Source organism: Salmo salar, chromosome 27 (assembly GCF_965601325.2).
Source record: "Salmo salar chromosome 27, fSalSal1, whole genome shotgun sequence".
Taxonomy (NCBI): domain Eukaryota; kingdom Metazoa; phylum Chordata; class Actinopteri; order Salmoniformes; family Salmonidae; genus Salmo; species Salmo salar.
The window spans coordinates 22,590,291-22,661,756 of NC_138317.1; the positions used below are offsets into that span (position 1 = coordinate 22,590,291).

The 71,466-nt window shown below is 43.4% G+C and overlaps 5 protein-coding genes across 7 annotated transcripts in view; 2 read left to right on the top strand and 3 right to left on the bottom strand.

Annotated features, from left to right (window-relative positions):
- Nucleotides 1-2,355, bottom strand: part of LOC106588661 (protein lin-28 homolog A) — a 16,378-nt gene extending 14,023 nt beyond the window's left edge. The window contains exons 1-2 of one of the 2 annotated variants that reach the window (XM_014177860.3): nt 1,874-2,355; nt 384-559 (exon numbers count right to left, since the gene is read on the bottom strand). In XM_014177860.3, the coding sequence (XP_014033335.1) occupies nt 384-559; nt 1,874-1,883 (186 nt within the window). In that variant the 5' untranslated portion in view covers nt 1,884-2,355. Of the gene's footprint in view, nt 1-383; nt 560-1,303; nt 1,733-1,873 lie in introns of those variants that run through there. The other variant, XM_014177861.3, reaches the window with a different exon arrangement.
- Nucleotides 2,356-10,918: 8,563 nt separating this feature from the next.
- LOC106588663 (glycoprotein endo-alpha-1,2-mannosidase-like protein) lies at nt 10,919-21,078 on the top strand. The gene is made up of 4 exons (XM_014177868.3): nt 10,919-12,340; nt 12,582-12,691; nt 17,002-17,078; nt 18,774-21,078. The coding sequence occupies exons 1-4, from the start codon at nt 11,833-11,835 to the stop codon at nt 19,408-19,410; spliced, it is 1,332 nt and encodes a 443-aa protein (XP_014033343.1). The 5' UTR covers nt 10,919-11,832; the 3' UTR covers nt 19,411-21,078.
- A 2,668-nt stretch (nt 21,079-23,746) lies between these two features.
- LOC106588662 (metal regulatory transcription factor 1) lies at nt 23,747-37,117 on the bottom strand. Of its 2 annotated transcripts, none has more exons than XM_014177867.3 (11): nt 36,752-37,117; nt 35,966-36,453; nt 32,937-33,175; nt 32,416-32,547; nt 30,948-31,027; nt 28,718-28,851; nt 28,425-28,499; nt 25,679-25,730; nt 24,828-25,573; nt 24,259-24,328; nt 23,747-23,992 (listed from the first exon to the last, which is right to left on the bottom strand). In XM_014177867.3, exons 2-11 carry the CDS (start codon nt 36,425-36,427, stop codon nt 23,862-23,864), a joined length of 2,121 nt encoding a protein of 706 aa, XP_014033342.3. In that variant the 5' UTR covers nt 36,428-36,453; nt 36,752-37,117; the 3' UTR covers nt 23,747-23,861. The 2 variants fall into 2 exon arrangements, with proteins under 2 accessions (XP_014033342.3, XP_014033341.3); XM_014177866.3 differs by having other exon boundaries at nt 23,747-23,998; nt 36,752-37,115.
- Nucleotides 37,118-40,371: 3,254 nt separating this feature from the next.
- On the bottom strand, nt 40,372-47,392 carry LOC106588664 (splicing factor 3A subunit 3). Its single transcript, XM_014177869.3, has 15 exons — nt 47,171-47,392; nt 46,804-46,851; nt 46,596-46,648; nt 46,381-46,486; nt 43,514-43,586; nt 43,340-43,431; nt 43,170-43,252; nt 42,858-42,996; nt 42,636-42,772; nt 42,281-42,388; nt 42,114-42,183; nt 41,584-41,748; nt 41,309-41,419; nt 40,965-41,055; nt 40,372-40,697 (listed from the first exon to the last, which is right to left on the bottom strand). The coding sequence occupies exons 1-15, from the start codon at nt 47,264-47,266 to the stop codon at nt 40,564-40,566; spliced, it is 1,506 nt and encodes a 501-aa protein (XP_014033344.1). The 5' UTR covers nt 47,267-47,392; the 3' UTR covers nt 40,372-40,563.
- Nucleotides 47,393-55,518: 8,126 nt separating this feature from the next.
- Nucleotides 55,519-71,466, top strand: part of ub2e2 (Ubiquitin-conjugating enzyme E2 E2) — a 66,394-nt gene continuing 50,446 nt past the window's right edge. The window contains exons 1-3 of the mRNA NM_001141778.1: nt 55,519-55,699; nt 57,184-57,387; nt 60,905-60,955. Coding sequence (NP_001135250.1) covers nt 57,191-57,387; nt 60,905-60,955 — 248 coding nt within the window. The 5' untranslated portion in view covers nt 55,519-55,699; nt 57,184-57,190. The remainder of the gene's footprint in view (nt 55,700-57,183; nt 57,388-60,904; nt 60,956-71,466) is intronic.

The following is a 71,466-nucleotide window of genomic DNA, read 5'->3' on the forward strand; positions in this document are numbered from 1 at the left end:
TGTCAAATGTTTAAAAGAGATAAAAATTCCTGTTGCCTCTTGCCCAACATATAAGCTATGAAAACATACAAACTATAAATTCGTTTTGGATGAGTACAGCAAAGGGGTTTTCAAGCACTATAAACAATGATTGATAGGCCTATATAATTGCATGATCGATAAATTCAAATGCCTAAAAACGCAAGATCAAGGCAGATAAATAATAATGTCCTACCTTAACGAAAACATCACAAAAGTGGGATATTTCCATTGTTGATAAATAAGACATGCACTCGCACAAAAACGCGCCAATAGAACCATTCGGACCTGTTTGGAGCTCGAGACAGGCCTTAACGAACATCCACACCACACTCTTCGAGTCCTAGTCCCACAGCAGACCTCACCTGATGAACGAATACATCGACAGTCTCCTCGAGCGGTGTCCCATCTCGGTTGGTCATCGACAGGAACCCGAAACCCATCCGGACGTTGAACCATTTACACACGCCGCTGCCACGAGACGAACCCAGATCCTCCTCTGAGCCCGTGGCTTCCTCCTCTCCGGTCTTTGCACAGCCCCCTTTCGAGATAAAATAATGTCACTCAGTCAGTTTAGAAAATATAGATGTTTGAAATATGGCCTGTCTTGTCAACAATTGTGGCAGGAAAACGAGTTGCGGAGGCTCTTACTCGGGTGTTTTTCAGCGTCAGTTCTTTGGTTCGACATGAAGGCATTTAATGGGTTGCGTAATGGTAAAGAGCTCGAGAGCAGCGCAGCAAGCTAGGAACACATGGGTGTAAACAATGCTATTCGAAACAATGTCGATATATTATCCATAGGAATACACTTTTTTTTAAAGCTAGTATATTAGACGGACTCTTTTTCAAGTTGTTTTCAAATGGAAACAATACGCTAATGGTGATAATAATAATAGGTTTAATCATACGAGCCTAATTATACATAATAATACGGTAATAATGATGCATTCTTATAAATAATAATATGCGTAATAAATATAAGCTAATCGAAATGATATCGTCAAAATGTATCATTTGAATAAACATACACGTTTTAAATGTATCTATCATTATAATAGTATAGCTTCTAACTTGTTGATTTTACACGATACATGCCTAAATAATTCCTAAGCACGTAAGAGATTGACTCTGATAATGTAGCCTAATAAAAGTTTGCATTTTCTTTCCATGAGGAGCAACGATTACCGAGAACACAATATCTTTGAATATTTGAAGAAAAAAATATAGAAAATATTAAACTTGAAGATTCAGTTACCAATGAAAAGTATAAAGCAAAATGCATCACCTATAGTCATAATTTATCCCAAATTGTCAGCGCAAGCACTGAAAACCATTCTTCCATGAAAAGAGATTGTAGGTCCCAAATCGAAGAAAAAATCATTACAACAACATTCTCAGGCAAAAGTGTGCTGTTGCTTTCGGAGAATGTTCCTAATCTAAACACTAATGACCGATCTACCTGTAAACTGCTGTTCGGAAAAAGAGACCATCCCTTTCCCGGGTATATTTTAATCCAGGGTTACCGTGTCCTCCTCTCCCCAGTCCCCCTGCCCTGCCCTGTCCACCTTCAACCCTCCTCCACTCTACACAACAACACTTTCCCGAATACAGTTTAACAAAGGCGCAGAAGAGGAACAGAACAGCAATGGAAACAAACAAAGAGGGTTGGAGATACTTTCGCCCTGACAACCAGTGGTGTAGAACTGCTGGGAAGCATTTCTCAAAAGAATCCCCAAATCTGAAAGACAATACAAGGAAACCCAACCCGCCCTCTTTTTGTCTCTTCTCATAAAGAGATCTTTCCATCGAATCCCCCCAAAGATCTTCAAAGAACCTGTGGAAGCATTGCCTGTACCTTCTGCCATGGTTTGGGGGGTTCCTGGGCCTCCTACAACTCCAGAAGAATCAGGCAATAAACTCTGGTTGTATCGTCAACATCCGTGCACGTTTTTCGGTAATCCCTCTTTGGAAAATAGTGTATTTTCCTTCTCCTGCTCTCTTGCACAATATGGAAGGGAGCCCCCTCTGACCCTCCTATACCTCTAATATTAACCCCCACTTTTTCGATCCAGTCCACCACGTGATGCTCAATTGCAATCTTCTGGCTGATAAATTAGACATTCCACGGTGATAGGGCCCAAATTCGCCGAGCGACCAATCAGCGGTGAGGACCACCTAGATGTTAGCAGCGGGGCCTTGGGGGACTCACACCCCGTGCGACCCCCTCCACTTCCGGGACAGGAGAGAGCCACAACCCCCACAGTGCCTGGAGCATTTGAATATGCGGATAGTCAGTCACTCAGGTGCATGGTTTCATGGAAACCATTGAAGTTAAACCTTGCCCTTCCACATTCCACACCACGTTTGATGTTAAAACCAAGGACATCTAAATCTAGCAGCATAAATCAACCTATAGCTGTGTTCTGTTTCTGTTTGTTGCATTCACACGTGAACACACTAAAAAAGTCACATTAAAATACATCTATAAACCAAAGAATAGGTTAATATCAGGAAAATACATTTAGCAGTGAGCAGGAAAAAAATAGAAGACCTTATTAAAGTAGCTGATCTTGTAGAAATGTCCAGAATAGTCAGGCTACATGCATTCCGCTTTGTCATTTCGTTTGAAACAATTTTCAGCTAACATATTTTGCTATTGTTATACGTGTTTAGGATTACTATCGACTACACGCTGTAAACAAAGGAAATGAATAAACACCTATCTCTTGAGATACTAGTTCTACACAACCCTCCAGTGAATGTCGCTCTTATAATTCAGCATAACGTGCTTGTTATTTGTGTTCTAGCTTGGGGGTGCACGGTCTGTGAACGGCGGTGTAATAGGTTGGTTTCCCTCAGAATCGCTGACGGATACAGATAATGAATGTGAACGTAAACAGAAGGGTTGCGTTGCCTTGTGTGAGAGGGGGAGGGCCTGTCCTCACAGGCTACAAGGCTATGGCACATTATTACTGATGCGTTGTTAGAACTTTGTAGTGCCCTCTCAATATTGATAAGTTTAAATGGAAAATAAAACCAGATAGAATAACCTTGAAAGGAATCCAAAAAGTTGAGTGAAGTGTCACTCCTACAAATCTGACTATTTCTCACCATCTCAATTGCGATTGGGAGGATGAAAAGACAATCTAGAAAAATAAGACGTTTACAGGCTACCAATGCAATCCCAATCAATGAGACAATTCCCCCTGGTAGACACTGCAGACTAAACGTGAAGTAGCAATAGGATAAAAGGCCGGGTAACAGACCAAGTAATCATGTGTAAAACACACCAAGTCACACACACACACACACACACACACACACACACACACACACACACACACACACACACACACACACACACACACACACACACACACACACACACACACACAAAATAGTCCTACTTCATAGTGGCCATATATTTGGCATATATTTCAGGTTAACAAAGGAATAAAATGGGCAACTCACCACAATTGGGGTCTTTTGGACACATTTTAGAAAGTAATTCTTGGTGAGCTCTTCAAAAGCAAGGATATACGTAAAACCTGTCAGTCCCTTCACCGACTTGACACAGGTTTTTATGGCCTCTGAAACCCAAAGGTTCAGGATCCCTGCTGAAGCGTTTGAATAATTAGCGACGATGAGTCACCTTTACCGGATCTGTGCTCTAACTCAGCCATCAACGCTTTTCAATGGCAGCTGTCATGACATTGACAATGCAGGTGTCATCCGGCTTTTCTCTAAGCACTGAGTACACCGCATAAACTCAATAGGCTACAATACTTAATTTGATACAAGTCAATTACAATGTCGGATAATTAAAATGACTAAGATATCTTGGGTTGTGGGAATCAGCTGCATCATAAGTGGAAAGCCCATCCACCTGTTGCCGTAAAGCGCCTGACAAAGACACTGAGTCACGCACATCAATAGTAAAACGTGGATACCTTGTCAGATACAGGAAACGGAAACCAATCGCACGCTGTGAACGGGACACTTTGAGGTCGTGCATGTCCGTTGGGCAGCTGGTGCGCGGGGCCATATGGGACCATTGTCACCTGCACCCTCGTGTCTTACCCTTCTTCTTTACATGTGGGCCAACGACACCTGTGCGATAAGGCGTCCCCAGGATGAACGGGAAGTGGAGGAGGGAGTCATTTTTGGGATGGACATAGGATCCTCCATCTTACAAAACCATCAGTCATCCTAGAGCATTACCCACTGGAGAGAAAGAGAGAGAGAGCCAAGGAGAGGGAGAATGGTAGATAGAGAAATAGAGACATATATAGAGGTGAGAGGGAGAAAGAAAAAGAGGGAGAGGGGCAGATGGAGGAATGGGGGGACAGAAAGAGAGGAGAGAAGGAGATGGTGAGAGAGGTGTTAGCTAATTAAAACTATATGACTGGTTTCATTCAAATTCTTCTCTAATAATCTCTCAGGCTTGCTGCTACACTGCAGTCTTCTCTGGGTCACCATGGAGACGAAGGGCCCTGGATCTGTTGGTCAGAGCACAAAGAAGGCCGGCCTTAAGGTGACCCCTGTCACACACAGGGGCTTAGTAATTACAATGCCTCGACATGTGCTCACTGGTCACACACACTGCAACCCCCACCCAACTTCCACACACGCATGCTAGCAAACACACAAATGCATACACCCACACTACCAGATGTAATGTAATAGTGACTGAAAGGGCAGAGGGTTCCATCTATCTTACCCCTCTCATGGTTGTTGACTATCATTCCTGTAACAGCAGGCAAGATATCTGTAAGATTATCTACAACCAGGCTGCAAGAGTGTATAGTGTTTCTCTTTTGACCTGGGTTCATTAATTTAAGTGTGTGTGTGTGTGTGTGTGTGTGTGTGTGTGTGTGTGTGTGTGTGTGTGTGTGTGTGTGTGTGTGTGTGTGTGTGTGTGTGTGTGTGTGTGTGTGTGTGTGTGTGGTGAGGAGCATGAGGTGTACTGATCCATGTCGTCATATCAAGAACTGCTTTGAGGAGTAGTTGACCTGAGAAACATGTTAGGGCCTTGTGGTTGGTTGAAGGAGAAAGCTCAATGGCTCCATATGGTTTCAGCTGTCAGCTCACATCTCACCTTCCTCCCCCAGGGGACACAGCACTGATCAATAGCCTGATCCATCTATACCTGATCCATACATCATACTGTCACGTTCTGACAGGTAGCCCTCCCTCTCTCTTTTTCTCTCTTCCTCCCTTCCTCCCACAAAAAAAAACATTTGTTAGAAAAGCCTGTTGCTTTAATATCTACGTTTTTTTTTTCAATCACTGTGGTTCATTTTTCAGATGCAAGTGGTATATTTTCATAACTGATAACACTTGTCTTATGTTCAGAACCTTTGATTGAGCATTCATTGGAGTCAAACACTTCTTTCACCCCTGAGTTATTCATGCAATATAATTTTTTTGGTCAAATACCATGAAAATATTTTGTTTCGTCACCAATACAGTCATCGTTTAGTCATTTTAACGCGCATGTAATCTAATAGCAAAACATGCATGATACAATTTTCTAAATAAATCTGTTGGATGTGCTGAATAGAAGGAATAAAATAAGGTAAATACAATTTTTCATTAAGTATTTAGCTATGTACCAGTATGTACCATTTTTTAAAGTTTATGGCAAATATATTTTTTTTTTCAGCATTTGTTTGCATCCAATGTAAAGTTTGAAGCATGTTGAGAAAAATGAGATTTACAGGTTCAGTATCCTTACTGTAAACAGCACATATGTAGAAGAAATCATCAGATATAGGGGTATTGTGGCATGTACAGTAAAGCGGAAGCCTACAGTAAAAAGGTATTGGTGTAGCCTGGTATATGTATGCCATTTCTGCCCCATGCAACATTGCACAATATTGATACTGTAACTGCTACAGTAATACCTCTCTCGCTATGCTTGACAAAATCAACAGCTTACAGCGTATTAATGAAAGTCAGATAAGTGAAATATACTGTCATTTACAAGCCAAGTATTTCAGCAGTGCATTGTAAACTGCTGCACCATCATTTAAAATGGTAACTCTTTACACTTTGCCCTACTGTATTGAAGCACACTGGCTGATGTAGGATGATAATGATGTAGTATTTACAGCCACATCCATATAGGATTTGGTTTTACCTTCCAACCTAAATTGATGTCAATTGATACATTTATGATGTGAAAATATAGCATTTTACAGTGTTCAGCAGTTCTGAACTGTTTGATTAAATGATAGTTAAACATATGTATTGTTAGCCAATTACAAGAAAATCTTATCAAAAGTAATGTGAGAATCAAATACTTAGTTTGAATATGTATGTAAATTGAAAGAGCAATTTGGTGCAGTGAACAAGAGACTTTGAATTGTTTTGCAGTACTCAGTCAATTGAAAATGTGCTTAGAGTTTTGAAACGAGTCAATTTCATGATTTGATTCAGTTTTTGAGTTTAGAGTTGTGAAAATGTACCACATACTTGTGAAAATTGTAGCAAAGTGATTGAAAAAAAAAACTGTAATAAGCTACATATCCTATACATTCTTGTCCAAATATTCTGTTTGCAGGTTAACCGTTTTTAACATGGAATAACATGTAGCTAAGAGTGTTTGATTGGTTAATGTGTTGTTACTTGTTGAAGTCAGGTAAGACAGTCCATCTCCAGGCCATCTGCTGAGAGAGCCAATACATCAAACTGCTGTGACGCTGTCTGGTGGTTTTGCTGATTATCTGCCAATAGGGGTTGAGCAACAGAGGTGCTAACAAGTTCATTTTCACATAAGAATTTAGATATTCTACAGTTGTGTGTGTGTGTGTGTGTGTGTGTGTGTGTGTGTGTGTGTGTGTGTGTGTGTGTGTGTGTGTGTGTGTGTGTGTGTGTGTGTGTGTGTGTGTGTGTGTGTGTGTGTGTGTGTGTGTGTGTGTGTGTGTGTGTCAGAGCAGAGAACATTTCTGGCTGGCATTTGACAATAAATGTTAAAATAGCATTTATATTTATATAGAGTACCAGTCAAAAGTTTGGACACACCTACTCATTCCAGGGTTTTTCTTTATTTTTAATATTTTCTACATTGTAGAATAATAGTCAAGACATCAAAACTATGAAATAGCACACATGGAATCATGTAGTAACCAAGAAAGTGTTAAACAAAACAAAATATATTTTATATTTAAGATTCTTCAAGGTAGCCACCCTTTGCCTTGATGACAGCTTTGCACAGTTTGGAGGGGTTATTCTACAATGTAGAAAATAGTTTAAAAAATATATTTAAAAAATGAATAAGTAGGTGTGTCCAAACTTTTGACTGGTACTGTATACAGTGAGGGAAAAAAGTATTTGATCCCCTGCTGATTTTGTACGTTTGCCCACTGACAAAGAAATGATCAGTCTATAATTTTAATGGTAGGTTTATTTGAACAGTGATAGACAGAATAACAACAAAAAAATCCAGAAAAACGCATGTCAGAAATGTTATAAATTGATTTGCATTTTAATGAGGGAAATAAGTATTTGACCCCCTCTCAATCAGAAAGATTTCTGGCTCCCAGGTGTCTTTTATACAGGTAACGAGCTGAGATTAGGAGCACACTCTTAAAGGGAGTGCTCCTAATCTCCGTTTGTTACCTGTATAAAAGGCACCTGTCCACAGAAGCAATCAATCAATCAGATTCCAAACTCTCCACCATGGCCAAGACCAAAGAGCTCTCCAAGGATGTCAGGGACAAGATTGTAGACCTACACAAGGCTGGAATGGGCTACAAGACCATCGCCAAGCAGCTTGATGAGAAGGTGACAACAGTTGGTGCAATTTACGCAAATAGAAGAAACACAAAAGAACTGTCAATCTCCCTCGGCCTGGGGCTCCATGCAAGATCTCACCTCGTGGAGTTGCAATAATCATGAGAACGGTGAGGAATCAGCCCAGAACTACACGGGAGGATCTTGTCAATGATCTCAAGGCAGCTGGGACCATAGTCACCAGGAAAACAATTGGTAACACACTACGCCGTGAAGGACTGAAATCCTGCAGTGCCCGCAAGGCCCCCTGCTCAAGAAAGCACATATACATGCCCGTCTGAAGTTTGCCAATGAACATCTGAATAATTCAGAGGACAACTGGGTGAAAGTGGTGTGGTCAAATGAGACCAAAATGGAGCTCTTTGGCATCAACTCAACTCGCCGTGTTTGGAGGAGGAGGAATGCTGCCTATGACCCCAAGAACACCATCCCCACCGTCAAACATGGAGGGGGAAACATTATGCTTTGGGGGTGTTTTTCTGCTAAGGGGACAGGACAACTTCACCGCATGTACCATCAAATCTTGGGTGAGAACCTCCTTCCCTCAGCCAAGGCATTGAAAATGGGTCGTGGATGGGTATTCCAGCATGACAATGACCCAAAACACACGGCCAAGGCAACAAAGGAACGGTTCAAGAAGAAGCACATTTAGGTCCTGGAGTGGCCTAGCCAGTCTCCAGACCTTAATCCCATAGAAAATCTGTGGAGGGAGCTGAAGGTTTGAGTTGCCAAATGTCAGCCTCAAAACCTTAATGACTTGGAGAGGATCTGCAAAGAGGAGTGGGACAAAATCCCTTCTGAGATGTGTGCAAACATGGTGGCCAACTACAAGAAATGTCTGACCTCTGTGATTGCCAACAAGGGTTTTGCCACCAAGTACTAAGTCATGTTTTACAGAGGGGTCAAATACTTTTTTCCCTCATTAAAATGCAAATCATTTTATAACATATTTGACATGCGTTTTTCTGGATTTTTTTGTTGTTATTCTGTCTCTCACTGTTCAAATAAACCTACCATTAAAACTATAGACTGATCATTTCTTTGTCAGTGGGCAAACGTACAAAATCAGCAGGGGATCAAATACTTTTTCCCCTCACTGTATATCATACACACTGGATAGGTGGAGTGAAATGTGTTATTTTATAGGGTCAGTACAGAGCCCCTGGAGCAAATTAGGGTTAAGTGCTTTGGTCAAGGGCATATGGAAATACTTTTCACTTTGTCGGCTCTGGTATTCGAACCAGCGACATTTCGGTTACCGTCATGAACGCTCTAACCACTAGACTATTTCAGCACCTTGGAGAGCACATACCGCTAAAGTGAAAGCTCTAAAAACATACTGTTGATGATTTCTAAAAGTTAGATTTGGCGCTCAACGAAGACTACTAGTCAGAAGAAGCGTTCTTATATCAAGCCACAACGTGTAATTTTTTCATAAAGCTTCAAACATTCAAATCACTTTATGCAGAATCAAGTCAATTGCAGAGCTAGAACACGGGGTTGATGATTGACTTCAAGGTGTCTCTATTTACATTTTAACTGATCATGTGTCGATCGATATCGTTATTCGATAACGAAAAGCGCCCATGTAAACATTTTGTGAACCCATCCCTTGTTGTGCATGGTGCTATAGTCTACCTTTCAATTCGTCTCACAATTCAAACTCGTTTTAATGATACATGGACTCCACCTGGTGGTGACAAATGTATATGCATGGACACAGTGAGAGGTTACATTAAATCAGTCCTCGCTCTCTATCATCACTGAATGCAACTGAACCTGTCACTTTTATTAATACTGTGTGGCTCGGATCCTCACCAGTCATATTTCTCACATCAACAAGATTACTGTAAAACAATGTATCTCTCATCCCACTAGATGTCACTCTGGTTCCATTACACATTTGCAGAGGCCTAAACTGGATCGAGGCTTGTTTGAATTAAATACATAGAGTTTATATGTTTTTGTGCATGAAACCTAAAGACACACTCAAATACAAATCATAATGAAGACAACATCAATAGAGTAACATTATGAAAAACCATTTTGTTGACTATATATGCTAATGATATTTGAGCCTTAAAAAAAGAAGAAAACAATGATAAATAAGAAGCCTTAGGCTATAAAAAAAATCAACACAAGCACAGTCAGGGGGCCTTCATAATAGAAAAGCCTAACTGATTATTATGGAGAGAAGCGAGCTGTGCCAGTGGGCTTGATTCGAGGAGAAGATCCTAGCCGTGGGTGTCCACTCCGGTTCCCAGTGCCAGCTGCCGGTGCTGCGGCTCTAATCCACCGTGTGAGTGGGTATTTATCTGCCTCCCAGGAGCTAATCTTGCCAGGGCTTCTAGCTCGTCCAAAAGGATGTAGTGGGTGGCATCATCTTTCATCTCAACCGTTCACTTCAAAGCTTCTACATATTTAAATGTTGTAATGTTTTCGACATAAGCCTACTCAGCCCACCGATGCTTCGTGGAATTGGAAATCTCCTGTGTGAAAAGCAATAATGATCAAGCAGAAGTAGGCTATTTCAAAGATTTATGATTCAGATTTTTTTGCTGTTGTTTTATTGGCAAGGAACAAAATACATCTGAAAAGGCGCTCAACTGGGGCCACACAAGGGCCCTTAGCCCTCTGTTATTTTATCTTTATTCAAATGTCATCGCTTTCACTCTCCACTGTCATATACTGACAAAGTGTGTTCTATAGCCTCTCGCCATAGGCTGTATCATAAAGACAAAATCGTACAAGTTGAATCTCTTTTGTTCAATAAATAGTAGATGTAAGTCAATGTGTCCATATTGTAACATATAGCCCACATAGCCTATAGTGTGAACAGGCAACTGATCCGTGAGAGAAAGGCTTTGAAATAGGAGGATCTTTTGAAATAGAAGGACAGCAAGAGAATGCAACGTAGCCTACTTCTATCCATAGATACTGAGTTAAAGTAACCATATAGGCTACCCATTGGTTCCACGCGCGGTCTGTTTTCCTCTCAAGGCAGTGCGCGGGGTAAATCCATAGATTTTAAAACCAGGGTTAATCCCTCCCACTCTGCTCGCCCCCGCATCGCACCATCGAGCGCTGTGCTCAGCCTCCTCCTCCTTCTCCTGCTGTGTGTGGCGAGAAAACGATAGATAGAAAAACGGTCTGCCTAAAACCGCAAATCGACCTAGCGCAGACTATTAAATGTCGACCAATTCTACCGTTCTGAAAATGTGATGGATTATAACGGTTTGCTCCCGGAAGAGCAGGTTCAAATGCATAATCAAGGTAGATAAGAGACGCGGATAAACAAGGGGTAGGGGTAGCACGCGAGCGGAGAGCAATTGCAGAAGACAAAGGTAACTGTGCTGCGAACTCTGTGATGAATTAACAGTCTAGAAGAGCAGCTGGGAGTGTGGAGGCACAGTTTGAAAAAAAAACTCGAGAGATTGGCTTTTGAAATGCGAACAGAGCGACATGCTTTCTCTGTTTCTCTCAGTGGAATCCACAAATGAACTCTCGGCGGTCGGAAAGCATAAAAACCCTAATATGACGATGCCCTGAAATGGTAATGACAGTCAGTCGTTAGGTGAAGCTAAACCTTAATGCTAGAGACATATATGCTATTCGTGGATAGAAGCAGAAAACTAAACACAAAGAAGAGATTCGTTTCAAAACACATTACCAGGAAATGATGATGCTTTGACAGGCTATATCTTAGATGTTTGAAGGGACATGCATTTGATTCTTTGCGTTCCAAGTCAGACATCGAACTCAAGCCACGAACGCTGGCACTGAACTCTACGACGAAACGCACAAACCTCTGTAGAGATTGCGTGGCTTTTCCCACATTTTTCTCATGCCAAGTGTGTATACTTGAAGACTTCACATGTTGATGGAAGAGACTGACATAGCTCTAACGACGCTATAGTTTCGACGAAAGCACTCGACGGATTGGCTGTCCATTCACCTCAGCACCTCAGCACAGAGCGTTCTACCAGGCTCCCTTCAGCACTACGGACAGCTACCAAAATGACACGGTTGCGCAAGAAAGCTTTCATTGCACTTTTCTTATTCACCCTCTTCATCTTCGGGACCATGATGGGCCTCAGAACACTGAAACCCAGCGAGGGGTTCTCAGACCTGGCCCCGGGAATGGGAGAGTTTGTGGGGGAAAGAGGAGGCGACCGGCGACGGCCAGTTTCAAACGACATGGTAGTTTCCCCTGGTCAGTCCCATCTAGCCAGCGACACCAAAGTCGTCTTCACAAAATCCGACCGTGACTACAGTATATTCTACGACGTACAAATCTTCTATTACCTATGGTACGGCAACCCACAGATGGACGGTAAATATATTCACTGGGACCATGTTCTAGTACCGCACTGGGACCCTAAGATCGCCGCCAGCCACGCCAAAGGAAGACACACTCCTCCAGAGGACATAGCGTCGAGTTTCTACCCGGAACTAGGACCATACAGTTCCAGAGACCCCGCCGTGCTGGAGTCACACATGTCGCAGATTGAAGCGGCTGCAGCAGGTAAGGGATTTCGGCACCAGTAACCCATCCAAACTGAAATATCATTATCAAGCGGTGTCCTGGACATGAAACTGTAGCTCTCAAATATTGACGTAGCTTCACTTAAACTCCCCCATTCAATCTGCACCAATGTTGTGCGCCTAATGCGTTTGAGCTTTCATATGAAAGGGGATGTGTTATAGACTTACCCTTCTGTCAATAGTCATACCAGAGACTGTCCTCACTAACTGTTTCGCCCCAGGGGTACTGGTTCTGTCTTGGTACCCGCCTGGCATTGCAGACAACCATGGTGAGCCATGTGAAGACCTGGTGCCTGCTGTGATGGACGCTGCCCACAGACACAGCATCAAGGTAACTGGTGAGAGAACCGGTATGTTTTCACACTTTCTGGTGCTTTACTGAATACATAAATGTCTGGCTACAGGGTTGGGGTCGAATCCATTCCAATTCAGTTCATTGGAATTTCAGTTTTCTTCTGGAATGGACTGAATTCAAAAGGAATTGGCCTCAACCCTGGCTGGCTGACTGGCCGTCTGGCAGTGATGATTGGTTGGTAGGTGCTTAAGGGTTATGTTGTTCACTCAGATCCTAAACTTGAGATTCAGAAAATAGACCTACATTCTTCTGCAACAGTCTGTCACAAGAGACTACGTTAACTTAGACCTTTGTCGTGGTAGTCTAAGTGAGTATCAGTCCTGGCCTTTGTACCTAACTAAATACATAGACTTTGAAATATTCACACTCCAAAAACAGCCACTGTGTATGTATAAATTCACTGTGTTCCCTCGAAGACAAACGCAATGCATTGCTTTTTTAGGGTGAAGTGTAGGATGTTGGTTTTGGAATGTATTTTCTTTGCCTAAAACCATCTGTTCTAGCCCACTTTCTTCCTCCATCTTGTATATTATTGATGTAGTCAGAGAAAACACATTTCTTCAACAACCTCCCAAGTCTTTGGGTGCTTCACAAGGTCCTCTGAAGGCAGACTTTTTTTTCTTCAGTATTTTAAAAACGAAGAAAGACCGTTTCCAATTGACGGAGGAGTAACACAGGGGATACCGTTCAAGGCGCTGTTGTACTGTTTGACTTTCAGTCTATTGAAGCAATTAGAGATGTTCTGTACACGCACGCACACACACACACAGCATTGGCCTCAAAGGCATAACTGGGGCTGATCGTGCAGCCTGAGGCCTGTGTGCATGGCATGAAATGGTCTCTCTCTCACACACACACACACACACACACACACACACACACACACACACACACACACACACACACACACACACACACCAATAGCATGCAGTACAGTGCATGCAGTTAGTTAAATATAGCCCAAGGTTCTTCTGTCCACCCGCTTTCATATGTAGAATATGGCAGGCTTACATTGGCAGAAGACAGTGCAGACTTTACTTCCAACAGTGTGTGTAGTGTGGAATTGAATGAATAATGAGAAGTACTGTAGGTCTGTGTGGGACTTACACAACAGTAACGGTTTGTATCTCTGTATGACTAACCTGAGGGCTAACGCTGCAATGTTCTGTTCCAACCAGTGTTGTAGAATCACTGCCACACAGGAATTATAGGTTGAGGAAGAGGGACTGAGAGATCTCTTTCCTTCCATACTTCCTCAGTGCAACTGTGCCGACGTGTGTCTTTTCTACTCATATAGCCTTTAATATGCACACTCACTGTTCCATTCACCCACTTTGTTTACATGATCATTACCTTAAATCAGGAATAAGAATATACAGAGCCTAATGTGTAAACATTATACTGCCTCAGGCCTAGTTTATTATTACTTCTCACAAAAGAAACCTATGACAAAACAAACATCTGTGTTAAATATTTAGATGTTTCAATAACGATCAACGTCCCCAGTTTACAGTAAGTAAGTTTACAGTAAGTAAGTTTACAGTAAGCGTAGCTACACCTAAGGGCAGAATGCTAATAGGATAATCTGTTTCCACTACACAGCACAACGTGTGAACAAACAAACTGAAAAACAGCTTCTCATCTCCTGTCCACACACACACCACACACACACACACACACACACAGTTTATTCAGCTGAGGAAAGGGACAGATTAAACAGCACATCAGCTCACCTTGCCGCTCGGCCTTTCTGACTTCAAAACCAGCAAAGACACAAACTGACAGCTCGGCGAGCGAGTGAGCCTGGTCGCTGCCGTGCCAAACACAGTGTTGCCATGGAAACTCTTTATGAAAGAGAGCCAGAGAGAGGGAGTGGGTGTTCTTTCCTTTCTATGTAGCCCGCCACGCTCCTTCATGGCTCCACGGTTCTATCAGTGGTTGTCAGTGAGCTGAAGTAGACCTTTTGCTATTACAGCAGCTGAGGTAAACTTCCTAGTCCTCAGGCAGTTTAACCCTGGTTCCAAATCTGTTTGTGCTGTCACGACAATGACCGTAGGTGTAGGCTATACAGCCCAAACAGACATGGGATCAGGCTAGTCTAACCCTGGGGTGAGAGAGGGCAGCCATCACTCAGCAGTATATCAGCCCTGCTGCCACAGTCCCATTCATGTCATTTGGATCATTCACAGTAATCTGTGTCACTCAGCAATCAGTCATTTGAATGCTGTGAGACTCCCTGTTGATCCTTCAAGGTGTGGTATGTGGACTGTGGATCAGATCCAGGTCTCCCTTGAAAGATTGTTTTGAAACCTCAAGGGATTTCATCCTGGTTGGATGTATAGACCTTATATGTATGCCATCTACTGTATCTCCAAGTAAGGCCCTTGTGTGGTTCATTGAAAGGTTGGCAGGCATTGTCTCTCAGTTGCAGCAAAGACAGAGGCACAGAGAGAAAACGGCCTTAGATAATACTTTAAGGTAGAGAGAATTATTGCCTTAAAGTAGAGAGCAGTATCGTGCTTATTATCTCCAGAAGATAAAGTTCACTGCAGTACCACTGGCAGGAATATCACTCCAAATTACTGTTCTTTTCTTAAAGGAGGATCACTTAAGACATGACAGAGAGGGTGAGGTCCTGAGTTTGGATATTGGATATGACCGCTGGGAGCTAAGGATCTCTGCTTCAGTGGTTCGCTCTTCCTCTTCCTCCCTCCAGTCTTTTTATTCATTTTAAGAACTTAGCTCCTGCCCTGTGCCATTCTATCACCTTATATCTTTACACTTGGGATACAAGCTCTCACATCGGCAGGCAGGCACATGCACGCACGCACGCACGCACACACACACACTCCCTGGAGTCAGAGAAGGATTTATAGATGATCTGCCAGTTATAAGCAATCTCTGATTGGCTGATCCCAGCCCGGAGACCTCTGACATTTTAGTCTGATAGGGTCAATTTCATCTGTTATTCTGGAAGGACACTGGAGTCCATGACATTTGATTAAACACATATTGCCCATGAATTTCCTGAGGAACAGGTTCTATACTCTTTGGAAAAGAGGAGAACCCTTTTTGGTTCCAGGTAGAACTCTTTTGTGATCCATGTAGAAACCTCTCTGGAAAGGGTTCTACATGGAACTCATGTCACAGGCGTCAGAATGAGTAGACCAAGGTGCAGCATGGAATACGTTCATCTTGTAGTTTTAATGAAAGAAGAATGAACACTTACAAATTAAACCAAAAAATGACAGCAGACAGTTCAGTCGGGTACTTTACAACTAAACGGAAAATAACTACCCACAAAACACAAAGGAAAAACAGGCTGCCTAAGTATGGCTTCCAATCAGAGACAACGATAGACACCTGCCTCTGATTGGAAACCATACCCTGCCAAAACATAGAAAACCGAACATAGAATGCCCACCCACCTATCACACCCTGGCCTAGCTAAACGGAGAAAACACAGCTCTCCTAGGTCAGAGCGTGACATCGTAAGGGTTCTACCTGGAACCAAAAAGGTTTATTCAAAGGGTTTTCCTATTGGGACAGCCGAAGAACCCTTTTAGGTCCTAAATAACACTTTTCCTAAAAGTGTACTATTTACCGATGGATATGCCAGTTGGAGGACAACATGGCGAAATGCATTCATTATGAACAATAATCAGAATCACTTTATTCGCAAAGTACATTTACACATACCCAGAATTTAACTTAGTGAGAAGGTGCTGCCATGAAGACTTTGTGTCTGTATTCTGTTTGTACAAAGTCAATATACAGAACATACTGTATAATACAATCTTTAAAAAAAGGTGCTATCTAGAACATAAAAGGGTTCTTTGGCTGTCCCCATAAGAGAACCATTTGAAAACCCCTTTTGGGTTCCATGTAGAACCCTTTCCACAGAGGGTTCTACATGAAACCAAAAATGGCTCTACCTGGAACCAGAAAGAATTATCCTACGGGAACAGCTGAATAACCCTTTTTTCTAACAGTGTAAAAATACAGTGACCTTGTTGGAAAGCGAGGTATCGACAGTACATATTCTTTCTCTATGCCAGTGCATTGAACAGTCAATGCCTTACTGCATTTCAATACATCAAATGGCAACATGCTGATATACTAACGAATGTGAACATTGCTTTTCATATCGTCTTCATTTACAGGACAGTGTTTACATTCAAGTGGTATACTAATGTTTCAAAGACTATGACAATGCGTACTGCAGACAGTATTGTCCTCTTTATTAAGAGTTTATAATGATCAGTATCTGTGCTCTGTTCACACAGGTGGCGTTCCACATCCAGCCGTACAAGGGACGGACTGACCTCAGCATGCACGAGAACATCAAATACATCATTGACAAGTAGGTTGACCTTCCACTGTCCTGTGCATCAACATGTCCTCTTCTCTCTCTCACGACATCATTCACAATTAGGTCAGTCTTAAACAATTCATATCTCTCTCCATTCCTCTTCTCTCACTCGCTCTCTCTAGATCATTTACATTGTTTTGTCATTTAGCAGACACTGGAATCCAGAGCGATTTACAGTAGTGAGTGTATACATTTTCATACGGGTCCCCCGTGGGAACCGAACCCACAACCCTGGCATTGAAAGCGCCATGCTCTACCAACTGAGCTACACGTTAACAAGCAGGTTGAACTTCAACTGTTCTGTACATCCACTTCCTCTAGCCAGCCACTCCATTTCTCCACCCTATCTCCATCCTCACTCCCCCCTTCTCTCTCTCTCAAACAGATTAAGATGTTCTTATCACTTACTTTAAGCCAAAGGTCAGAGCTCTGCTTTCCATGTCAATTTCCAGTGACTTTGATCTGGAGAAATCGGAGTCTTCTTCTGGTCTAAAGGAGTTGAGAGAAAGCGGCCTTTGTCCTGATTTCACTTTCATTTTTAGAGTATTACTCCGAGGGCTTGAGACAATTGATAGTGCCACTAAAAGATTAGTACCTGTGGGAAAATGTCTGAAAATAGTTTGGCTTTGGAAGAGAAGTAGTAGCCTGCAGGTCCCAGATCTATTTGTGCAGTCTTGTCAACTCCTATGGTCATTGTCATGCCAAACATATTTATAACAACGACTATACCCATGTAGGACCTTCATTTGTGCCAGTTTGCTACAGCAGGAAAATAATCCTGCAGCAATAGGTATGTGAATTATTATGTGGATAAAAATGCATGGACATTTTTGTAGGGGTTGATACACTTTTCGTAAGGGAAAATCAAGTTTGAAATTTCAAAGTGGAAATGACAAACTTTAGAAGCATTTTTAACCCTCAAATACACTACACGTTTAACATTTCCTGCATTGCAAGAAAGTTCTCCTGCTACAGGGTGATCAAATTAAGATCTTACATTTGTAGGAGCCGGTTACAGTGCACCAACAGATCAAGACCAGGCTAGACCAGTAGAGGACAGAAATATGAATATGAGATGTTTTATATAATGAGGCATGATAGTGATCCACCTTAACATTGTCGCAAACTTTAGACACCCTCTGTGGTAGGGCGGTAGGGTTAGCGTATCATAGTCAAGCTAACTGAACAGTGATGATCGTGACTGAGGCCAACTTCTGCAAAAGCAACTGTGCTAGCCATCTGCCTGAAAATAAACCACAGAGAGAATGAGAGATAGAGGGGGGAGTACAGTTATAAATGCTGATCTCTCCATCTACAGTGTTCACACATTCCAAATTTGCTCTTGAAAATAATAGCACCATGTCACATAATAGCATTTTCTGTAGACATCTGGCACTTCACTCAATTGAGAACCCTTGTGTTGGCAGAACCTTCTGCTTTGTAACAAGTGTAAAAAAAAACAAAAAACAACACACTTATATAATAATCTCTGACTGTAAAATCGAATCACCCATGTGGGTGATACACATTGGGAGTGGAAGATTGGCTACCTATGGAGTCATGATATGTTTTTCATCTTGCTTGTTCACTTATCTATAAAAATAAGTGTGATTTGTATGTATACTGCAATTCAGCTACTAGCTGCATAAGTAAACATGAACTAAAGTAAAAATCTTTACCTCATAGGTATGGGAACCATGGTGCCTTCTACCGCTTCAGGTCAACCAAAGGGCGGATCCTTCCTCTGTTCTACATCTACGACTCCTACCTGACCCCGCCGGAGGCCTGGGCCGACCTGCTCCACCCCGCCGGCACCCACACCCTCCGCGGCACGCCCTACGACGGCGTCTTCCTCGCCCTGGTCGTAGAGGAACGCCACAAACACGACATCCTGGCCGGTGGCTTCGACGGCATGTATACATACTTCGCCTCCAACGGCTTCTCCTTCGGCTCCTCTCACCAGAACTGGAAGGCGGTCAAGGACTTCTGTGACGGTAACAACCTGCTGTTTGTGCCCAGCGCCGGGCCGGGATACGTCGACACCGCAGTGAGGCCATGGAACAACCACAACACGAGGAACAGGGTCAACGGTCGCTATTACGAGACCAGCCTACAGGCTGCGCTGTCGGTGCGGCCGGAGATCGTGACCATCACGTCCTTCAACGAGTGGCATGAGGGGACACAGATTGAGAAGGCGGTGCCCAGGAAGACGGTGACCCGGCTGTATCTGGACTACCAGCCCCACCGGTCAGATCTGTACCTGGAACTCACCAGGAAGTGGGCCGAACACTTCAACAAGGAGAAAGACAAGTGGCTCATGTAGAGGACAGGAGTCCTGACTGGACTGGGTTGATGGGAATAATACCTTTTGGGTGTGACTGGAGCAAGTATAACTGAGGAGCTTTTCACACTATTGAGCTGAGCCAAACCAAGCTGTACTGAGCTGTCCTGGTTAGTGGTTACTATCCACCACAGTTGCTGGAAACTGCTGAAAAGAAAAAAAAATGGAAAGAAAATAGCACAGCCAAAACAGTTTGTTTCAGCATGGTAGTGAGAAAAGGGTAGGAGTGGCCTCATTGCTGGGTATTCTGGGTCCTTGTGAATATAAACCATATTTATTTTGACAGTGAAGCAAAAATGTGTTAATTTGGCCCCATACTCCAGCATTTTGGATTTGAGATCAAATGTTTTTAATATGAGGTGACAGTACAGCATGTCACCTTTTATGTGATGGTATTTTCATACATATCTGTTTTACCGTTTAGAAATTAAACACCTGAATGTATCGAGTCCCCTCCCCATTCAAATACATTTTTTTCTTCTCATAAGTATTTGGACAAATTCACTTATAGCATATTAAAGTATTCAAAAGTTTAGTATTTGGTCCTATATTCATAGCACGCAATGACTACGTCAAGCTAGTGACTAAACTTGTTGGATGCATTTGCAGTTTGTTTTGGTTGTGTTACAATTTGTTTTGCCCAATGGTGAATAATGTACTGCAGTCACTTTTATTGTAAATAAGAATAGAAGATGTTTCTGAACACTTCTACATTAATGTGGATGCTGCCACGATTATGGATAGTAATGAATATATCCTGAATAATGATGAGTGAGAAAGTTAGAGGACCAAAGATCATACCCACCCCAAAAATGCTAACCTCCCCTGTTATTGGTAATGGTCAGAGCTTAGCATATCATTTTTTTGGGGGGGGGGTATACACTTTTGTCCAAATACTTATAAGAATTATTTTTGTATTCAAATGGGGGGACTACATACACAAAAGTGCTTTCATTTCTAAACTGTAAAACAGATATGTATGAAAATGCCCTCAAAAAAAAGGTGACATTCCGTAGTCGCCTCATATGAAACATTTGATCTCAATTCCAAAATGTTGGAGTATAGAGCCAAAATGTACACATTTTATCTTCACTGTCCAAATAAATACAAGTAGCGTATGCTTTTTACTGGAGCAAATGGGACTGAGACTGCTCACACCATTGACTTAGCAACAATTCCACCTGGCCTATCAGAGGGCAAGATGAAGGTTCCACTATATTGCTTACACCTATCCAATCCTCTCAGATCTGCAAAAGCATCTAGGGGGAGGGGGCACACTCATGATTGAACCGGTCTCTGTTTTCGTCAACTCTTCTGTTCTTCTCTCAAATGAACTTTTCCAGTGATGTGAATTTCATCCCGATACCAGTTATTATTATTTTTTTTTACATCTGAAAACACAACACAAATACTTGTGTACAAAGTTTCATTGGTTGGTTTACGTCAACCTATGTTAGTGCCAAGAAATAGCCTGTTTTGAGTGACTTAAGTCTATTCCTTTCAGAAGAGTTCTGTTGTGATGAACGCCACAGTAATAATATAGCAACTGGGGTTTGTGTAGTGTGGGTGAGCTTTGAGACTTTCTGACATTGAGGACTTATTCTTTCCTGTATTACTTTTAAATGGTGAAAAATAAACGTATTGTCTGGTTACTATGTGGGAATCTTTGGTGTGTTTGAAATAGGGTGGTTTCGACTCAACCGAATCAGCACGGGTCAGAACCACCATCTGGGAAGGAGCCTGTCCTGTAACACACTTCTATCATTGTCAAGCCGTAGCAGGCTGCCTGGTCCCTTCCCAACACACTGCACTAGCTACTTTACCACTCAGCTCAGGACAAATAGAAACCATGGGGCCAGTGCTGAGTCTCTGTCCTGCTCCACACACACACACTGCCCAAGCACATTAGCCGTTAACACCAACTAACCAACCAGGCGGTGCGGTTAGAAATGTCAGGCTTCACAGCACCGTGTGACGGCCGGCCCCGACACTCCTCATCATCACCGATCCTTCTAGTACCAGGTGACAGATCAGATGATGCGTTCATACCATTATAGCTTCCTGGTTCGTACTGGTTCGTACCTCAGAATTTCAACCGTAGAAGGGCAATGAACTGAGAGGGGAGAGATGAAGAAAGCGAGAGAGAAGAGAACGGGACAGAGAATCAAAGAGAGAGTGAAGCTAAGTAGAAGCAAGCTAGAAAAAACCGCCAACCCAAAAAATTGTATTTCCTTCTTTTAACTCAGTAACACTTTTAGAATATTGAGGTCATATGAAAACATTGTCCAACCTAATGTCCAGGGACAGAAAGTCACGCTAGAAAAAAATAAAGGCACGAGATACAGAGAGAGAGGAAATGCATCTAAACGGCAGCAGGGTTGGCCGGGGGGGGGGGGGGGGTGTCGTCGAGGGAATTCTGCCACTCAGAGAGTTCCAAACCAAAGCACTTAAAAACAGGAAGCCCATTAAGCTAGTTCAATAATGCAGAACATTCAAAGAGACACAATCAAGTGGATTTTTGTACGTTAAAAAACCAGTTCATCTTCAGAGCTCCACGGGGAGCCTGATGCAGACACCTCAGCTAACCTGTCCATCTGGTCACAATGTCAGTAAGTAAAACACTTACAGATAACATTATATCAAAAAATGACATGTTAAAACCAGTTCATCTTCAGAGCTCCACGGGGAGCCTGATGCAGACACCTCAGCTAACCTGTCCATCTGGTCACAATGTCAGTAAGTAAAACACTTACAGATAACATTATATCAAAAAATGACATGTTAAAAACAGTTATATTGTGAACATTGAAGAAAAATCAAATATTTTTTCTTTGTTAGTTTGCTAGTGTCTAAATGTACTGCACTGTATTGTTAGAGCAGCATTTGCTACTTACATCTCCCATTATTCGACATCCTTGAATACACAGAGATCATTTGCAGATTCAGAATGAAAGTACTGCATGATAGTCTGTTTTAACAACAGTGCTTTTTCTTTCTGCGCCATCAAAAATAAATGTCACCTTTAATGTTTCCAGTGGGACTGGATGTAAAGAGGAATGTTGCTACAGAGGATTTGTGCTCAAAGTCAACCGTTTTCCACACTACATTCAGCGGCCAGCCACTGTTCAGCCCAATTCATAATAGACCGCTATTCCGCTACCAGAATTAACCCGATCCAAACTGAAATGCAGCATATGATTGCTTTCTACCCTCAGCAACCAGTCTGGGGTTGGTTGGGTTACTATTGATTGAGGTTATGGGGACAGGGTATGGAGACCTGATCCTGAACTAGGTATTAACAACAGTAAGAGTTAAGTACACAGTACAGTGCATAGAGACACTTCAGTTGGATAAGGAACAGGAACAGTTAATCCAGTAAATCAAATATTGACTTTTCATGGGGGATGTACAGGTGGAGGTTGAGGCTGCTATGGTGAGGGGGCTGAGGTGGTGGGTCCTGGGGCTGAGGTGGTGGGTCCTGGGGCTGAGGTGGTGGGTCCTGGGGCTGAGTCCTGGGGCTGGGGTGGTGGGTCCTGGGGCTGGGGTGGTGGGTCCTGGGGCTGAGGGGGCTGGGGTGGTGGGTCCTGGGGCTGAGGGGGCTGGGGCGGTGGGTCCTGGGGCTGGGGCGGTGGGTCCTGGGGCTGGGGCGGTGGGGGCTGGGGGGGCTGGGGCTGAGGGGGCTGGGTCCTGGGGCTGAGGGGGCTGGGTCCTGGGGCTGAGGGGGCTGGGTCCTGGGGCTGAGGGGGCTGGGTCCTGGGGCTGAGGGGGCTGGGTCCTGGGGCTGGGGGGGCTGGGTCCTGGGGCTGGGGGGGCTGGGTCCTGGGGCTGGGGGGGCGGGTCCTGGGGCTGAGGGGGCGGGTCCTGGGGCTGAGGGGGCGGGTCCTGGGGCTGAGGGGGCGGGGTCCTGGGGCTGAGGGGGCGGGTCCTGGGTTGATGGGTCCTGGGGCTGAGGGGGCTGGGTCCTGGGGCTGAGGGGGCTGGGTCCTGGGGCTGAGGGGGCTGGGTCCTGGGGCTGAGGGGGCGGGTCCTGGGGCTGAGGGGGCGGGTCCTGGGGCTGAGGGGGCGGGTCCTGGGTTGATGGGTCCTGGGGCTGAGGGGGCTGGGTCCTGGGGCTGAGGGGGCTGGGTCCTGGGGCTGAGGGGGCTGGGTCCTGGGGCTGAGGGGGCTGGGTCCTGGGGCTGAGGGGGCTGGGTCCTGGGGCTGAGGGGGCTGGGTCCTGGGGCTGAGGGGGCTGGGTCCTGGGGCTGAGGGGGCTGGGTCCTGGGGCTGAGGGGGCTGGGTCCTGGGGCTGGGGGGGCTGGGTCCTGGGGCTGGGGGGGCGGGTCCTGGGGCTGAGGGGGCGGGTCCTGGGGCTGAGGGGGCGGGTCCTGGGGCTGAGGGGGCGGGTCCTGGGGCTGAGGGGGCGGGTCCTGGGTTGATGGGTCCTGGGGCTGCTAGAACTGGGCACCAGTCTGTTTCTCTGTGTCTGATGCTGTGCTGCCGTCTCTGCAGGGGCACCGACACTGGCATGACTCTCCCTGTCTAATTACGATGACAGGCAGACTCAGGCCTATCTGCTGCAGAGCTGTCCCTAGCAGACAAGACAGAGGGGATGTCAAATTATGTTTTTAAAAGTGAATATATCCATACAAATTGTACAGTACAACAACCTCACAGATACGGTCTTGTTGCTAGCATTACAATATCTACAGCTCTGCAACTGATAATGTTTAGCGACCAAATACATTGAAATGCTCAACATGTAGAATACGTGTAAAAACCACACCTAAATTCAGAGGTGACATATGTCGGTAAATATAATGAAGCATAAGATGAATTTCAATAAATGACCTGTGTTCCCTCCCATTGGTATTGCTGTGGTGAAATAGAGCTTCTCTAGTGTCGAGCCACTGTGTTGTTGCTGAAATACAACAGAACAAGAGAAGAGAGCATGTTCAGCATATAATTAACAGAATGTCAATGCCTCGTGGCGAAACAGAGGAAAAGTTTCATTAAAACAACTGAAGGTCAATTAACAGTTGGACTGGATGAGATCCAGCAGGCCAATGATTGGACAGTCCCTCTCCACATCCTAATAAAAAGGACAATGATTGGACGACCCTCTCCATATTTTAATTCAAAGACCAAATGATTGGACTGCGGCCATCTCCATATTCTAATTAGCTGGCTTTACTACCCTCCAGGTTAGGAGGTTTCAATAAAGCATCTAGAATAATGACACAAATACCCTATGACAACAAATGATCAATTCATTAAAAAAACTGGCCGATAAAAACATGTAAGAATGTTGTATTATTAGACCAACATCTAATAGAAAAACGTATTATCTGCTTCTAACTTATGGGCCTGACTTGTATTAATTATAATAATCTATTAGTAAGTTGTTAATGATGACTCACGGAGAGCTGTGTCTGCATGTCCTGCTGCCTCAGGTCATTGACACTGTTCAACAGCCACTGGAGGTTCTGAGTGGACAAGGTGATGGGCTGGATGGTACTGTGGGCAGGGACTGTAGGAGGTGTAGAGTACCCCAGGGAGAGGGGTGTTAGTGGGGCCTGGAGGGAGGAGCTGGGGGGTGGAGGGTATGGGCCTGGTTGAGAATAGATGGAGGACATGGCAGCTGGCTGTAGTAGTACGCTCTGGGTGGAGCCTGGATGGGAATGGAGGGTGGTGGTTGGCTGTAGTAGTACGCTCTGGGTGGAGCCTGGATGGGAATGGAGGGTGGTGGTTGGCTGTAGTAGTACGCTCTGGGTGGAGCCTGGATGGGAATGGAGGGTGCTGGTTGGCTGTAGTAGTACGCTCTGGGTGGAGCCTGGTTGGGACTGGAGGGATGCGGCTGGCTGTTGTAGTAGGCTCTGATTGGATGGCTGTTGTGGATTCACCTCATGTTTAGGTGTATCACTGATCAATGGAGAGACAGGAACTGGACAGGGTTCACCAGGGGTGAGGAGAGCAGTGGGCTGGGGTACAGGATGGGGTTCACTAGGGATACACCCAGGGGTGAGGGGTACAGGACAGGGTTCACTAGGGGTAGAGTCAGAGGGTTCAGGACAGGAAGAAATGAAAGAGGGAGATGCTTCTGGAAGCACCACGGTTAGAGTTGGGTTCTCCAAACTACACGAGGGCACTGCCACCGATGACACATCTGGATAAAATGGGGACAGATAAAAAAGGTTTTTAAGGGCTTAACAGGAGACAAGGCATTTAGACCACAAAGCACTTGTTCACCAAAACATAGCACAGTACTCACCCTGTGGCTTGTCTTGAAACAGCAACTCAAACACCAGGTCCAGGGCATCAGACTGCCACAGGGACAAGACAACAGCAGAGTAACGTTAGTCTAACAGGCAAAACATATACAGCACATGTCTTAGTTACCATTGCTACATTTACCATACAGTATGCACAACTTATACAGTGAGGGAAAAAAGTATTTGATCCCCTGCTGATTTTGTACGTTTGCCCACTGACAAATTCTATAATTTTAAGGGTAGGTTTATTTGAACAGTGAGAGACAGAATAACAACAAAAAAATCCAGAAAAATGCATGTCAAAAATGTTATGAATTGATTTGCATTTTAATGAGGGAAAAAAAAGTATTTGACCCCTCTGCAAAACATGACTTAGTACTTGGTGGCAAAACCCTTGTTGGCAATCACAGAGGTCAGACGTTTCTTGTAGTTGGCCACCAGGTTAGCACACATCTCAGGATAAATTGTGTCCCATTCCTCTTTGCAGATCTTCTCCAAGTCATTAAGGTTTCGAGGCTGACGTTTGGCAACTCGAACCTTCAGCTCCCTCCACAGATTTTCTATGGGATTAAGGACTGGAGACTGGCTAGGCCACTCCAGGACCTTAATGTGCTTCTTCTTGAGCCACTCCTTTGTTGCCTTGGCCGTGTGTTTTGGGTCATTGTCATGATGGAATACCCATCCACGACCCATTTTCAAAGCCCTGGCTGAGGGAAGGAGGTTCTCACCCAAGATTTGACGGTACATGGCCCCGTCCATTGTCCCTTTGATGCGGTGAAGTTGTCCTGTTCCCTTAGCAGAAAAACACCCCCAAAGCATAATGTTTCCACCTCCATGTTTGACGGTGGGGATGGTGTTCTTGGGGTCATAGGCAGCATTCCTCCTCCTTCAAACACGTCGAGTTGAGTTGATGCCAAGAGCTCCATTTTGGTCTCATCTGACCACAATGCTTTCACCCATTTGTCCTCTGAATCATTCAGATGTTCATTGGCAAACTTCAGACAGGCATGTATATGTGCTTTCTTGAGCAGGGGGACCTTGCGGGCGCTGCAGGATTTCAGTCCCCCACGGCGTAATGTGTTACTAATTGTTTTCTTGGTGACTATGGTTCCAGCTGCCTTGAGATCATTGACAAGATCCTCCTGTGTAGTTCTGGGCTGATTCCTCACCGTTCTCATGATCATTGCAACTCCACGAGGTGAGATCTTGCATGGAATCCCAGGCCGAGGGAGATTGACAGTTCTTTTGTGTTTCTTCCATTTGCGAATGATCGCACCAACTGTTGTCACCTTCTCACCAAGCTGCTTGGCGATGGTCGATGTAGCCCATTCCAGCCATGTGTAGGTCTACAATCTTTTCCCTGACATCCTTTGAGAGCTCTTCGGTCTTGGCCATGGTGGAGCGTTTGGAATATGAATGATTGATGGCTTCTGTGGACAGGTGTCTTTTGTACAGGTAACAAACTGAGATTAGGAGCACTCCCTTTAAGAGTGTGCTCCTAATCTCACACCTGGGAGCCATACATCTTTCTGATTGAGAGGGGGTCAAATACTTATTTCCCTCATTAAAATGCAAATCAATTTATAACATTTTTGACATGCGTTTTTCTGGATTTTTTGTTGTTATTCTGTCTCTCACTGTTCAAATAAACCTACCATTAAAATTATAGACGGATCATTTCTTTGTCAGTGGGCAAACGTACAAAATCAGCAGGGGATCAAATACCCCCCCCCTCACTGTACATGTATACAATTAGCCCTGAGACATGCCTGTAGTCTCTAATAGCGTCTGTATAGCCAATAGCAAAGGGCTAACTGTATACACACACACACACGCCAGTTTATCTGGTACACCCATCTAGTATCGGGTCGGACCCCCCTTTCCTCCAGAACAGCCTGAATTTTGGGGGGCATTCTACAAAGCGTCAGAAACATTACACAGGGATGTTGGTCCATGCTGACACAATGGCATTACGCAGTTGCTGCAGATTGGACAGTGGTACATTCATGCTGCCAACAGCCTGTTCTCTATCACATCCCAAAGATGTTCTATTTGGGTTGAGGTGTGGGGACTGAACAGGCCACTCTAGTAAACTGTCATGTTCCAGACAATGTTTATCCACTCCTCAATAGTCCAGTATTGGTGATCGCATGCCCTCTGGAGCCGCTTCTTCCTGTTTTTAGCTGATAGGAGAAGGATCAACCAGTTGTGCGTTCCGAGGTGCCGTTCTGCGCCGATATTTTCATGTTTGTGGCCCGCCTGTTAGCTTGCACCATTCTTGCCATTCTCCGCTCGATCGCTCTCATCAACGAGCTGTTTTCGACCACAGGACTGCCACTGACTGGATGTTTTTTGTTTGTCACATCGTTCTCGGTAAACCCTAGACACTGTCGTGCGTGAAAAGCCCAGGAGGCCAGTCATTTCTGAGATACTGGAACCGGCGAGTCTGGCACCGACGATCAAAGTCGCTTAGGTCACTTGTTTTGCCCATTCTAACGTTCAATCAAACAGTAACTGAATGCTTCGATGCCTGTCTGCCTGCTTTATATAGCAAGCCACGGCCATGTGACTCATTTCCTGTAGGAAAGATCCATTTTCGTGAACGGAGTGGTGTACCTATTAAACTGGCCTGTGAGTGCATGTCTTCTTCTAAGCCATATTGCATGGATGTTTATTCAGACAGTGTGTGCTATTGAAAACGTGGGGGAAAAAAAAAGAAAAAAAAAAAGAGTTAAATTTACTTACATTACTTTCTCGGAGCTGAGAATCAGTGGAAATCAGGCTCACATCACTGAGACATGGGGAACGAGGATTCAAATCCTGTGTTTCAAAACATGATTATTGATTAATTATAAGAGATGACTAGAGAGCGCCGCATATTGAGAACAGATTTAAAAAGACAGAAAAATACAGAGAAAATCTATTGATTGCATGGATATTTGATCAGTAAGTCTAGACACATACCGTGTGAGACAGAAACAGATGAAATATGTCATTGTCAAAACATCATTAATAAGTGTGTTTTTTCTCAGACTCACGTCTGAGTGGGAGTGGCTGTGAATTATGTCAGCTGATGGTCCAGGGTCGTGACCTTTGATGTTGTCCCTCGGACTGTTGGAGGGGCTTAGGGAGTTATCACCGTCTGTGTCCACCTGAAGGAGGGGTGGCTCGCCTAGCAGAAAACACACACAGATATTACTTTTATAGGTCTCTCTTATACAGCAGCCAACCCTATTGCTACAACCCATAAGAATTTGAGATATAGTCCTGGCTTGGAGAAAGGTCATTTGAGTCCACAACTCTTAGCCTCATGGGTGAAGGGGCAGGATATAGAAATACGCTCAGCAATATCCAAGTCCATGCATAACGACAATGATCATTAATAACATGACTTTATGCTGATGTAGTTCCTTGAGGCCTGTGTTTTATTTTTTTTTGGGGGGGCAAGGAGGTTCAAGCCACTAGCGTTGTTTGACAAACAGGCACACATACACACACTGAGAAAAGTCCTGGCTACAGACACAAGCAGTTCTGCAGGATTCATATGGAAACCCCCACTGGGAAGCCAACCCAAAAAGCAGGCAGATAGATTTCCTCAGCCTCTGACATCAGTGTGAGTTGCATTCACAAATCACATGTAATGGATCTAAACCCCATCTGAGACTCATAGCTCCTCAGAGGGAGGAAGTTTGTTGGTTCTCTGGTATCAGAGGAACAGGCTAGAAAGACAAATTACAGTGTTATAGTTAGAATGGAGTGTGAGAAGTGTGTGTGTAAGTGAGTGAGCAGAACTGGGCCGCAGAGGAACCTGCAGCAGCAGTATTAGAGGCTAAACCACAACAACAACAGTATTAATAGCTCCACCACAACAGCAGTATTAATAGCTCCACCACAACAGCAGTATTAATAGCGCCACCACAACAACAACAGCAGTATTAATAGCGCCACCACAACAACAACAGCAGTATTAATAGCTCCACCACCACAACAACAACAGTAGTATTAATAGCTCCACCACCACAACAACAACAGTAGTATTAATAGCTCCACCACCACAACAGCAGCAGTATTAATAGCTCCACCACCCACAACAGCAGTATTAATAGCTCCACCACCACAACAACAGCAGTATTAATAGCTCCACCACCACAACAGCAGTATTAATAGCTCCACCACCCACAACAGCAGTATTAATAGCTCCACCACCACAACAACAGCAGTATTAATAGCTCCACCACCACAACAACAGCAGTATTAATAGCTCCACCACCCACAACAGCAGTATTAATAGCTCCACCACCACAACAGCAGTATTAATAGCTCCACCACCACAACAGCAGTATTAATAGCTCCACCACCACAACAGCAGTATTAATAGCTCCACCACCACAACAGCAGTATTAATAGCTCCACCACCACAACAGCAGTATTAATAGCTCCACCACCACAACAGCAGTATTAATAGCGCCACCACCACAACAGCAGTATTAATAGCGCCACCACAACAACAACAGCAGTATTAATAGCGCCACCACAACAACAACAGCAGTATTAATAGCGCCACCACAACAACAACAGCAGTATTAATAGCTCCACCACAACACCAACAGTAGTATTAATAGCTCCACCACAACACCAACAGCAGTATTAATAGCTCCACCACCACAACAGCAGCAGTATTAATAGCTCCACCACCACAACAACAGCAGTATTAATAGCTCCACCACCACAACAACAGCAGTATTAATAGCTTCACCACAACAACAGCAGCATTAATAGCTTCACCACAACAACAGCAATCAGACCTGGGTTCAAAAAGTATTTTGAAATCCTACAAATATATGAGTGTTTGTTTGAGCCTGTCTGGAGTGCTAGATGGACTGGGTTTGGATCTTTGGGACTGTTTTGTGTGTGTGTGTGTGTGTGTGTGTGTGTGTGATCTCAGCACTCTGTTGGATGCAGATAAATAGGCTCATCAGGATTCGCTGACAGGGCGTTGCGAGAATAAATGGGCCAATAAGAAGCTGGGGAGCTGAGCAGTGCTGAGGCCCATCTACTGGGCTGAAATAAACTTGGATGTTTTCAACACACACCTGTCTGAGAATCTGACTCAGCAGAGGAAGCCATACCCCATTAACAACACTCAATAAAACGTAGCGGGGAGGAAAGAAAGACGTGCTAGAATGTATTGTTTTCAACTCCCCCTAGTCTCATTTTAAAATAGACAGGGTTTGAGCTCAAGGAGTTAGCTGTGTATCACCACCTCACCTTCACCCATTTGTCCCAGGATGTGTGTTTGGAGATGGTCACTAGAGGTGAACGCCTTGTAACAGCCAGGATGGTCACACCTGGGAAGAAAACAACACTAAGTTCAGTTATGTTCAATTATTTGTGCGTTCATTCAGTTCGTTTACATGCACACTAATAATGCAATATTAAACCGATTACGGCCGAGTATTGTCACACCCTGATCTGTGTCACCTGTCTTTATGATTGTCTCCAGCCCCCTCCAGGTGTCGCCCATCTTCCCGTGTATTTATACCTGTGTTCTCTGTTTGTCTGTTGCCAGTTCGTCTTGTTTGTTCAAGTCAACCAGCGTTTTGTGTCTCAGCTCCTGCTTTTTCCAGTCTCTCTTTTCTCGCCCCTTGCCTGTCCTGACTCCAAGCCCACCTGACCTGTTCACCGGACGTGCTTGTTGCACCATCGACAACTACTATGATTATTATTATTTGACCATGCTGTTCATTTTTGAACATTTTAACATCTTGACCATGTTCTGTTATAATATCCACCCGGCACAGCCAGAAGAGGACTGGCCACCCCTCATAGCCTGGTTCCTCTCTAGGTTTCTTCCTAGGTTTTTGGCCTTTCTAGGGAGTTTTTCCTAGGGAGTTTTTCCTAGCCACCGTGCTTCTTTCACATGCATTGCTTGCTGTTTGGGGTTTTAGGCTGGGTTTCTGTACAGCACTTTGAGATATCAGCTGATGTACGAAGGGCTATATAAATACATTTGATTTGATTTTGATTTGCCTGAACACTCTGCCTTACCCTGACCCTGCCTGCCACGCGGTACCGTTGCCCCACCTCTGGTTCACTGACCCCTGCCTGCCTTGACCTGTCTATTACCTGCCCCTGTTGGAATATTAAACTATTGTTTATTCTACGTGGTCTGCATCTGGGTCTTACCTCCATACCTGAGAGTATGACAGTCATGTAAACACCTTACTCTGCTTTTCTTAAATCGGTCATAATCAAAGTAAGCATACGCTGATTACAACACCTGGTTTTCTGAGCAATCTTTAGAATTATTAGGAATGTAAACAGCTTAATCGACGTTCCAGTGGTTTATGTGATCTGTGCGAGTGAAGGGAGTTCGGAAAAACTGAAAGTGTGCGTCTTATAAATAGTTTTCACATAAACTTTATATGTCCGAACTCAGAATCTAATAGTCTTCTCAGAAATAACATGGTCACTGTGGTAGAACGTTTATTTTGATTGACGATTTTCAGCATTTATCAAAAGTCCCATCAGTCACCTAATTTCAGATGTGTCCATGTAGGGAAATCGGTTTTCTTGCAATGGATGTAAAAATTGAATCAAACTATTATATTAACCTGACTATCTCCAATAATCACATTGTGTGCATGTAACCGTGCTCATTTATTCATTCATTCGTTCATGAATTAGTTAGTCCTTTCAACCCACTGCATACTTCAGCCATTCATTGTGAGCTCACCTGAAGGGCCTCTCCTTGGAGTGTGTCCGGATGTGTTTCCTCAGGTCACTCAGAGTGGTGAAGTACTTGGTGCATCCGTCCGACTCGCAGTTAAACGTGTTCCCTGTGTGCAGTCTCTGGTGGGCTTTCAGCCTGCACATCAACACAAACACAACAGAGAGAAACAAACACGGCTGATGTTTGCAGATCAACACACCAGCATAGTCACTGTGAGTTGTGGCTTGACTTGGGGTCAGCATACCAAAGGCCACTAAGCTGTGGAAATGAACTTTGAGGTCAGGGGGTCAGGAGAGCGCCCAACTTATGACTGATGAAACATCATCACGTGACACATGTCTTGACCCATGGCAGGAAGTCTACCCGCAACAATAACTTGGCTGCGATTCCTTCAGTTGACAATTTTGGTGCCAGTGGGCCTGTAAATAATATATGAACTAAATAGATGTGGCGGAGAAACCCCAACCTAGCAGGTATCTGCCCCACCTATTCAATGGAAGGGAAAACACTGGTCTAACTCTTACCTGTACAGTGTGTTGTAGGCCTTCTCACAGCCCTGTTGGTCACACTCGAAGGGTTTCTCCTTGGTGTGAACGCGGACGTGGATCTTCAGACTGTAGGAGGTGAGGAAGGCCTTGTCACAGCCCAACTGGTTGCAGACAAACGTGTGTTCTCCTCTGTGTCTCTTCTGGTGAGTCCGCAGGTTCCCTGCTGTGCTGTAGGTACGACTACAGTCCTCGTATAGACACTGGTAACGCTTTACCTGCAGAACAGACGGGCAGAGAGTTGTGGTCATTATATAAACTGTCAACAAGATGGAACACCACCATATGCATAAACATAAGTTTAACATGTAGGAAGTGTTTTTAGTACCGGTATGTAACACTTCACAAAGATTACTATACATCAAGTCTGGAAATGAATCAGCTGTATTGGTTTGTATGAGAAGATTGAAGTGCACATTTATGAAGGAGACCTAATTAACTTCACAGAAAGAGAACCAAGAGGCTATAAAGCATGAGAAAATCATCTCATCTTGACATCTGCAGAGACCTTGAATATAATGACTCTGTGGTTCTGGATGGGAGAGAGGCTGATGAAGGAAAACAGAAGCATCACAGCTAGCTCCCTGGCCCAATTTCCCCACCCCAAACCAATCTCCTCTCCTGTCTCTTCCTCTCACTCACTGACTTCATCATAACAGTTGGCTTGTCGCCGTCACACAATCCAGTTCTGCTGCTGCTAACCTAGCGGTTTATCGTCTCTGTGATGCTGCGACTGAATGACCTCAGGGACTTCTTACTCCCTTCTACATGTTATACACTCTTAGAACGGCGCTATATAGAAAGTAAAATGGTTCTTTGGCCGTCCCCATAGGAGAACCCTTTGAATAGCCCTTTTTGGTTCCAGGTAGAACCCTTTTGGGATCCATGAACGACCCTTTCCACAAAAGGGTTCTACCTGGAACCAAAAAGTATTATCCTATGGGGACAGCCGAAAAACCCTTTTGGTACCCCTTTTCTAAGAGTGTATATGTGATATGCTGAAAAGGGTCTGTCTCAGTTATTCAGAGAATACACATCACATGATCATCACATGTAAGCCTGTCATGTTTGCCCTAAGGGTTGAGGCCTGCACTCTCGACTACAAAATGGCTCTCTGACTATCTATAACCTTGTAACATCCTTCAGGACATCATGACCGGGACAGTAGAAAATATACAGTACATTCGGAAAGTATTCAGACCCCTTCCCTTTCTCCACATTTTTTTTACGTTACAGCCTTATTATAAAATTGATTAAATAAATAAAAATCGTCATCAAGCTACACAAAATATCCCATAATGACAAAGCAAAAACAGTTTTTTATAAAATGTTGCTAATTTATTCTAATTTAAAACAGAAATACCTTATTTACATAAGTATTCAGACCCTTTTCTATGAGAATCTAAATTGAGCTCAGGTGCATCCTGTTTCCATTGATCTTCCTTGAGATGTTTCTACAACTTGATTGGAGTTCACCTGTGGTAAATTCTATTGATTGGACATTATTTGGAAAGGCACACACCTGTATTTATAAGGTCCCACAGTTGACAGTGCATGTCAGAGCAAAAACCAAGCCATGAGGTCGAAAGAATTGTCCGTAGAGCTCCGAGGCAGGATTGTGTCGAGGCACAGATCTGGGGAGGGTACCAAAACACTTCTGCAGCATTGAAGGTCCCCAAGAACATGGTGTGGTGACCTACATCATTCTTAAATTGAAGAAGTTTGGAATCACCAAGTTATTTCCTAGAGCTGGCCGCCATGCTAAGCTGAGCAATCGGGGTAGAAGGGCCTCGGTCAGGGAGCTGATCAAGAACCCGAACGTCACTCTGACATTGCTCCAGTGTTCCTCTGTGGAGATGGGAGAACCTTCCAGAAGGACAACCATCTCTGCAGCACTCTACCATAAAGGCCTGATTGGTGGTGGCCAGATGGAAGCCACTCCTCAGTAAAAGGCACATGACAGCCCACTTGGAGTTTGCCAAAAGGCACCTAAAGGACTCTCAGACCATGAGAAACAAGATTCTCTGGTTTGATGAAACCAAGATTGAACTCTTTGGCCTGAATGCCAAGCATCATGTCTGGAGGAAACCTGTCACCATCCCTACGGTGAACCATGGTAGTGGCAGCATCATACTGTAGGAATGTTTTTCAGCGGCAGGGACTGGGAGACTAGTCAGGATGGAGGGAAAGATAACGGAGCAAAGTACAGTGAGATCATTGATGGAAACCTGCTCTAGAGCGCTCAGGACCTCAGACTGGGGCGAAGGTTCACCTTCCAACAGGACAACGACCCTAAGCACTCAGCCAAGACAACGCAGGAGTGGCTTCTGGACAAGAATCTGAATGCCAGAGCCCGGAATTGATCACAATCGAACATCTTTGGAGAAACATGAAAATAGCTGTGCAGCAACGCTCCCCATCCAACCTGACACAACTGGAGAGGATCTGCAAAGAAGAATGGGAGAAACTCCCCAAATACAGGTGTGCCAAGCTTGTAGCATCATACGCAAGAACGCTCAATACTGTAATCCCTGCCAAAGGTGCTTCAACAAAGTACTGAGTAAAGGGTCTGAATACTTTTGTAAATGTCATTTCCGTTATTTATTTTTTATAAATTTGAAAAATGAAGAAAAAAAAAGAAAAAAATAAAACTATTTGCTTTGTCATTGTGGAGTATTGTGTGTAGATTGAGGGTGGATAAAAAAAATATATACTATTTTAGAATAATGCTGTAACGTAACAACATTCAGAAAAAGTCAAAGGGTCTGAATACTTTGCAAATGCCCTGTACGTGAATGAGCAATGATGCCTCTCCTCCTCACAATCAGAATTCCAGGAGTGAGTTTTCCTGATAACATATCCAAATAAATACAGAACATGCTCCGATATCAAAACAGGCTTATGTGACCGACCGGGGTTGAACCAGGGATTAGCCCACTGGGCTAAAGCCCAGGAATAAACTCAAGGAGCTAACACAAGTATTCAGGTCTTTGGATATCAAGGCTTACCTCGCTGTGGTGGGTATCTGGGCACTCAGAGTGCAGTGTGATGGTGGCCCCCTGGATGTGCCGGGGCATGGGTGTGGAACCAGGGTTGATGGTGAACTGGATCTGGTCCTGGGAGATGGTGTGGTGGACGTACCCCTGTGACATGGCCTCCCAGTGGTCTTCCAGACCTCCACGGTCCTCCGTCTCAAATCCCTCATCTAGATACATCATCAGGTCCTCTTCTTCCTCTTTGTTGTCAGTTCTAGAACCCACTGGGTCTTGTTCAATCATCACAGTGGTTCTGTCATACACTGTGTCCAGACTGTGCACACCAGAGTCCAGTGTAGAGGGCAGCAGTAGCTTGTCCCATTGGTCCCAGTCGACAGTAACCATCTTCCTGGAGACATTGTCCTCGTCAACCTGCTGATTTGTCTTGTCCACCTCTTCTTCCTCCACAAAGAGCATGGTCTCATTCATCCTCATACATGGTAACAAAGGTGTCACACTCACTGGGTTGCCATTGAAAGGAGAAGTAGAGGGTTAGAAAATGTATCAAGTAACAGTAGGCTATCACGACAGCAGCTACAAACGCATTTCATTTTGTTGAGATTAATGAGATTAACGGATATTTGGTTAAACGGTTTGAAACTACAGTAGCCCAATACAAAGTCAACTACAATCTCGGCATTCCTCAGCGAGTTTAGGCTATCATCAAACGATTTAACTTGTTGCTACTAAGAAGCACTCATTCAGCAGACGCAGCACAGAAATGTTGCCACGTTTCAATAACAATCCCTAGCTACTCACAGTTTTGAAAGTTAACCACGTAAATGCAGTCAAAAATAACTACAAATTCGTGTGCCTTTAGAAAATGTCTTCCGCTTTGTTTATTCTGTTTCAATCCCGATTCCTCCGTTACAGTGCTGCTACATCGCAGTCACCCTAGCAGCCTACTGATCCAGCTTCCTCTTTCCGCCCAGAATCAACTCAGTCAACCGTGAAGTCAACGACCGGTAACTGCCAAAATAAAGGAAACACCGACATGGGCCACCACGAGCCAGAGCAATTTCAATGCACGGTGGCATGAGGTTGAGATCTGATGCCTGAGACGGCCATGGCATATGGTTTACATCGTTTTCATGCTCATCAACCATTCAGTGACCACTCGTGCCCTGTGGATGGGGGCATTGTCATCCTATGGCCGGTAGCATAGCCATTGTAGCCAAAATAATGGCCTGCCAAGTAATTTATACATGACGGAAAGTAAGATGGGCTGTTAACTGATTATTTAACTCAGGAATCGCACCTGCTTTCAACTACTTTGTTTTCCTTATTTACTCAACCGTTTCTATTGTTTTGGCAGATAAATGTATACGCTATAGCTCCTGGATATAACTGTGCTATAGCGCCATCTTGTGAAGATGAATTATTGCTGAACACTAGTCTAATTGGCTTTTAGGGGTTTAGTCAAAGCTACACTGCACACCATCTGAAATACCTATTTTTGTAAACCTGACAGTGATGAAATTCCTAGAAATATAATGATCAACATGGTTGAAGCGTAACATAGTTGAGGTATGAGTCTAATTGTCTGAGTTGAAATCATTGTGAACAGTAATTGGTCCATAGCGGGTTCATTGTAGGCCTATGTATCCCCTGGCAGTAACGCCCACAGAAGAACAGCACACTCAAACCCATGACTGGATCCACTAGAGGTTGGGATGTGTTATTTAAGGACAACATAAAGCTGGAAAACAGTTTTATTTTCATGAGAGCTTGCATTCACAGACGAAGAAAACATGAAAGAACTAATGACGCCCAAGCAGTGGATATGACAAAACTGAAATATGCATTTAGTCGATCCATACTAAACCCTCTGTATTCTAAAGTGAGTCTAATGTCACAGGAAGTTTAGTAGATTAGCGAGTGTTGAGTAGACTGGCCAGTAGAGAGGTTACACTCAGAGCCAGGAGGGAGAGACTCCCCAGGCCACAGCAGGCAGAGTTGACAGGCATGTTGAGAGAACCATCCAGTCTGAGACAGGAGACAGACCCAGCCACACAACACTCATTGTGGCATTGGTACAAGCTGAAGAGACCACACTTAGTACTCTGTCTGCAGTCTCTGGCGCATCCTGCATTCCACACCGCCACGTATGTATTCCAGGTGACCTGGCTTGAGGTTTTCTTGAGCTGTGGGATGGTGTATACGTTGTATTTATCATCATTGTGATCATCACCATCAGGAGTAGAAGAATCATCATCATTAACAAAAACAACACTTCATCCATGAACAGTTAAGATTCAGATGAACTAACATGTTGATAACCAAGCCCATTGAATTGACATTGCATCGTAAAGACATTTGTTAGAAAGCCACAATAGGAATGGGTCTCTTCTTACCTCACAGAAGTCCATACCCTCCTCACACAACTCCTCCATGGCCTTCATATGTTTGTAGCATGTTATGCCGATGCAGCTAAATATTTTACAAGACCTCTTCTGTGAAGGAAAGCAAATTATAATTTATAACGTATGTTGAAAAGTTGACATTTCTGCCAAAATTACCAGCATTTTGCATTCATTTGCAAGAAATGTCTAGTACCTTCTTCCCAGTTAAAGCAGCATTTACAGTCATGCCTCCCATTGTGGATATGGTGGATCTTGCAGTAGCTGTAGTGGTATGCTCTGTGGTGATATTATAGTTCTCAGTTTGGGTCATAACGGAGGCAATGGAGCCTTGGTCATCAAAGTCCTTGCCCTCATCTTGAGTTTGGTTTCCATTGGTCTGAGATGTTGGTAAGACATCACTATAGTTCACTATCTCATTCTTGAAAGAAGGGGTGACGTTCATATCTTCCGTGTTGTTTCTCTCAGTCTTGAGTGTAGAGGAAATGTTTGCGATGTAATCTTGAGCTCTGGTGTATTCTCCCCTAGTCTGGGATGTAGGATGTAAGACTTCTTTGTTGCGGTCTGGAGGGACAGTGGTGGTGTGAATGGTTTGGCTGTTTTCAGTCTTTGACCTGGTTGTGCATATAGGATACAGTTTGCTGATGGTTGTGGTGGGTTGGGTGGTTTGAGCTTCAGTCATCTTGGGGTCATGTGTGGAAGTTGGGAGTTGGTCTCCCACAGTTTTCTTAATGGTTAGATTCAAAAGCACTAAATAATGAATTAATAATCAATGAGTTATAATCAAAGCTTATGAAATCACTCAGCTATTAAAACAATCAGGGATAATCAGATAATACAAATCAGAGATGTCATAATCTTACCAAGAACAAATACAACAGATCTCCTTTGAGGACCGGAAAGACCAAGGACTCCTGCATTGAAATGGTCAAATAAAAATGCTAATCAAGGTCAGCTGTCATTTTTTGTATAAAACCAACTGATATTTACTGGACTACTGATATTGATTAGGTAAGGTGATGAGGATACCTCTGCAGTCCCGTTTCAAAAACATCCTTAGCTTACTTCCCACAGCAGCAGATGTGTGGAGAATTAACCTGCAAAAGTGTAGCCTGAGTCCCAGTACAAACAGGTGTGTTAATTAATGAAGGTTTCAGATTCTGAGTCATGTGATGGCGTGGGCATTGTTATGTTGATGAGAGGAATATTCCTCCAATATAAACACGTTATAAATCCATCTTGTTAGTGTTGTCCCTGGGGTCCAGGAGTACTCGTAGAACACACCGTGGTAGCTTTATGATCCCCTCAGGATACACTTAGCCAAGACCAGGACCCAGAACTTCCATCTCAACGCATCACCTAAGGAAATGCGTATCTCCTCTCCCAATTACTTTTAATGGGTGCAGCCTGGAGACTGGTAATGTGGTCAGGGGAATTAGTGGTAAACAATTAAACGCTATCATACCCATATCCCTGTTTATATATGACCAGTTATGATGACTGTTGGATGGTGTATATTATGGATAAACAGACCAAATCCAACATTATTTTAGCAATATTCAGACATTTCTTCCCTCAACTATATTCATATTGGCAAACTGATACTGTAAGTGAATTTGCATGTCACAGCAAGCAAGTCATGCTAAATGAAAGAACAATATTTAAATCATTAACAGCTCACTCAAATACAGCAGTCTTATTTGTTTAATGCCAAAAAGACTGCTGAGCTGAGAAAGCATCTTCAACGTTTTAAGAAATGTATGAATTAATAAATAAAGGTGAATTTTCCTTACCAGTCATACAGAGGAATCGGTGAGCAAGTGTGAAGATACCTGTAGACTCCTCTAGTACACTCCCTTTAAAGGGACTGTCCATCACCTGACAATGGGAGGGTTCTTGGATATACAAAAATGTGTAATCACCCATAAGGGAATGGACAGTGGTTCACGTGACTCCTTAAACAACTTAAGACATTACAATTGCTTTCTAATAGAACTAACAATTCAGAACCAACAATGGTGACAAATAGTACTCATTTTTTATTATAATCAATGGCTGTTTCATTTCAAAATGGTTGTCAAAGGAAGGAATTAATAAAAACAACATCACAACTTGTAAATGAAAAGGTCAAGGGTCAATGGCCAAACAAAATTAAAATAATTGGGCATCACGTTGCGCTTCAAGGTTTCCAGTTCTTTGTCAGTCTCCTCTCTACAGCAGACCCTGTCTCTTCAGGTCCTCGTAGGTCTTCTTGTTGACCACATTTCCACTGGAGTCTTCGTACTCCTCCTCTGTATCTGGTTGCCACCGCTCTGATGCCTTCTGTGACTTCAGCTTTGACCATACTGGGTTAAAAATACACTATTATTATCCAGAACTTGGACTGAATGACCAGTCATTTTTCATAATTTATTTAACCAGGAAAGACCCTTGCGGTCAGAAACCTTTTTGCGAGGGCAATCTGGATGTACAACTACACCGGAAAATATTTATTGGTCTGGTAACACTTTTTTCTCTAACATGATTATTCTATTCAACCCAAATAACAATACTCATTATTTTCACTTGTCATCTGCCTCAGCCTCTATCAGGGCTGTAACAGAACTACTTACGAGAGACAGCGTCCTCGATCTGGGTGACGTTGGCAAAGTGAGCCGTGTTGGGGATTCCCAGGCAGCGCATGCCATGGGCGTGACGCCACTCCTGAAGGGAGGAGACAACAGGCAACGACATATTAGCTAGCAGTAATATTAACTAACCATGGTCAACATGCTCTTATCAGCTGAGAACAGAATTAGTCCAGTTCTAAAATCAAATCCTCTGCAGTTTCACTTATGCACATATACAAACGAAAGGAGGGCATTGATATAACACTGTAATAACCTAATATGACATTGTAATAACAATACGCAAATAATAATTGAACGAATAATGTTGAACAGAAACGTGAACGTACTGCAAAGTGCCTCTGGAAGGCCTTGGGTCCTCTGTACGTGTAGTTTCCACAGATCTCACAGTTATAGTTGATGTTCAGGCCATGGAGTTTATACAGCCAGTATGGAATGGGCTAGAACAATTAAAAATGAGGTTAGCGTGGTGGCATGCAACCGCTGTACAATGAAGTCTGAATAAATAACACTTATTAATAAAACAATCATTTGTATTTCATTAGTATTACAGAGCTTTAACACAGCTAGTACACAGGTCTGATGTCAGGGCCCGACTCCAAACCTTTCCATCCCAGCCGAGAGGCAGGTTCTTGGGGTTGTAGATTATCTCGTTGTCCTCATCTTCACTCTCACTCTCACTGAGCTGCTCCTCCTCTTCCTCCTCTCTCTCCTCTCCTGTCCGGGCCTGCTTCCTCTGCACATTTTCATGGGTCAGCTGCCTCTGCTCCTACAGGGCCATAGACAATCAGATGGAAGTGTTAACAGGTGTTTGTGTGGTTGTCGTGAGTAACACACACCTATTGTATGACCGGGACTAACCATTATATAAAAGGCCCTCAGAACTAAAGACATTAATTAAATACGACTAAAAACAGATGCTGGGCTAATAAAGAACACTACTACAGAACAAGAAGGCCTGCACACTGTTAAAGCTCCCAATTCACCGCTTTATTGACAACGTTTCTATCCGAAACGGATCTTCTTCAGGTGACCTGATGGAAACGTTGTCAATAAAGTGGTGAATTGGGAGCTTTAACAGTGTGCAGGCCTTCTTGTTCTATAAAGGAGTCATCCTTGGGAGCTTTTACTTACCCCCAGGATTTCCACATACTCATAAACCTGAGACTCCAGGAAGGCGACTTCTTTGTTACGCTCTGTGTCTCTGCAGAGAGATTGCAATGGTCAATAACACGGCTAGAACATGCTATCAGGTGCAGAAAAACATAAAACATGCAAATGTTTAACTGACAATCACATACTTCTTGGGTCCCTTGGACTTAGGGTTCTTGGCGAACAAGGAGGGATCCAGAGACTCCAGGGATTTTCCTTTGGTGCTAAACAGCCTCTGAGCTCTCTCTTCCAGGGTTCTGTGGGGTCACATACACATTAGCCATATACACCCATTTAGCAACCTTACATCAGAGTCACCCAGTCTGATATTAGTCATCATTACACCGTCGATCTATACTCCTAGTCTACGGCTGGAATTATGTTATTACAATATTCCAGTTACTGTTATAATATTCTAAATTACAACTGTTATTACAGTATTCCAAGTTGAATGTATGTCCATAGACCTCCTCCCAGCCACAGAAGAGCATGATTATTGCTTACCCTCCACATTTCAGGCCCAGGGCCATAAGGGCAGACTTCAACCTGTCCAGACCCAGGGAAGCCAACTCCTCCCAAGAAGAGAAAGCAGAAAGGTCTAAATGAGCTCCGGCGTGGGTCAGAGCACTGCTCGTCTCTTTCTATAACAGAGGAAGAGAATAAAAATGTGAAACTCCCATATAGACCATCACTATAGTAGTCCTCTTCCCCATCTTGGACACTCACTGGCCAGCCAGGGAAGGTCCCCATCTCCCACTTCTTCTCAAACTCTCCCAGGATCTTGCCGTAGAGATCATTCTGGTCCAACAGAGGTTTGACTCTCTCTGTGTAGTCCTGAAGGTACTCCAGTAGCATCTCTAAGTACCTGTATAACATCGAACACAGGTGTGAAACAACCTGATGGAAAAACATGCGGAGGAGAACTACAAACAAATTAATATAAGGTACTACAATTCTATAGGAATACATTTAGTGCATTTACAGTATAATCACAAAGAAAAGGTATGTACAATAAAGCAAATTGTTAAATATGCTAACTTTTTGTATTCAGCATTCTTTCTGTCCTTGGAGACATCAAACAGCTGGTCGAATGAGGAAAGGTAGCTGATGTACTCCAGTTTCTAAGAGGGCAGAAGGTTAGGCTTTAGTATAGTTTTACATTAGACTAGGAGGAAGAGTATTTAGAGTACAGAGAGTGGACATCTTACCTCTGCCCCTTTCAGGTTGATGAACTTCCGATAGCAGTCATGAAGATCCAGGTAGCGTCCGTAGGCCTCCTCATCACTGAACTCCACCATGTCTGGGGAAAGACCACATAAATCATTACATTAACACCTACAGTGTGTGACAATGACTCCACCACCATACTGTAGAATGCTCACTCTGTGTTTCTTCAGTTGGGTTCTCTCTAGCCTTGACCAGCTCGTCAAACTCCACAGACATGGGCACACAGATCTGAAACAGCAACATACAGATTTAGCCACAGCAGCAGACATGCTAAACCCTGATGATGGTTGGTTGACCTAAACTTCGGTTCAAGATTTGGTTTCAGACATTTATTGTGGAACATGCAATAACACAAATTACTCCTCCCCCCCCCCCCCCCCCCCCCCATTTGTGCACCTGGACTGTAGAATGACATATAGAATCCCGAGACATATTGAATTATATAATAGTTATTTAAAGGGGCAATGTGCAATTGGTGTATCTATTTGTGGACTTTCAAATGAATTACATAAACCCATTGATTGATTCTGGAAGAATAACTTATAAATGCCACATGTGCTTAGTTCAACTGTCATACCCCACCAGAATTCTAAATATATACAGTGGGGCAAAAAAGTATTTAGTCAGCCACCAATTGTGCAAGTTCTCCCACTTAAAAAGATGAGAGAGGGCTGTAATTTTCATCATAGGTACACTTCAACTATGACAGACAAAATGAAAAGAAAAAAAATCCAGAAAATAACATTGTAGGATTTTTAATGAATTTATTTGCAAATGATGGTGGAAAATAAGTATTTGGTCAATAACAAAAGTTTATCTCAATACTTTGTTATATACCCTTCGTTGGCAATGACACAGGTCAAATGTTTTCTGTAAGTCTTCACAAGGTTTTCACACACTGTTGCTGGTATTTTGGCCCATTCCTCCATGCAGATCTCCTCTAGAGCAGTGATGTTTTGGGGCTGTTGCTGGGCAACACGGACTTTCAACTCCCTCCAAAGATTTTCTATGGGGTTGAGATCTGGAGACTGGCTAGGCCACTCCAGGACCTTGAAATGCTTCTTACAAAGCCACTCCTTCGTTGCCCGGGCGGTGTGTTTGGGATCATTGTCATGCTGAAAGACCCAGCCACGTTTCATCTTCAATGCCCTAGCTGATAGAAGGAGGTTCACTCAAAATCTCACGATACATGGCCCCATTCATTCTTTCCTTTACACGGATCAGTCGTCCTGGTCCCTTTGCAGAAAAACAGCCCCAAAGCATGATGTTTCCACCCCCATGCTTCACAGTATGTATGGTGTTCTTTGGATGCAACTCAGCATTCTTTGTCCTCCAAACACGACGAGTTGAGTTTTTACCAAAAAGTTATATTTTGGTTTCTTCTGACCATATGACATTCTCCCAATCCTATTCTGGATCATCCAAATGCTCTCTAGCAAACTTCAGACGGGCCTGGACATGTACTGCCTTAAGCAGGGGGACACGTCTGGCACTGCAGGATTTGAGTCCCTGGCAGCGTAGTGTGTTACTGATGGTAGGCTTTGTTACTTTGGTCCCAGCTCTCTGTAGGTCATTCACTAGGTCCCCCCGTGTGCTTCTGAGATTTTTGCACACCGTTCTTGTGATCATTTTGACCCCACGGGGTGAGATCTTGCATGGAGCCCCAGATCGAGGGAGATTATCAGTGGTCTTGTATGTCTTCCATTTCCTAATAATTGCTCCCACAGTTGATTTCTTCAAACCAAGCTGCTCACCTATTGCAGATTCAGTCTTCCCAGCCTGGTGCAGGTCTACAATTTTGTTTCTGATTTCCTTTGACAGCTCTTTGGTCTTAGCCATAGTGGAGTTTGGAGTGTGACTGTTTGAGGTTGAGGACAGGTGTCTTTTATACTGACAACAAGTTCAAACAGGTGCCATTAATACAGGTAACGAGTGGAGGACAGAGGAGCCTCTTAAAGAAGATGTTACAGGTCTGTGAGAGCCAGAAATCTTGCTTGTTTGTAGGTGACCAAATACTTATTTTCCACCATAATTTGCAAATAAAATCATAAAAAATCCTACAATGTGATTTTCTGGATTTTTTTTCTAATTTTGTCTGTCATAGTTGACGTGCACCTATGATGAAAATTACAGGCCTCTCATCTTTTTAAGTGGGAGAAATTGCACAATTGGTGGCTGACTAAATACTTTCCCCCCCTACTGTAAGTATGTTTTACTCTATTTTTTATAAACAACATATTTGTAAACAAACACTAGTGTATAGCCTCAAAATATGTCTCAAACTATACTTTGATATCATGGATGGTCAGTCCTAGCTCTGTCTATGAATTTGAGTGGTTACATTTCTCCTGTCCCATCCCTAGGCATTTTACCAAAACAGTGGCAGGGTCAAGTGTCATTGTTTTAACTTCAGATTGCCCCTTTTTAATGTTTTGTACACTTTGTAGGGGTGTAGGTGTTTTTAATGCTTTGTACACTCGGTGTATAACTTCTCAAAAACCCTAAGTAGTTCCAGACACAGAGATACGTTTTTAAACACCTACACCCCTACAAAGTGTACAAAACATTAACCGCCCCAAGGTATCAAAAGCGTTCCACAGGGATGCTGGCGCATGTTGACGCCAATGCTTCCCACAGTTGTGTCAAGTTGGCTGGTGGACCATTCTTGATACAAACAGAAAACTGTTACGCATGAAAAACCCAGCAGCGTTGCAGTTTTGACACAAACCAGTGCACCTACTACCATACCATGTTCAAAGGCACTTAAATGTTTTGTCTTACCCATTCACCCTGAGTGGCACACATACACAAGCCATGTCTCAAAGCTTAAAAATCCTTCTTTAACCTGTCTCCTCCCCTTCATCTACACAGACTGAAGGGGATTTAAAAAGTGACATCAATGCATGTGTATGTTATGGAAAGAGCCGGTGTTCTTAATGTTTTGTACCCTCTGTGTACTTCTGGGATGATTTATTCAGTGTACAGCTAGGCCTGACAGGAAGGAGCTGATAAAAAAGATGACCTCATTAGGATGCTTCCTGTGGAACTCCTTGATCTGTTTTAGTCTGTTGTAGAACTCCGCAAACTCATTTGGTCCTGAGATGGCGTTCAGTTCATCCTTCCTCATACTGTGGATAGAGAAAGCAACAATATTACACCTCTGATTTACTCCACATAACAAGGCTGATCATGCATGAGCGCCTGAAACACAAACACATTACATACACACACACTTACCCATCTTTGTCTTCATATGCTTCCCTGACAGTTGAGCTCACGTCCATGTATCTCTGAAAGGATGGCAAAGCTTGTTATCAAAAAATACTGTCACATCATGCATGTCCTTGACAAGTAGGCTATTAGCCACAAAACAAGTGAATATGAAAATACAGGTCCAAATTGTTATTTAGTGTTGTGATGTTTCAATATCACATAGAATACTCACATCCAACATTGCTCTTGTTCGATGGTCTGAGTTTATTTGTTCGCGTAACTGTTTGAGAAGAAAAATACATAAATATTAACTAACGTTAGATGGCAAAGCCAGAAACTGGACCAAAAACCATCCCATTGGGTTTTATTTACAAGTTAGCTGACGCTAGCTAACAAACTAGCCTTATATCTAATGCAGCTAACGGAATACAATAGCTGTCAGAAATTGTAGCTGGTAAGTTAGAAACAAATAAACAAAATCATAACACCTAAGCTACTATTCCCTGAAATAACGTTAGCTTATCTGAATTTATTTAATGCTTTAATCAATGAACGTCTTCATTAACGTTAAATAGCATTAGCGTTGATGCAACGCATACCGTGGTTTTCTTATGCATCATTTCCTTCGTTTTGGCATCCAACAACCTTTCCTTCTCCTCGTGATAGCGACGTTGTTGTTCTAAAATCGTCTCCATTGTTATTTTCTGGCCAACAAATTACAGAAATAAGAGGACTTGAACAATGAATGCCGTTAAACTTCGGCTACGTTTATTTTCAATGGCGCATGTTCGGACTGAGAGGAAGTAGTTCCACAGCAGGGTTGCCAGGTCAAGCCTTAATTTCTAGCCCAATTGTTCTTCGATGAGGTTTAACAGCGGTTGGCATCCAATAAATGTTGCATCACCGCCACCTACTAGACTGGAGTACAACTCCATAATACTTTGCTTGAATAAATAACAAAATAAATAAACAAATACCCTACCATCTAGCACTACACTAACAAAAAAATAACATCCCCCTACTCCACTATTTAAATCTATTTAGTCCTACCTCAGGCCAACAACCTGAAAGGATGGGACACCACCACTTTCACACCCTGTAACTCTTCTGATATCAAGTCTCAAACCCAAATACTAGAGGTTGACCGATTAATCGGAATGGCCGATTAATTAGGGCCGATTTCAAGTTTTCATAACAATCGGTAATCTGCATTTTTGGACACCGATCATGGCCGATTACATTGCACTCCACGAGGAGACTGCGTAGCAGGCTGACTAACTGTTATGCGTGTGCAGCAAGGAGCCATGGTAAAATGCTAGCTATCAATAAAACGTATCTTATAAAAAACAATCAATCTTAACATAATCACTAGTTAACTACACATGGTTGATGATATTACTAGTTTATCTAGCTTGTCCTGCGTTGCATATAATCGATGCGGTGCCTGTTAATTTATCATCGAATCACAGCCTACTTCGCCAAACGGGTGATTTAACAAGCACATTCGCAAAAAAAGCACTGTCGTTGCACTAATGTGTACCTAACCATAAACATCAACGCCTTTCTTAAAATCAATACACAACTATATAATTTTAAACCTGCATATTTAGTTAATATTGCCTGCTAACATGAATTTCTTTTAACTAGGGAAATTGTGTCACTTCTCTTGCGTTCTGTGCAACAGAGTCAGGGTACATGCAGCAGTTTGGGTCGCCTGGCTCGTTGCGAACTGTGTGAAGACCATTTCTTCCTAACAAAGACAGCCGACTTCGCCAAACGGGGGATGATTTAACAAAAGCGCATTGAAAAAAATGCACAATCGTTGCACGAATGTACCTAACCATAAACATCAATGCCTTTCTTAAAATCAATACACAGAAGTATATTTTTTTAAACCTGCATATTTAGTTAAAATAAATTCATGTTAGCAGGCAATATTAACTAGGGAAATTGTGTCACTTCTCTTGCGTTCATTGCACGCAGAGTCATGGTATATGCAACAGTTTGGGCCGCCTGGCTCGTTGCGATTTGCCAGAATTTTACGTAATTATGACATAACATTGAAGGTTGTGCAATGTAACAGCAATATTTAGACTTAGGGATTGAGGATGTCACCCGTTAGATAAAATACAGAACGGTTCCGTATTTCACTGAAAGAATAAACATTTTGTTTTCGAAATGATAGTTTCCGGATTTGACCATATTAATGACCTAAGGCTCGTATTTCTGTGTGTTATTATGTTATAATTAAGTCTATGATTTGATAGAGCAGTCTGACTGAGCGGTGGTAGGCAGCAGCAGGCTCGTAAAAATTCATTCAAACAGCACTTTACTGCGTTTGCCAGCAGCTCTTCGCAATGCTTGAAGCATTGCTGTTTATGACTTCAAGCCTATCAACTCCCGAGATTAGGCTGGCAATACTAAAGTACCTATTAGAACATCCAATAGTCAAAGGTATATGAAATACACATGGTACAGAGAAATAGTCCTATAATAACTACAGCCTAAAACTTCTTATCTGGGAATATTGAAGACTCATGTTAAAAGGAACCACCAGCTTTCATATGTTCTCATGTTCTGAGCAAGGAACTTAAACGTTAGCTTTTTTACATGGCACATATTGCACTTTTACCTTCTTCTCCAACACTTTGTTTTTGCATTATTTAAACCAAATTGAATATGTTTCATTATTTATTTGAGACTAAATTGATTTTATTGATGTATTATATTAAGTTAAAATAAAAGTGTTGTTGTTCATTCAGTATTGTTGTAATTGTCAATATTACAAATATATATATATATATATATATATATATATATATATATAAAAATCGGCCGATTAATCGGTATAGGCTTTTTTTGGTCCTCCAATAATTGGTATTTGCGTTGAAAAATCATAATCGGTCGACCTCTACCAAATACCTCTCTGCAGCTGCCACCACAACCTCAATTTTCGGCAACTTATGTTCTATAACTGCAGTACAGTTGATAACCATTGCTATAAATGCTAAAAATCCAATTTTACTGAAACATACAATACCAGTCAAAAGTTGGGACACATCTACTCATTCCAGGGTTTTTCTTTATTTTGACTATTTTCTACATTGTAGAATAATAGTGAAGACATCAAAACTATGAAATAACACATATGGAATCATGTAGTAACCAAAAAAGTGTTAAACAAATCAAAATATATTTTATATTTCAGATTCTTCAAAGTAGCCAACCTTTGCCTAATCTTGTTCTTGCCTTCTCAAGGGACGCCATTTAACCAGCTGTCACAATCTCCATACAATCAGCACAAAACCTCCACTTTCTACCCCAATGACCACTCAAAACCTGCCACAGCAAGAGAGGAGTTGCCATGTCTATAGAATAAAGTATTTTTCCATAAAGTTATCGAACCAATTAAGAAGGAATATCATAGAAACTTGTAATGACGTTAGAAGCAAAAATCGGGTTTCCTCAAAATAATTATTGCAATCTATGACATGACGTAATAAAGGAATTGAATATGTGACAAGAGAAAATATAATTTGCCCTTATTAAACTCACCAGATCACTTTCCATCAATGGATGTCGATTTAACTCGCTTGACTGCTATGATTAAACAATAAAGGCAGAAGGAGGTATGGTATATGGCCAATATACGACGGCTAAGGGCTGTTCTTAAGTAAGACGCAACGCAGAGTGCCTGAATACAGCAGTTGGCCGTGGTATATTGGCCATTTACCATAAACCCCCGGGGTGCCTTATTGCTATTATAAACTGGTTACCAACGTAATTACTACAGTAAAAAGTAATGTTTTGTCATACACGTGGTATATTTTTATTTAACTAGGCAAGTCAGTAAAGAACAAATTCTTATTTTCAATGACGGCCTAGGAACAGTGGGTTAACTTAACTGCCTTGTTCAGGGGCAGAACTACAGATTTTTACCTTGTCAGTTCGGGGATTTGATCTTGCAACCTTTCGGTTACTAGTCCAATGGTCTAACCACTAGGCTACTTGCCGTATATGGTCTGATATACCACGGCTTTCAGCAAATCAGCATTCAGGGCTCGAACCAGGTTTATAATTATAAATATCAAATCAAATTTTATTTATCACGTGCGCCGAATACAATAGGTGTAGACATTCCAGTAAAATGCTTATTTACAAGTCCTTTACCAAAAATGCAGATTTAAGAAAATACCTCGGTACCGAGTCAATGTGCAGGGGCACCGCTGTCGAGGTAATTGAGGTAATATGTACATGTTGGTAGAGTTATTAAAGTGACTATGCATAGATAATAAACAGCAGTGTAGAATGGGGGGGTGGGGGGGCAATGCAAATAGTCTGGGTAGCCATTTGATTAGCTGTTCAGAAGTCTTATGGCTTGGGGGTAGACGCTGTTTAGAAGCCTCTTGGACCAAGACTTGGCGCTCCGGTACCACTTGCCGTGCGGTAGCAGAGAGAACAGTCTATGACTAGGGTAGCTGGAGTCTTGGACAATTTTTAGGAACTTCCTCTGACAGCGCCTGGTATAGAGGTCCTGGATGGCAGGAAGCATGGCCCCGGGGATGTACTGGGCCGTATGCACTACCCTCTGTAGTGCCTTGCGGTCGGAGGCCAAGCAGTTGCCATACCAGGCAGTGATGCAACCCATAAGGATGCTTTGAGGATCTGAGGACCCATGACAAATCTTTTCAGTCTCCTGCGGGGGAATAGGTTTTGTCGTGCCCTCATCACGACTGTCTTGGTGTGCTTGGATAATGTTGGAACAAACAAATAAACCCTTTGCGCATGCGCATAACTATAGATAAATCAGACAGGAGAGTTTGAGTGATGAAAGCTGGACAGTAGATTTTGAAAAATCTGAGCAAGAAACACTTGGATGAACATAAACCACTATTTTAATTGTGTTGATATTATGTGCCAGATGTTAAGACTACAACCTGTTATAAATGGCCCATATGCGAGATTGACTTGTCATTTCAATAGACATTGGCTACAGACTAAAATCTGGGTTTATGATTCAAATAACATTTTACCAGTTTGCTTAGATAAAGGCAGGTAGACTATAGCCCCTGATAGGCCTACATCTAATTTCAGATAGTCTACAGTAGCCTAGACAATATGTAAACTGAACGATTTAGCAGCTTGCTTGGTTCAAATTAACAGACTCATTTATTCAACATGAAAAGCGAGGCGATTTAGCAATAAGAAGTGCTTGTTTCCCCAATAGCTTACTGGAATAGGCTACTGAGTATTGGGTCATAATTTAAATCAATGAATTAAATATTAATAATATGTATATTAACTGAATATGCTTGTCAACAACAGCCAGTGTTTATGTTTTTGAATTCATTTTATCTGTAGCCTAATCTGACTAATGTTACCGTCAATCTAACGCGTTCATAATAACACAAGGCTACAACAAGTTATAGGCTATTTATTCAATTGGTTTGCCAGCTCCAGGTAGGCTACACAAGTGACACAAATTGACTTGCAATGACTCCAGTAATATCGTCATTTCAACATATTTATTGTATCAAATGGTAGCCTACAATGGCATATACATTAATAGGCTACTTGAGGGCAAACAGAGGCAAACGTATAATTATCCACTTTTAGCCTAATGTTAGTTTCATTGAGGGCTTTTCCCCATAAAAAGAACCACGCGAGGGAGTTCCACAACTTCCATTTCCAATGTCCACTCAGGCAGCCCCCGAGACTCAAGGACTGAGCATGCATAAAGCACTTCGCTTGATACAGTTTTCTTTAAGCAGTCAACATTAGAATGCAGTTTAAACCATCTCCAAGGGATTTATGTAATGCGCTCTGGTGCGCCCAAAGTCGTTTTCCAGTGCTTTGTCTCTATTATTTCTTGATGTACATCACTTCTACAGTATTAATATGTTTAATGGAAAAATATTAGGAAATAGGTGTCTCCATAATGACAATCTAAATAGCCTACCTACAACTGGTAAAAAGTTGTCACAATGTGCGTGTGTGCTGCTCTCTCTCCTCTCTCCCTTGACTCAGTCAATAACTGTAGTGCTGTGCTTTGCTCTCTCACACACACACACACACACACACACACACACACACACACACACACACACACACACACACACACACACATCCTCCTCCTCTCCGGCCCTTACCACTACTGAGGAGCTGGTCACAGTAAAATATATATTTTTAAGAGAAATGCATTGGCGGCCGTGGTGCAACTTAGAACTAGCCCAAAAATCCGCAACCAATACATTTCACCCGCGACATCGTTTTCAAAGTAGCCCAAATTCAGGAAAACCGCGAACATGGCAACACCGTTCTACAGTTTATTCACCGCGTGAGGAGACATCGTTCCCATAATTTAGGTTCCGCCACCGTCAGTGAGTTTTTGAGCGTGAACGAGAGATTATCCGATTTTTCCCCCAGTTTTTTGTTGAGTGATATCATCATTCTACACTGAATAAAAATATAAACACAACATGCAACAATTTCAAAGATTTTACTGAGTTATAGTTCATATAAGAAAATCAGTAAATATAATAAATATATATATATATATAATAAATAATCTATGGATTTCACATGACTAGGTAGGGGCGCAGCCATGGGTGGACCTGGGAGCCAGGCCCAGTCAAACATAATTAGTTTTTCCCCACAAAAGGGCTTTATTACAGACATAAATACTTCTCAGCACACCCTTCTCCAACCCCTCAGATGATCCCACAGGTGAAGAAGCCGGATGTGGAGGCGATTTATGGTAGAGAAATGAACATTAATTTTCTGGCAACAGCTCTGGTGGACATTCCTGCAGTCAGCATGCCAATTGCACGCTCCCTCAAAACTTGAGACATCTGTGGCATTGTGTTGTATGACAAAACTGCACATTTTAGAGTGGCCTTTTATTGTCCCCAGCACAAGATGCAATGATCATACTGTTTAATGCTTCTTGATTTGCCACACCTGTCAGGCGGCTGGATTATCTTGGCAAGGGACAAATGCTCACGAACATGGATGTAAACATATTTTTGCAAAGAAATTGAGAGAAATAAGCTTTATGTGCATATGAAACATTTCTGGGATCTTTTATTTCTGAAACAGGGGACCAACACTTTACATGTTGCGTTTATATTTTTGTTTAGAATACATTGGTCACCTAGCCAAGTTTGAAACCACCAAGACTCTTCCTTGAGCTGGCCGCCCGGCCAAACTGAGCAATCGGGGGAGAAGGGCCTCGGTCAGGGAGATGACCAAGAACCCGATGGTGACAGAGCTCCAGAGTTCCTCTGTAGAGATGGGAGAACCTTCCAGGAGGACAACCATCTCTGCAGCACTGCACCAATCAGGCTTTTATGGTTGAGTGGCCAGACTGAAGCCACTCCTTAGTAAAAGGCACATAAGCACCCACTTAGAGTTTTCCAAAAGAACTCTCAGAGCATGAGGAACAAGATTCTCTGGTCAGGTGAAACCAAGACACCTATATTTGGGGAGTTTCTCCCATTCTTCTCTGCAGATCCTCTCAAACTCTATCAGGTTGGACGGGGAGCGTCGCTGCAAAGCTGTTTTCTCTCCAGAGATGTTCGATCGGGTTCAAATCCAGCCTCTGGCGTGGCCACTGAAGGACATTCGAAGACTTTTCCCGAAGCCAGGGACTAGTCTCCCAGTCCCAGCCGCTGAAAATCGTCTCCACAGAATGACGCTGCTACCACCATGATTCACCGCAGGGATGGTGCCAGGTTTCCTCCAGATGTGACGCTTGGCATTCAGGCCAAAGAGTTCAATTTCAGTTTCATCAGACCAGAGAATCTTGTTTCTCATGGTCTGAGGGTCCTTTAGGTGCCTTTTGGCAAACTCCAAGTGGGCTGTCAGGTGACTTTTACTGAGGAGTGTCTTCCGTCTGGCCACTCTACCATGAAGGCCTGATTTTGTGGAATGCTGCAGAGATGGTTGTCCTTCTGGAAGGTTCTCCCATCTCCACAGAGGAACTCTGGAGCTCTGTCAGAGTGACCATCGGGTTCTTGGTCACCACCCTGACCAGGGCCCTTCTCCCCCAATTGCTCAGTTTGGCTGGGTGGCCCAGCTCTAGGAAGAGTGTTGGTGGCTCCAAACTTCTTCCATTTAAGAATGATGGAGGTCACTGTGTTCTTTGGGACCTTCGATATTACTGAAATGTTTTGGTACCCTTCCCCAGATCTGTGCCTCGACACAATCCTGTCTCGGAGCTCTACAAACAATTCATTCAACCTCATGGCTTGGTTTTTGCTCTGATATGCATTGTCAACTGTGGGACCTAATATAGGGGGTTGCCTTTCCAAATAATGAATTTACCACAGGTGGACTCCAATCAAGTTGTAGAAACTGATCAATGGAAACAGGATGCACCTGAGGTCAATTTCAAGTCTCATAGCAAAGGGTCTGAATACTTATGTAAATAAGGTACAAATGTTTATACATTTGCAACATTTTCTAAAAACATGTTTTCGCTTTGTCATTATGGGCTATTGTATGTAGATTGATGAGGAAAATGTTTTATTTGATCAATTTTAGAATAAGGCTGTAACGTAACAAAATGTGGAAAATGGGAACTGGTCTGAATACTTTCCGAATGCACTCTAGGTCTATCGACAATATTTCTATGAATTAATTTGAAAGAAAAACTATTCTGTATTGAAACCACATCCACTATCTTCCCTAGCTCGTCTGATAGAGTTTTCTGCGAACTTTTCTTGAACTTTGCAAATAAAGGAAAAATACCCTAACATATCAAAAGGACATTTGCCTATTCATTATATATTGTTAGGTTGGTTAACCGTTAACCCTCTACTGCCAATGCTTGTTACCCGATTTGAAAAGCCCAATACACACACACACACACACACACACACACTTGGTTGCGCGCACTCGTGTACTCACTGTGTAAAAAAGAGAGCGCGCGCTCAGAGGCGGTCCGGTTGTCTCATTCTCTCGCAGCCAGTCTGAGCGGATAACGAAAGCGAACGGAGAAACAGATCGAATAGAACGGCCGAGCAACACACGGGATATAGCCTACTTCAACACAAGGGATATAGCCTACTTCAGGGGTTGATAGAAGATTGTTTGCATCGACCGTCCGTGTGTCAACTATTTGGAAGGTAATCTCTTTCTGAAACATTGTAACAACTGCACATTGAAAGTAACATTTAAAGAGTCGATGGCCCGGGAGAAGAACGACATCCTCACGGGGAGGGGAGGGGAGGGAGGGAGGGGGAGGTTGTGGGGTGTTCGGTGTCTTTTGTGCGGAGACGGCTCTTCTTGATGTGGGCAAGCTTCACAGCTAATATTTCACTCAAGCTGCTTCGAACGTTTTGTGTTGTGTTTATCTTGAGGCTATGAGGGCACATGAGGGCTCTCCGATTACCGTTAGGGTGTTATTTTTGTAGGCCTTCTCAATTATGTGGAGTGCACGCGATATGACGGCTGCTCCCCCAGCCGTAGACCTACTGGATCAGTTATTCTGACAGCCCTACGTGACAACAGGGATTATTTACACACAAAAGAAATGTGCTCATCCGTATTTGCTCGTGTATGAATGACTGTGAGACCAATGCAACACGGGATTTGTTACTTTTTTTTAGCAGATTTTATCATCACCGGCTCGGTATAAAAGGAGAACACTGAAAGTGTTTAAAGAGCCGATGGCCTGGGAGAAGAACGATATCATCATTGTGGGGGTTGTGGGGTGTTCCGTTGGTTGTGTTACATTGATGTTAAATTATTGTTACAAAGTGTGCCCATGTCTTTGATAGCCAAATCTCACAGTATTTTCAATAGATCATGAGTCTTTAACTTGTCAAAGAGATATGACTCTTAGAACCAATAAAATAGAATAGAAGCAATGTTTACTAGAAGATCATGCTTTGTATGCTTAGCCTATTAACAACACTCCTAAGTTGCCTCAGTAGAAATCACCAATCTCTGTATCAGGAGAAAAAAAAAAAATGTATCCAATTACTGTCTGTGCAGAATGTTGCCCAATGGATCCTGAATGTTCATGACCAAAGTGTGTGTGGTAAAACTGAACTTTGCAATGATTTGAAGATCTGTTGTCTGTCATTATGCTCTTTCTGGAATGTGATGCTCATTTCAGCAACCATCTGCTCCTTTACAGTAGCCCCCCCCCCCCCCACCACCACCACCACACACACACAGCCCTCATTTACCCAAACAACTACTTCTCATTCTGTGAATGTTCAAAATACACAGCTTCACCTTGAGGGCTCATATGGTACGTTGGGAAATTACATTTCCTCAATGCGACCTTGTAGAAGGAGCTTTGATTATAGAGGCTGTAGTGTGAGCTGGTCCGTGAGGACATGGAACCAGCCTGCCTTACTATAATGACCTTTAAAAGACCTGAGAGCTGGGAGGAGAACAGTATTTCATTCTGTTGGCTGTAGCTGGCTGGCTGTCTCTGGTGGTTTGGTTTTTAATACCGTACTTCTATCAGAATAGCTAATGACTGAAGGACAACCACAGAACCAATAGTATTCTCACCTTCGACTGCTGTAGCTTTAGGCAGGTGTGTAGGAAAAGCCCAAGCCCTTGACATCTGTGTGTGTGTGTGTGTGTGTCCCAGAGCCAGGATGTCCAGTGAGGTGCAGCCCAGCTCAAGGCCGGACGACAGTCCCAACACCAGTGGGGGCAGCTGGGACGTGGAGCAGAGAGAGGTGGCCCCTCCGGGTCAGGAGCAGGGTCAGGAGAGGGATCAGACAACACCCAAGAAGAAAGAGGCCAAGATATCCAGCAAGACTGCTGCCAAGCTCTCCACCAGCGCCAAGAGGTAGATCTGCAATTATCTCTATTCTGTTCAGGTAGATTGTTTAATGAAGTGTCCTTGACGGTCTTGTTCATATACAATATGCATGTAGTGCATTATGGTTTTTGTGGAATTTCTTTAGAATACAGCTCAGGCTCAACAATGGACTATCCAATATACTGAATGTACAACACATTAAGAACACCTGCTCTTTCCATGACAGACTGACCAGGTGAAAGCTCTGATCCCTTACTGATGTCACTTGTTAAATCCACGCCTATCAGTGTATATGAAGGGGAGGAGACAGGTTAAAGAAGGATTTGAGACATGGATTGTGTATGTATGCCATTCAGAGGGTGAATGGGCAAGACAAACGATTTAAGTGCCTTTTGAATGGGGTATAGTATTAGGTGCCAGGCGCACCGGTTTGTGTCAAGAACTGTAACGCTGCTGGGTTTTTTACGCTCAACAGTTTACCATGTGTATCAAGAATGGTCCACCACCCAAAGGACATCCAGCCGACTTGACACAACTGTGGGAAGCATTTGAGTCAACACGGGCCAGCATCCGTGTAGAATATTTTCAATACCTTGTAGAGTCCATGCCCCGAAGAATTCAGTCTGTTCTGAGGGCAAAACTGCCTCTAGGAAGGTGTTCTATTCCGAGCCACGAATGTCACACGCTGTTTAATACGGAGATGATATTGACTCAGATGCACCTTGAAGCAGTGGGTTTATTATAACCATCAATGGGTTATGAAATGCAATGGTCTGAGGGACATTAGAGAAAAACAAACAGTGTTTGTGTCAGAGAGAGAGCCCATGGATGCGTGACTGTGAGAGAGGGAGGCCTGCATGTTCTGTAATTGGTCCATTTCCCCCTGGATTCCCTCGTTCATTCCCTCGTTTATTCTTCACTCCATCTGCTCTTAACAGCCTGCCGCCTTACCACGTAAAATGTGCCACCTCATGAGAAAATACTGTAGATAAAATTACAGAGCGTCTTGTGCATTCAAGCCTGGGAACGACTTACTCCATAACCGCAGTGATTGTATTACAGTTACACAGCCCCTTGCAGAAAGAAGTTTTTTCCCCACTGCCTGTAAGGAATAGTAGGGCACAATGATTTACCCACAGTCTCCTCTCATCATGAACCAGAGAGTTTATAATCAATACAAGCGCACACAGAGGAGAGGAAGGGATCTGCTGTCGTTTGTTCTACTCTTCCTTCCCTCGCTCTCTCCCTGAGGTGTGGTGCCTTCCTGTCAGCACTCCTCTGTGTGTGTGTGCACTCCACCGTGGCGTGGCATTTGGAGAGGACCGAGGGAATGAGCCGACAGGGATGACAGGTGAAATGAACAAAAGGACCACCTGAGGTTCTTTCCCGCTCTGAGCGGTGGTGCTGGTGAGCGGTGTGGTGCCATTTCTACTGATGTTGTGACACTTCCCTGTCTCCTGATGTTGGAAGGCTGCTTGTCGTTGTCCTCCACCATGGTTACAGCTGACTGTTTGTATTGCTCATCTAACAGATGGTGTCAACAGTTGTGAACATTGTGAATAGATGATTTAGGGCCAGGGGCTGTATGAAGTGTCTCAGACTAGGATTTAGATCGGCACTCCTACTCTGAGACACTTAATACATTCGGAACCAGGATTATATCTCAATCTGTAGGATTATGATTATCCATTTGGTTCCGTTCCACTGTTCTGACCAGCAAAATTAAGTTCTGAACCAGTTCAAACCCCCAAAAAGTAATGGTTTATATCATTCCTTTCTGTTCCTTTTTAAACCTCTGAAATCTATTTTCTTTAACATTCAGCTCAACATTAAATAACATCACCAATCAGTGTGGATGGAGCAGCTTGCTATGGAGCGGGCAAGCTAGAACTAGTTGTTTACATGCATTGGACAGACAAGTGTAGGGCCCGAGATGCAACTTAAATGTTGTGGGTGGTGAGAGAGAGTGGAGGAGGAGGCTTGAAGCGCTGGGCATCTTGTTATGACATGCATTATCTTTATTAGGCCCACAGAATTATACCTTGGAGGAACTTTGAAATGTCTTTGAACCTCAGAGAAGTGGCTTAACGTAGCTATCTAACAAGCTTGTGTGTGTGAAGCGTTACCAGAAATTAAATAAAAACGTACCTTCTTATCGTTAATAAATCCAATGTGAAACGTTATAACTATAGTATCCTTAACTAACATTGAACAAGTTAATTCATTCTTCTCTAATGAAAAAATCTCTCCCTAATTATTGAATTTCTACATCAGTAAGCTACAGTAGCCTATGCTTTGGAGGGGGAGGGGCATGTAACCTACACATGCTTTGTTGCGTTTTTTTTGGGGGGGGGGGGGGACAGGAAATAAGACCCTTGAACATAAAATAACATTATTAACCTTTTCCCATGCCTTTAAAATAACCGTTCTGTTTCGGAACAGTCTAGATCACTTTCGTTCCCAGTTCTTTTTCTGTTCGTTTTTAGGTTGTGTTCCCTGAACCAGTTCCAATCCCTTGGAGAGTAGCTTGTTGTCAGTATTGGCTCCGTGGGAGTGGAATATCGCAGCCTTAATGGACGGTGAAGTAACTGATTGTAAAAAAAACTGCACCTGCCTGTTGGGATCCTCAGAGCAAATCATTGGCATAGTTATGTAATGAGCAGTGCTGTGTACGGCAATGAAACATGACCCCTGCCCTGATCCCGTCTACTCACTAAACTAAACCACTATTTATTTATGTATTCTTCCATAAATACTTCCAACAGGGAGGGAGAGACTAAATCAAAATGTTTAGTTCACCCTGAGTCATTAAAATCCTTATCTCAATCTGTCTCATGTATTTGTCCAGAAAGCAGATATGACTCTTTTACACAGCAAGGCCTGTCTGACCTCAATGTCAATTTCTACAGGCCCATGAAACTAGGTGAGGAATTCAACAGTGCGTCCCCATGTTGATATAGCCTGACGAGACGTATTCCTGTATTCAATCACAATTCTAGGAGCTCATTAGGACATCAGTGTGTACACTTACAGATTGATTTTACTGGCAGAATTTATATAACACACTAGCTAGTCTGTTGTGTGTGTGTCTGCGTGTGTATAGCATTACACAGCCTCAATTCGTCGGGGCATGGACTCTACAGGGTGTCACAAGCATTCCACAGGGATGCTGGCCCATGTCGACGCCAATGCTTCCTACGGTTTGTGTCAAGAACTGCCACAAACCGGCACCCTACTACCATACCCCATTCAAAAGGCATTTAAATCTCTTGTCTTTCCCATTCACCCTCTGAATGGCACACATACACAATCCATGTCTCTATTGTCTCAAGGCTTAAAACTCTTTCTTTAACCTGTCTCCTCCCCTTCATCTACACTGATTTGAAGTGGATTTAACAAGTGACATCAATATGGGATCATAGCTTCACCTGGATTCACCTGATCAGTCTGTCATGAAAAGAGCAGGTGTTCTTAATGTTTTCTTCACTCAGTATATGATGCGTGTGTGTGTTCCACCACATGTATGTTCCATCTCTTTCCCCAGGATTCAGAAGGAGCTTGCTGAGATAACCTTGGACCCGCCCCCTAACTGCAGGTAGGAGCTTGTAGATTGTCTGTTTTATGATGCTCTGTGCGTGTGTGTGAGCCTGTTCCGCCTGTTTTATGGCGGTCTGTGCGTGTGTGTGTGAGCATGTTCTGCCTGTTTTATGTGTCTGTGACACCTGAAGCACTCTGTCAGGCTGTGCTGTGCATGGCATAGAAGGAAAGGGGATTGTGAAGGGTGAGTCACTCAGATGAATGGTATACAGATAGAAACCTTATTGTAGTGCTGCCTGCATTTACAATGTGGTTTTTCTGTCTGTTAGAATGCTTTTGCTTCAATCTGCGGTCCAACTCATCCCAAACCATCTCAGTTGGGTTGAGGTCGGGTGATTGTGGAGGCCAGGTCATCTGATGCAGCACTCCATCACTCTCCTTCTTGATTAAAGAGTCCTTACACAGCCTGGAGGTGTGTTGGGTCATTGTCCTGTTGAAAAACAAATGATAGTCCCACTAAGCCCAAACTAGATGGGATGGTGTATTGCTGCAGAATGCTGTGGTAGCCATGCTGGTTAAGTGTGCCATGAATTCTAAATAAATCACAGACACCAGCAAAGCACCCCCACACCATCACACCTTCTTCTCCATGCTTCACAGTGGGAACCACACATGCTGAGATCATCCGTTCACCCACACCACGTCTCACAAAGACATAGCGGTTGGAACCAAAAATCTTACATTTGGACTCAGACCAAAGGACAGATTTCCACCGGTTTAATGTCCATTGCTCGTGTTTCTTGGCCCAAGCAAGTCTCTTTTTCTTATTGGTGTCCTTTAGTAGTGGTTTCTTTGCAGCAATTTGATCATGAAGGCCTGATTCACGCAGTCTCCTCTGAACAGTTGATGTTGAGATGTCTGTTACTTGAACTCTGTGAAACATTTATTTGGGCTGCAATTTCTGAGGCTGATAACTCTAATGAACTTATCCGCTGCAGCAGAGGTAACTCTAGGTCTTCCTTTCCTGTGGCAGTCCTCATGAGAGACAGTTTCATCATAGCGCTTGATGGTTTTTGCAACTGCACTTGAAGAAACTTTAATTTTCTGCATTGACCTTAATGTCTTAAATAGATAGACTGTTGTTTTTCTTTGCTTATTTGAGCTGTTCTTGCCATAATATGGACTTGGTCTTTTACCAAATAGGGCTATCTTCTGTATACTACCCATACTTTGTCACAACACAACTGATTGGCACAAACGCATTAAGAAGGAAAGAAATTCCACTATTTAACTTTTAACAAGGCACACCTGTTAATTGAAATGCATTCCAGGTGACTACCTGATGAAGCTGGTTGAGAGAATGCCAAGAGTGTGCAAAGCTGTCAAGGCAAAGGGTGGTAACTTTGAAGAATCTCAAATATAAAATTATATTTTGATTTTGTTGAACACTTTTTTTTGGTTACTACATGATACCATATGTGTTATTTCATAGTTTTGATGTCTTCACGATTATTCTACAATGTAGAAAAGTCAAAATAAAGAAAAACCCTTGAATGAGTAGGTGTGTCCAAACTTTTGACTGGTACTGTGTATAGTGTACCTATCAGAGCTGTCTGAGTTGTGAGTCACAGCAAGAGTAGAAAGAGAAGTGATTGGCCAGTGTGTTCACTACTAGGATCAATCTAGTAATGTTGCTTGCTCGCTGCTGTATTTGCTCCGACTCCCGCGGCTGGGAAGGCACTCTTTCACCATTTTCAATGCACACACACACACACACAGTGGCTAAACAATTATAGTTTATTTTACACTAAGTCTGTGGTAGGGGGGCACGATGCTAAAACTCACGCCTGTCAATCAAGGGTTTCTGTGTGTTTTCATTGTGTGGGTCTTTGGCGAGTCAGCGTTTGTTGTCGGAGAGACTGATGCCTTGGGGAAGTATATGTGTGTGTGTGTGTGTGTATAAGAGAGAGAGAAGTGTTTGTATGAGCTGAGAAAGGTGAAGGTATGGGTGATTTAGATAAAATAAACTTCATGACTGAGAACACTCCCGTCACGGTTTTAAAACTATTTCCCCCTCGTTAGAGTGTGTTTGTTATACCTCTCTTAGCGTGAGGTGTAGCCCTCAGCCTCAGCTATGGATAATCTCAATGAAGCATGCTATTATATTCACTGACAAAGGGAGAGGGGGACATAGATTTCATGTGGAGACATTTGTATTGAAAATTACATTTGTATGAAAATTGGTTATTTGAAGGATGTCCATTCTGAAAGCAGTTTCATGACGAATGGATTCACTTCGGCATCAGGCAGCGGCAATTTCGTCCTCAGAGAGGTGTGTGTGTGTGTGTGTGTGTGTGTGTGTGTGTGTGTGTGTGTGTGTGGTGTGTGTGTGTGTGTGTGTGTGTGTGTGTGTGTGTGTGTGTGTGTGTGTGTGTGTGTGTGTGTGTGTGTGTGTGTGTGTGTGTGTGTGTGTGTGTGTGTGTGTGTGTGTGTGTGTGTGTGTGTGTGTGTGAGAGATATGAGTGAAGAATTGGCCAGACTGCTGGAGTGTCTTTCAGTACAGTCCAATGTGAGGAAGAGCTCTCACACAATTGAATTGTAGATTTCTGTATTGAATCCCTTTGGGGTGTTTTGTTCATTCTTACAGAAACAGGCCCAAGCTCCCCTCCAAGTCTTCTATAAACCCATGTGGGGTTTTCTAGTGTTTGGTTTGTAAAAGTCGACACAACAATATAACATTTCAACATGTATTTTATGAGATAAAAGCAATGTGTGATTTAATATTTTTCATACTTTTTGGCCATGTAGTGTATGTGGACACCTGCTCGTAGAACTTCTCATTACAAAATCATGGGGATTAATAAGGAGTTGGTCCCCCTTTTGCAGCTATAACAGCCTCCACTCTTCTGGGAAGGCTTTCCACTAGATGCTGGAACATTGCTGCGGGGACTTGCTTCAGCCACAAGAGCATTAGTGAGGTCGGGAACAGTCGGCGTTCCAATTCATCCCAGAGGTGTTCGATGGGGTTGAGGTCAGGGCTCTGTGCAGGCCCAGTCAAGTTCTTTCACATTGATCTCGACAAACCATTTCTGTATGGACCTCGCATTGTGCACGGGAGCATTGTCATGCTGAAACAGGAAAAGGCCTTCCCCAAACTGTTGCCACAAAGTTGGAAGCACAGAATTGTCTAGGATGTCATTCTATGCTGTAGCATTAAGATTTACCTTCACTGGAACTAAGGGGCCTAGCCTGAACCAAGAAAAACAGCCCCAGACCATTATTCCTCCTCCATCAAACTTTACAGTTGGCACTATGCATTCGGGCAGTTAGCGTTCTCCTGGCATCTGCCAAACCCAGATTCGTCCATTGGACTGCCAGATGGTGAAGCATGATTCATCACTCCAGAGAACGCATTTCCACTGCTCCAGAGTCCAATGGCGGCGAACTTTACACCACTCCAGCCAACGCTTGGCATTGCGCATGGTGATCTTAGGCTTGTGTGCGGCTGCTCGGCCATGGAAACCCATTTCGTGACGCTTCTGACGAACAGTTATTGTGTTGACGTTGCTTCCAGAGGCAGTTTGGAACTCGGTAGTGAGTGTTGCAACCGAGGACGGATCATTTTTACGCGCTTCAGCACTCGGCGGCTCTGTTCTGTGAGCTTGTGTGGCTTACCAGTTCATGGCGGTGCCGTTGTTGCTCTTAGACATTTCCACTTCACTATAACAGTACTTATAGTTGAGCGGGGAAGCTCTAGCAGGACAGAAATTTGACCAACTGACTTGTTGGAAAGGTGGCATCCTATGACGGTGCCATGTTGAAAGTCACTGAGCTCCTCAGTACGGGCCATTATTTTTCTATGGAGATTGCATAGCTGTGTGCTTGATTTTATACACTTGTCAGCAACTGGTGTGGCTGAAATGGCCGAATCCACTCATTTTAAGGGATGTCCACATACTTTTTAGTGTATGGATGCAATACACCATAAGGATAATTTATGGTAGCCTACACAATACATTAGAAGCAATGGAGGCTCCTCGGAGGCGGAAGAGGAGGACAAGGTCCCTAAGTGAATTTCATAAAAATAGAAATGGTGAAACATTAAAGAAGTTATTATTTTCAGATAAAACTATAAATATATTCACATCACCAAATAATGAATTAAAACACACTGTTTTGCAATGAAGGTCTACAGTAGCCTCAACAGCACTCTATAGGGTAGCACCATGGTGTAGCTGGAGGACAGCTAGCCATCCTCCTCTGGGTACATTAACTTCAATACAAAACCTTGGAGGCTCATTGTTCTCACCCTCTTCCATAGACTTACACAGTAATTATGACAGGTTGGAGGACATCCTGTGGAAGTTATCAGAGCTCTTGCAGCATGAACTGACATGTTGTCCACCCAATCAGGGTCAGAGAATGAATATAGTACTGAAGGCATAAGCTAAAGCTAGCCAGCACTGCAGTGCATAAAATGTGGTGAGTAGTTGACTCAAGGAGAGAGAAAGACAATAGTTGAAGAGTTTTGAACAAATTTAATTATTAAAAAGCGGAAGCGAGAGACTATATTTTGTTGTATTTTATTCCCTTTCACTTAGCTAGTGAATACATCTAGCTATTTAAGCCCATTCAAACACCGGGCTAAAACAGAGAGGGATGCTATGTTAGCTAGCTGGCTATGGCTATCCAACACTGGAACTCTTCCAAGTCAAGGTAAGCTTTTGGTTTTTATGAATTTATTGCCACCGGGGCCCGGCGCTGTAACTGCTTGCTGACTGTACACTGTACTGCATGATTGTAGCGGGTTTACAAACGCGTTAGTTCTAGTAGCTATGTTGACTATAACATTAGCTAATATGGTGACAATGATGTAGGCTGTGTATAGCTGTTAGCAGTTATGATATTAAGGTTTGGAAAGGTTTTTTTCGTCTGGTCACAGACAGCTGATGTGTTGTGCACTGAAGTCGACAAGCGAAGTGTAAAGGTGAGAGGAGGAGAGTGCATAGATTCGATAAGGGAATTATACAAACAGCATGATAATTTTGCTCGTTGTATGTGGCTGCTATGCAAGTGAACTATGTTTGCGTGTGATCAGGGGTGTATTCATTCCACCGATTCTGTTGAAAAACATTTGCTAAACGGAAGCAAACGGAACGAAACGGGGATAAACATACCTGAATTCATCCAATAGAACCTCTTGTTTGCAACTGCTGGACTAATAATTGCATTGTAGATCAGCTAGATTCAAGCAAGAGTGTGGAAGGCGGTATTGAATTTGTCACTGTCACCTTGACTACTCAAAATTCTCGACTTGCGCACCTAGTTACATTGTAAACTTTCATTCATAGGTTAGGTTGTAGCAACCTCATGATGGGTATATGGAAAATTAGAGTATTGTGTAGTAGAAATATGGCCATGCTCCTAAAAAAATAAATATTGTCCTCCCTCATCCCAAATGTCACCAACCGCCACTGATTCAAAGATATGAGGCTAATTCCCCTCTTGGTTTGTACTGTGTTCCTTTTATAGTGCAACTGGTAGAAACATCCACCATCTGTTTATCAAAGGCTGAGTGTTCTGTCTGTCCTCACCTACGTTACTAATTGACATGACAATAGTATTAATACTCACTGTAAAGGAGGACAGGAAGGGTGAGAGGCATCATATGTGAGGAGTGGACACTGATGCTCGTTAGCATCTCTTTATTTTTTCTCCATTCTTTCTTCTCCTTCTGCAGCGAACCACTTCTGTTCCTCCTCATTTCAATAAAACACTATTTTATCACTCTCCCTTCCTCGCTCTCTCTTTCTCCTCCTCCCCCTCTCGGTCTGTTTTTCATCCCTATTTTAAAGAGAGGAGAGGGAGTCGTGATACTTCCCCCTTGAGAAAATAAAACATTCTAACTTTCGAGTCGTGTCTCATTTTAAAGAACGTATTTGGCAATTAGCCTTGTCCAATACAGGACTAAGATTGGATCGTACTACACCGGCACCGATGCTCGCCGGATGTGTCAGGGCTTGCAAACTATTAGACTACAAAGGGAAGCACAGCTGCGAGCTGCCCAGTGACATGAGCCTACCAGACAAGCTAAATTACTTGTATGCTCACTTCAAGGCAAGTAACAGTGAAGCATGCATGAGAGCATCAGCTGTTCTGGATGACTGTGTGATAATGCTCTCCGTAGCCGATGTGAGTAAGACCTTATTAAACAGGTCAACATTCACAAGGCTGCAGGGCCAGACGGATTATCAGGAAGTGTACTCCGAGTATGCACTGACCAACTGGCAAGTGTCTTCACTGACATTTTCAACCTGTCCCTGACTGAGTCTGTAATACCAACATGTTTCAAGCAGACCACCATAGTCCCTGTGCCCAAGAACACTAAGGAAACCTTCCTAAATGACTACCGACCTGTAGCATTCATGTCTGTAGCCATGAAGTGCTTTGAAAGGCTGGTCATGGCTCACATCAACACCATTATCCCAGAAACCCTAGACCCACTCCAATTTGCATACTGCCCCAACAGATCTACAGATGATGCAATCTCTATTGCACTCCAAACTGCCCTTCCCCACCAGGACAAAAGCAACACATACGTAAGAATGCTATTCATTGACTACAGCTCAGCATTCAACACCATAGTGCCCTCAAAGCTCATCACTAAGCTAAGGACCCTGGGACTAAACACCTCCCTCTGCAACTGGATCCTGGACTTCCTGACGGGCCGCCCCCAGGTGGTAAGGGTAGGTAACAACACGTCTGCCACGCTGATTTAACACGGGGGCCCCTCAGGGGTGCGTCCTCAGTCCCCTCCTGTACTCCGTTCACTCATGACTGAATGGCCAGGTACGACTCCAACACCATCATTAAGTTTGCCAATGACACAACAGTGGTAGGCCTGATCAACAACAACAACGAGACAGCCTATAGGGAGGAGGTCGGAGACCTGGCCATGTGGTGCCAGGACAACAACCTCTCCCTCAACGTGATCAAGACCAAGGGGATGATTGTGGACTACAGGAAAAGGAGGACCGAGCACACCCCCATTTTCATTGATGTGGCTGTAGAGGAGCAGGTTGAGAGCTTCAAATTCCTTGGTGTCCACATCAGCAACAAACTATCATAGCCCAAATAAACTAAGACAGTCGTGAGGGGGGCATGACAAAACCTATTCCCCCTCAGGAGACTGAAAAGATTTGGCATGGGTCCTCATCCTCAAAAAGGTTCTACAGCTGCACCATCAAGAGTAAAGTAGTGTAAAGTGGTTGTTCCACTGGATATCATAAGGTGAATGCACCAATTTGTAAGTCGCTCTGGATAAGAGCGTCTGCTAAATGACTTAAATGTAAATGTAAATGTAAGAGCATCCTGACTGGTTGCATCACTGCCTGGTATGGCAATTGCTCAGCCTCCGACCGCAAGGCACTACAAAGGGTAGTGCGTATGGCCCAGTACATCACTGGGGCCAAGCTTCCTGCCATCCAGGACCTCTATACCAGGGGGTGTCAGAGGAAGGCCCTAAAAATTGTCAAAGACTCCAGCCACCCTAGTCATAGACTGTTCTCTTGGCTACCGCACGGCAAGTGGTACCGGAGCGCCAAGTCTAGGTCCAAAATGCTTCTTAACAGCTTCTACCCCCAAGCCATAAGACTCCTGAACAACTAATCAAAGGGCTACCCAGACCCCTCTTTTACGCTGCTCCTACTCTCTGTTTAATATCTATGCATAGTCACTTTTAACTCTACCTACATGTACATATGACCTCATACCTCAACTAATCGGTGCCCCCGCACATTGACTCTGTACTAGTACCCCCTGTATATAGCCGCGTTATTGTTATTTTACTGCTTCTGTTAATTATGTTACTTTTATTTTCAATTTTTTTACTTAACTTCTTAAAGCATTGTTGGTTAAGGGCTTGTAATTCACTGTAAGGTCTACACCTGTTGTATTCGGTGCATGTGACAAATAAAATGAGATTTGATATGTTGAAAGGAAGCAAGCCAAGCAGGCAGGACGTGGATGATATAATGGGATGTTATGGGGATATTTTCTCTTGTTTAATCAAGTTTGTCACCCGATCAGAGAGTAATTAATTGAATGTGACAAGCGCTCTGCAAGTCTATGTAAATACCCCGTGTGTGTGTGTGTGTGTGTGTGTGTGTGTTAATTACCATTTCCTTTCATGGTGGTCCTGGCAGTGTTTTGATAAAAATCCCCCTTTGGCAGAAGGAAACAATGTGGATCCCCTGGAGGATTGCCCTCTCTCTCCCTCTCCCTCCAGCCATAATCCCAGGAACATTGTGTGTTGTTCCAGAGTAATCCATTTTAAGCGAACACTAGTGGTAAGTGATGAAGTGGAATAGAAAGTATTGAGGCATACCATAACCGAGAACTACAGAAGGAGAAAATATCTCATTCCACACTGATTTTCAGGGCGGTGGTAGTGTGTGATTGACTAATACATGCCTCAAATTCCTTTGCAGTGTAATTGACTTACAGCAGTCTCCCGGTTTCAGACATAATCAGATATGAGCATTCAGAAGGGAATGTTATCATCTTGTAGATGTTAATATACACTGAAGGATCACCTTCCTAATATTGTGTTGTCAACTGCCGGTCAACTGCCCGGCACCTTTTGCCCTCTGAACAGCCTTAAGTTGTCCAGGCATTCCATAGGGATGCTGGCCCATGTTGACTCCATTGCTTCCCACAGTTGTGTCAAGTTGGCTGGATGTCCTTTGGGTGGTGGACCATTCTTGATACACACGGGAAACTTGAGCGTGAACAACCCAGGAGCATTGCAGTTCTTGACACAGTCAAACCGTTGCGCCTGGCACATACTATCATACCCCGTTCAAAGGCACATCTTTTGTCTTGCCCATTCACCCTCTGAATGGCACACGCACAACCCATGTCACAAGGCTTAAAAAAATCATTATTTAACCCCTCTCCTCCCCTTCATTTACACTCATTGAAGTGGATTTAACATTAATAAGGGATCATAGCTGAACCTACCAGGTACAATGAACCTACCAGGTACAACCCCAAATCTGTAAACACAGGCACCCTCATAGATAACGTCCTAACCAACCTGCCCTCCAAATACACCTCTGCTGTTTTCAACCAAGATCTCAGCGATCACTGCCTCATTGCCTGCATCTGTAATGGGTCTGCGGTCAAACGACCACCCCTCATCACTGTCAAACGCTCCCTAAAACACTTCAGCGAGCAGGCCTTTCAAATCGACCTGGCCCGGGTATCCTAGAAGGATATTGACCTCATCCCGTCAGTAGAGGATGCCTGGTTGTTCTTTAAAAGGGCCTTCCTCACCATCTTAAATAAGCATGCTCTGTTCAAAATTTTTTGAACCAGGAACAGATATAGCCCTTATTTCACTCCAGACCTGACTGCCCTTCACCAGCACAAAAACATCCTGTGGTGTACTGCATTAGCATCGAATAGCCCCCGTGATATGCAACTTTTCAGGGAAGTTAGTTAGGAAAGCTAAGGTTAGCTTTTTCAAACAGAAATTTGCATCCTGTAGCACAAACTCAAAAAAGTTCTGGGACACTGTAAAGTCCATGGAGAATAAGAGCAACTCCTCCCAGCTGCCCACTGCACTGAGGCTAGGAAACACTGTCACTACTGATAAATCCACTATAATTGAGAATTTCAATAAGCATTTTTCTACGGCTAGCCATGCTTTCCACCTGGCTACCCCTACCCCGGTCAACTGCCCGGCACCTCCCACAGCAACTCGCACAAGCCTCCCCCATTTCTCCTTCGCCCAAATCCAGGTAGCTGATGTTCTGAAAGAGCTGCAAATTTGTTGCAACCCCTATTACTAGCCTGTTGAACCTCTTTCGTATCGTCTAAGATTCCCAAAGATTGAAAGCTGCCGAGGTCATCCCCCTCTTCAAAGGGGGAGACACTGTAGACCCAAACTGCTACAGACCTATATCTATCCTACCCTGCCTTTAAGGTCTTCAAAAGCCAAGTTAACAAACAGATTACCGACCATTTCGAATCCCACCTTACTTTCTCCGCTATGCAATCTGGTTTCCGAGCTGGTCATGGGTGCACCTCAGCCACGCTCAAGGTCCTAAACGATATCATAACCGCCATCGATAAGAGACATTACTCTGCAGCCATATTCATCGACCTGGCCAAGGCTTTCAACTCTGTCAATCACCACATTCTTATCGGCAGACTCAACAGCCTTGGTTTCTCAAATGACTGCCTCGCCTGGTTCACCAACTACTTCTCTGATAGAGTTCAGTGTGTCAAATCGGAGGGCCTGTTGTCTGGACCTCTGGCAGTCTCTATCGGGGTGCCACAGGGTTCAATTCTCGGACCGACTCTTTTCTCTGTATACAACAATGATGTTGCTCTTGCTGCTGGTGATTCTCGGATCCACCTCTATGCAGACGATACCATTCTGTATACTTCTGGCCCTTCTTTGGACACTGTGTTAACTAACCTCCAGACGAGCTTCAATGCCATACAACTCTCCTTCCGTTGCCTCCAACTGCTCTTAAATGCAAGTAAAACTAAATGCATGCT

Bases quoted from the DNA above. Each gene is read 5' to 3' on its own strand.
- LOC106588662 (XM_014177866.3), bottom strand. From the start codon at position 36,427: ATGAGGATGAATGAGACCATGCTCTTTGTGGAGGAAGAAGAGGTGGAC. The intron at 32,548-32,936 runs GTAAGAGTTAGA...GTTGATGTGCAG, and splicing joins GCCTACAACACACTGTACAG to GCTGAAAGCCCACCAGAGAC. The intron at 24,329-24,827 runs GTGAGTCATCAT...GTTGTATTTCAG, and splicing joins ACATGCAGACACAGCTCTCC to CAACAACACAGTGGCTCGAC.
- LOC106588663 (XM_014177868.3), top strand. From the start codon at position 11,833: ATGACACGGTTGCGCAAGAAAGCTTTCATTGCACTTTTCTTATTCACC. The intron at 12,692-17,001 runs GTAACTGGTGAG...CTGTTCACACAG, and splicing joins CCCACAGACACAGCATCAAG to GTGGCGTTCCACATCCAGCC. The intron at 17,079-18,773 runs GTAGGTTGACCT...TTTACCTCATAG, and splicing joins ATCAAATACATCATTGACAA to GTATGGGAACCATGGTGCCT.
- LOC106588664 (XM_014177869.3), bottom strand. From the start codon at position 47,266: ATGGAGACGATTTTAGAACAACAACGTCGCTATCACGAGGAGAAGGAA. The intron at 46,649-46,803 runs GTGAGTATTCTA...CCATCCTTTCAG, and splicing joins GAACAAGAGCAATGTTGGAT to AGATACATGGACGTGAGCTC. The intron at 41,056-41,308 runs GTACGTTCACGT...TCCTCCCTTCAG, and splicing joins CCTTCCAGAGGCACTTTGCA to GAGTGGCGTCACGCCCATGG.